The sequence below is a fragment of the Podarcis cretensis genome (genome assembly GCF_951804945.1).
Source record: "Podarcis cretensis genome assembly, chromosome: 3".
Lineage (NCBI taxonomy): Eukaryota > Metazoa > Chordata > Lepidosauria > Squamata > Lacertidae > Podarcis > Podarcis cretensis.
Genome location: NC_137172.1, coordinates 41,884,135 through 41,955,186, shown reverse-complemented (window position 1 = coordinate 41,955,186; position 71,052 = coordinate 41,884,135). Strand labels below are relative to the sequence as shown.

The 71,052-nt window shown below is 42.8% G+C and overlaps 4 protein-coding genes across 8 annotated transcripts in view; 1 reads left to right on the top strand and 3 right to left on the bottom strand.

Moving 5' to 3' along the window:
- LOC307212342 (sulfotransferase 6B1-like) overlaps window positions 1-9,382 on the bottom strand; it is a 10,475-nt gene extending 1,093 nt beyond the window's left edge. Inside the window, exons 1-6 of the mRNA XM_079969563.1 lie at window positions 8,914-9,382; window positions 7,759-7,877; window positions 5,068-5,157; window positions 3,330-3,456; window positions 2,805-2,899; window positions 1,095-1,251 (exon numbers count right to left, since the gene is read on the bottom strand). Coding sequence (XP_079825689.1) covers window positions 1,095-1,251; window positions 2,805-2,899; window positions 3,330-3,456; window positions 5,068-5,157; window positions 7,759-7,877; window positions 8,914-9,115 — 790 coding nt within the window. The 5' untranslated portion in view covers window positions 9,116-9,382. The remainder of the gene's footprint in view (window positions 1-1,094; window positions 1,252-2,804; window positions 2,900-3,329; window positions 3,457-5,067; window positions 5,158-7,758; window positions 7,878-8,913) is intronic.
- Window positions 9,383-33,710: 24,328 nt separating this feature from the next.
- On the bottom strand, window positions 33,711-43,591 carry LOC307212341 (sulfotransferase 6B1-like). The gene is made up of 7 exons (XM_079969562.1): window positions 43,291-43,591; window positions 42,213-42,331; window positions 40,457-40,546; window positions 39,983-40,109; window positions 38,319-38,413; window positions 36,768-36,924; window positions 33,711-33,954 (listed from the first exon to the last, which is right to left on the bottom strand). The coding sequence occupies exons 1-7, from the start codon at window positions 43,490-43,492 to the stop codon at window positions 33,824-33,826; spliced, it is 921 nt and encodes a 306-aa protein (XP_079825688.1). The 5' UTR covers window positions 43,493-43,591; the 3' UTR covers window positions 33,711-33,823.
- Window positions 43,592-46,637: 3,046 nt separating this feature from the next.
- RNF212 (ring finger protein 212) lies at window positions 46,638-58,585 on the bottom strand. Of its 5 annotated transcripts, none has more exons than XM_079969574.1 (10): window positions 58,189-58,585; window positions 56,776-56,837; window positions 55,961-56,035; window positions 54,343-54,399; window positions 53,305-53,372; window positions 51,070-51,118; window positions 50,279-50,342; window positions 49,104-49,176; window positions 47,684-47,892; window positions 46,638-46,792 (listed from the first exon to the last, which is right to left on the bottom strand). In XM_079969574.1, the coding sequence occupies exons 1-10, from the start codon at window positions 58,298-58,300 to the stop codon at window positions 46,725-46,727; spliced, it is 837 nt and encodes a 278-aa protein (XP_079825700.1). In that variant the 5' UTR covers window positions 58,301-58,585; the 3' UTR covers window positions 46,638-46,724. The 5 variants fall into 5 exon arrangements, with proteins under 5 accessions (XP_079825700.1, XP_079825701.1, XP_079825698.1 ...); XM_079969575.1 differs by having other exon boundaries at window positions 51,070-51,115; XM_079969572.1 differs by having other exon boundaries at window positions 51,070-51,136; window positions 58,189-58,583.
- A 683-nt stretch (window positions 58,586-59,268) lies between these two features.
- On the top strand, window positions 59,269-62,877 carry NANP (N-acetylneuraminic acid phosphatase). The gene is made up of 2 exons (XM_079969577.1): window positions 59,269-59,649; window positions 61,814-62,877. Exons 1-2 carry the CDS (start codon window positions 59,560-59,562, stop codon window positions 62,534-62,536), a joined length of 813 nt encoding a protein of 270 aa, XP_079825703.1. The 5' UTR covers window positions 59,269-59,559; the 3' UTR covers window positions 62,537-62,877.
- Window positions 62,878-71,052: the final 8,175 nt, after the last annotated feature.

The following is a 71,052-nucleotide window of genomic DNA, read 5'->3' as shown; positions in this document are numbered from 1 at the left end:
CACAAACATCATAAAATATATTATCTTAGCATGATGGCTGACATGTTTTTAAGGCAAAATTTTAAAAATATCATTCTAACTTCCTTGTAATGCAGTGGCTACTCTTCTAGTAGCTATATAAGAGAATTTAACATAATTATAATTTCAGTATATTGTAAACTTCTGGAACTCTCAAACCATCTCACCTGCTGCAGATGTCTGTTATCTTTGCAGCAGGTAAAAAAAAAAAACTATTCTTTTTTTTGAGGGGGGGGGAGTTTGACACCAATCAAGAAAAATGCAAACACGAGAAAGAGTAGAGAAGCTTGCCTTGATCTGTGGAAATATTCTGTTGTCTGAAACCAATGAAAAAACAAAAACAAAACTGGAAGCTTATCCCTGTCAAAATGGTTCTGGTTAAAGAAACATGATGTGGTAGTATTGTAAATAATAGTGTGGTTTAAATTACACAGTGAAGTAATTTATACTGTGGCTAATTGGTTTACAGTTAGAGCACTTAGGCATTATTCCTTTCCCAGCCTACTTGGAAATAAGCCCCACTGAATTCCAACTAACCCACTGTGCAGTCCTATGCTTGTCCCCTTAGAACCTTTCAAGTTCAATAGGATGCCCAACTCCCAGATCACTTAGACCACCATTCACAGTTTTAAGTGTCTTGTTTGATTATTGACATAATAAAACATGAGTTGCCCTGGGCTCATGGTTTTTATGCCTCTTACTCTACATAGTTGGATATCATTGGTAGGAGAGAATGCAGAAAACTGTGATGTCACAGCACGAGTAACTTCTACTTTTGCCAACTATTTAAAATTTGACATGTGCATACTCTTCTGGACCAGAAGACTTCCTTGTTCTAATTATAGCAAAATGGTCTTACAGAGGATTTATAGGGGTTCTTAGTGCTTTTGAACTTTGGTTTTATACGTGGGATGGGAGTGAGGAAGAGGGAAATGGATCAAACCTATTTTCAAGATATTGACAAAATATGTTTAGTTGTTGCCCCCTCCCATAAATGGCACCACTAGATGGCGCTGTGTTACTGGAAGAAAGAGAATTCAGTGTAAACTAGTGGCATAAAAGCAATATTACGGTACCTTTCCTGAAAATGACAGGAGCAAGTATACCATGTGTTTCTTCAGATTTGCTCCGCATTGCTTGGAAGGTAGAGTTCTCTGCAACAGATTTAATCATTTCATCAGACAGAGGTAGTTCATAAAAGTCAGCTATTCGCTTCACTCCTTCGTAAAGATTCTGGAAAATAACAATAAAATTAGTTATGACTTCATAAATATATTTGGTACTAAGGTGGATTTCTAAGTTAGAATCAGCCCTAAGATTCAAGAATGGGGCAGGCTAAACATCTGAATAAATATATTCATAAGTGAAAGTGCTTTAGCTATTCTAAAAAGGTGCATTTGATATTAGCAAAATAAGTGTAGCGTGAAAAGTACAGAAACATTGTCTCAGCAAAGGCACATCATTTACAACTTTTCATTTGCTTCTGTAGCTTAGATTTGAAAAGCATTTCCCCCCCAGATTTCTGCTGGGTAGATTTCTGCTACCCATTTTTTTCCCCATTTCCAGCGTGTCATGTTTAATCATCTACAGTATATTCCTTTTAACTCAGAAATGTTTGAGATGATTAAAAGTTTGGAACACTACTTCTGATAAACTTAGTTAGCCTGTGAACGAGCACACCCAGAAAGATTACACCACAATACTTAATCAGACTGGCATATTGGTATGCTTAGTATTTAATGAACTGCAGAACTGTAATTTTTCTTTTATTTGAAATATCCAAACCTACTTAACAAACAAAAACCAAATGCGCATGCACACACACATGCACGCGTGCACGCGTGCACACACTACTCATGCTCTTAAGAAAAACAGTTGTTGCAGAAGAAAAGTCAAAATATAACACTGGCAGAAACACAGCAGAAAGGAGAGCAGCATGCTAAGTAAGAACTTCCAAACCTCAGACAAAAGGGGGCTTGCCCCATTCGATCCCCCTCTCAAGGGGGGGGGGGAGGACACAGAGGACCAGGCTTTTGGTGAAGACCAGAGAAGTGGCAAGTTCATTATGCCCTTGATTGTTCCAATGAATTATGATAAAAGGGGGTGGTGTAATAAAAGCAATAGCTACTATATAACCAGGACAAAAGGATAAACATTTAACTAACATTCTTTTCTTATTTGAAACTGGGAAGTGCAAAATAATAACATATAGATGGATTATCAGATTGCAGCATCCCTTCCCCCGCCCAGCATGACAATTTAGTTTTTTAAAACTTTCTTTTGGAGCCAGCAGAAAGTTTTTCAGCCTAAATCTGGCATGGGAGATTGGAGAGGTTGCAGCTGGGGAGACAGACAGACAGACACACACACACACACACACACACACACACACACACACACACACACACGAGAGAGACAGAGAGAGAGAGAGAGAGAGAGAGAGAGACCTAAAACACAATCTGATCTGTATTTAGACCTCCATTTAATTTAGATTACCATCCCCCCCCCAAAAAAATATTGATGAGGACCTCATTCCATAACAAGAATGAGGAAAAATGAATGAGTTAATAATTATTAACTACAGGTTAACTACAGGAAAAGAAAACCAAAGGCAATGAGTAGGGAGGGAAAGGGAGCAGAAACAGAAAAGCAAAACAATGCCTCTCCCTTTACCAATTCAGCAACCATCAATACACCTGTCTTAATTTCCACATACAGCTAGATTAGGCCATCTAAGAAAATAAATGCACAACAGAATCATTATCTCAATTTCAAAGAATGCTCACTTCTTTCAGCTCTTCAAATGTGATGATCATGACATTTTCGTCATCCATATGTTTGTCCCAAGCAAGAGCATGGTCAAAGTAGGATTTCCAACAAACTGAAATGAAATGCAAACAGCATATTTCATAGCCGGGGGGAAATAAAAAACAAAAATGACATCAGTTGCTGGCAAAAGCTGCACATATCATACAATGAGAATACAACACTTTGTTCATTCCGTTTAACCCAACACTGATAAACACCAGCCATTTTTATGACATGTAAAATCTGTACACAAATCATCAGGTGTTGAAAAGATGCCTAAATTCATATCACCCATCAGTGATGAGTCTGGCTATCCACCACTATCTGGAGGACAACTACTGATGATGCAAGTCTGAGCAAAAAAAATATCAACTGTGGGCTTTTCCCTGCAATCAAGAGTCCTGGTGATATGAAACTTGTTTGCCTTTCATCTGAACAGAAGCTCTACACAAATACTTTGAGGGAAGTTTCAGAAATACAGAAAGTGAGAACTTCTAACCTACCTTCGCCACTCATGAACTTTTGAAAAAAATCATCCCAAGAACTGGCATCTGGAAGAACAGGGTTTTTGTTGTAAAAATGGTAATAGGATACAGCAGCATCTTTGGGGTTTCGAAATACTACCAACATCTATTTAAAAAGAAAGAAAGAGAGATTAGATTTTGTTGGAATCTCCCCTGTGCAAACAGCTTTCTGGAGCTGACACATCAAGGAGACCATTGGCCCCTACCTAAGGCAGAGCTTTTAAGCTCTGTGCCTTGCTCTGGAAGGGAGCCTCTCACACAGACTCTACGTGGATCCCACAATTTCTCACAGGAGCCTCCAGGAGCCCATATGCGAGACCTTCCCAGAGCCCAGTAAGAAAGGCTGAGAGCTTAAAAGCTCTTTCTCTGACAGGAAAACTTAGCACAGAAAGTGCTTTACAGCTCTTTGCCGAGCATGCATTTAATTTGTGCCATTGCATTCTGGCCAAACAGTTAAAGCTGTTATTGCGCAAGTTAAAAGCAGACAAGTTGCAAGTCATTTATATATTACTGTATTTATATACAGTAAGCCTGCAAGTGACGCTCATTTAGCTTTACTGTATTTTTAATCCCTTGTTGGAAGCCGCCCAGAGCGTCTGGGGAAACCCAGCCATATGGGCAGTGTATAAGTAATAAATTATTATTATTAATATTATTATGGAATTGGCAAAGTATTTTATTAAATTAAAAGGGGGCACAGGGCTCTGGGGAAAACCAAAAATGGAACCCAATGTGTTTTGAGTATATGCAATTTTGGCATTAGGTGCAATCCCCAGAACACAGGTTGCAGACATAGTGTACTGAAAGTAACATATCAGTGCAAACTGAAATTGAAATGCTGAAAAAGCTGGTGTCTTAAAATGTTCTCTGTTCTTGCCCATCTCGCTTAAACTGGTTGTGGGGAGAGACTTGTGTTTCTGGGATATAACAGACTGCCACAACAAAAGGCAGGAAGTTTAGCAGAGTAGATATCACTTCCAATAACACTTTGCCTTGGAGAGACTTGGGGGATGGCTTTTGCTTTATAGTTCCCTCTTTGGAATTTCCCCCAGGTAAACCTGAGTATCTAATTCTGAGGAAGAAGACGGAGGAAGGAGACTGCCTACATTATTCTATGGTTTGGCTCATGAAACAGAACAGGCATAGGCAAACTCAGCCCTCCAGATGTTTTGGGACTACAACTCCCAACATCCATAGCTAACAGGACTACTCATCGGGGATGATGGGAATTGTAGTCTCAAAACATATGGAGAGACGAGTTTGCCTATGCCTGAAACACAACTGTGACAGACCCGCATGTGAAGAGAACAGTTTCAAAGGTCCCTTACCTCACACAGAGATACAGATAAAGCAGCACCTTTGCCTCCAGCTATGCAAAGAATGCAGTGGGTCCAGATTTAGTTGTACCCAGGTCCCATTGAAATCAATGGGTTTAGTCATGAGTAACTAAGCCAAAGCAGGAGAGAGCAATCCAAACCAGCCAGGAGAGCCGCGCAGTGGAACAACTCTGCTCAGTCCTCACACAAAATATTCAGCCCAGTCCGAGGGAGGGTTGGAATGCTCTGTTAGCCTGGATTTAGGCCAACTGATGTAGAATTTGCTTTGACAATATGACAAGATCTGTCAAATTAAGATACCTATATTAAGTACTCAGTGTTGTGATTAAATGCTGTTAGAGTATTAGGCAATCATAATAGTAGTGAAGCTAGTCACTTACCTTCACCTTATTCTCAAAAAAAGATTTGGGAATATTATCATAATGTAAATGTGTAGAAAAAATACGTGGAGAAGGCTGCTTGTCCATGTCCTAGAATAAGAATTAGAGGAATGTTAACTTTTTTGTTGTTTCAGGATCTAGAGGGGTTGTTTTTCCTCTTCTTTTTATTGAGCTTTATAATGGCGGGGGGGGGGGGCTTTGATTTACATATTGACAGAAGAAGAATAACAAACTATACAAAGAGGTTTGGAGTACATGACCATTTGGGTCTTTTCAAGTTGTACAATTCTTTGATTCTAAGTATTCACCTCTCTCCCTCCCCCCTTTACCTAACCTAAGGACATGATTCGGATCCAAATAATAATTATTAATAAAGTTCATATGATCACTGAAGTGGAGAGAGTCTGAAAGTTGTTAACATCGGCTTCCGGCACTGACTGCCATGGTGAACAGCTGTCCCCATGCCAGCGGAGCCCTTCTGCGCGGCTAATTGAGGATAATATGGGAGTAATTATCCTTGCAAAAAGGGGGGGGCTAGCTTCACCCGCAGATCATCTGATACCTACCGCCCGTTCCAAAGGAATGGGGAGGGGCAGGGGACGCTGGGTGCATTGCACTGCGTATATCAGGAACTCTCAAAAGCGGTCACCATGAGCAGAGGTACTCTGTTTTTTAAGATGAAATTTTGACTTAATTAACAGGCATGCTCTGAACTAGAGGAGATAAGATAACCTGCTAATTGGATCAGCCACTGAGTGCCAAGGTTTCGATGTGGAGAAGGACTTTCGTCATAATTGGATCGGTATGTTGGGTGACAGCATCTTAAAAAGTAGAGACATCGCCTTGCCAACAAAGGTCCGTATAGTAAAAGCTATGGTTTTCCCAGTAGTGATGTATGGAAGTGAAAGCTGGACCATAAAGAAGGCTGATCGCTGAAGAATTGATGCTTTTGAATTATGGTGCTGGAGGGGATTCTTGAGAGTCCCATGGACTGCAAGAAGATCAAACCTATCCATTTTTAAGGAAATCAGCCCTGAGTGCTCACTGGAAGGACAGATCCTGAAGCTGAGGCTCCAATACTTTGCCACCTCATGAGAAGAGAAAACTCCCTGGAAAAGACCCTGATGTTGGGAAAGATGGAGGGCACAAGGAGAAGGAGACAACAGAGGACGAGATGGTTGGACAGTGTTCTCGAAGCTACAAACATGAGTCTGACCAAACTGCGGGAGGCAGTGGAAGACAGGAGTGCCTGGCGTGCTCTGGTCCACGGGGTCATGAAGAGTCGGACACGACTAAACGACTAAACAACAACAACATGTTGGGTGAGGTGAGCCTCCATTATATTCTCTCAATATATTTTATGTTATGTATTAAGATTAACTGCAGTTCTCACTCAGGGCCACTGGATGGATTATGGTTTTGGTGAGGTATCAGCTTGTTAGTAGCTGGAATGAGATCACAGCAGATAAGTTTGGCTATCCGCCTGGGGTCAATGGTAGAATGCCAGACTTCTCTTTATCTTGGATGTGATGCATTGAGAATTGCGCTTGTGTACAGAAACCAAAAGTGAAGCATGTTGCTGAGGACTTTGGATTGCAACAGGAAGAACAAATAAGAAAATTAAAAATATTTAACACATAACTGCACAGGATTAACCCTCTTGCTAAATTAATGGATGAATTATTTGAATAAGAACTAAAGTCGCAGGACCAGTAGCTGTCAAAACAAATGAAGGATTAATATCGGAGATGTTTTATTTGGACTAGCTAAGAATTGCAGCACGACATTAGCTCATCCTTCCCTGAACTTCAGAACATGGGACGTCACCCAAAAATATGTAAGTTGGCACTGGATAACTGGTTTTCTTGTTTTTATTATAATTTGGAAATGTATTATTGTGGCTTTTATTGGATTGTAAAAATGGAAAATTAATAAAAATATTATTTTAAAAAATGAAAGTTGTTGATGTAAATATAAAAGAAGACATTAACAAAACTGTATTACAGTATGTGGCAAGTACAGTTTTTCCTTCAGAGTTTTGTTTGTGTGTTGGAGAAATGCGCTTCAGGTTACATATGCTTCGGGTTACAGACTCCGCTAACCCAGAAATCTTACCTCGGGTTAAGAACTTTGCTTCAGGATGAGAACAGAAATCGTGCTCCAGCAGCGTGGCAGCAGCAGGAAGCCCCGTTAGCTAAAGTGGTGCTTCAGGTTAAGAACAGTTTCAGGTTAAGAACAGACCTCCAGAACGAATTAAGTTCTTAACCCGAGGTACCACTGTACAGGGAAATGACAAAAGAAGCAGGGGAGGAGAGCAGTCAAGTGGTGACAGGGCTCTACGATGTTCTATGAGCTCTACGATGCTCTCCCTGCCACCAACCAGGGAGTTCAGGAACAGAAGCGGTGCCTTGGCACAGGCCAAGAGAGAGTTAAAACGCAGGGATCAAAGACCTCTCGCAAGATTCCCACCTATGCTGTGTTGGAGAAGGAGCTGAAAGAAGCCACTCCCCAAATCTGACTCCTCAGATGCAGAAGCATGATTCGGAAATGTTGCTGTTTGTGCATATGTAAATAAAGAACTGTAAATATCTCTCTGAGTGAACAGGGGGTGTTTATAGAGAAGAGCAGACACCACCTTGACAACATGTCAGTTCTGATCATTTGCTAGACAAACTTGGAAATCATGCCAACCTGAGCTTTTGTGGGCAATCCAAATTCAAGCATTTGTATGTTTTCTGATGGTGACAAGTCCTTGTAACTTGGGATTGCAACTATCATGTCATTTACCATTTGGAGCACCCAGTTAGTACCTGCAACATAAAAGCAAGTGAGACATATATGAATCACAAGGGCATAACTTACACAACCACATGCACAGCCATGTTCATATACAGCAGTCAACTTAAATCATAGGTCTTCTACCAGTGCATTGGGACCTGCAGGTGGGTCATAAGACCACACCAGGTAAGTCACAACAAAGCTGTTGCCACCACGCAAGCCTTGGAGACTGCAGACTTTTATTCTCTCTTCTTTTGTGAGAAAGTTCCTTCCCCACCTTGGCCAGCCCAGCTTTTTAAAAAGAACTGTACAGAGTCAAGGCTTTGAAAATGAAAAAAACAACAAACCCAAAACATTTTCTTTTGGAGTAAAAACTTCATTGTGGGAGAATCCAGGGAGTTTCTTCACATTTCATCTAACAAAGGGGCAACAAAGAGCAGTTGCCACTTACATTAGATTATAAGTGTGAGGATCCTTTCCCATAAATCATGTTTGTTTTCAGGCAAGTTGACATTAGGTGGGAACAAGAGTCACAGAGGAGTAGATTAAAATGGCAGAGAAGGTGGCACAAGGTAGAAGAAAGTGAACAAAGTACAAAAAAGGTACAATTTCAGAGGCCTCACTGAATAACATGGAGGATGGGTTGTAACCAAGGACTTATGAGGCACACATCTCCTCTCCACATAAAAGAGGGCCTTGAATTGCTTCTCATGGCTGTTGTGGGGTGCTCAGCCACTAAGTGAGGTGTGAATCCAGGCACCCCAAAATGTATTCACCTGGGACCCATTTCAGTTCATTTGACGTAGCAAATAAACACTGGCTTCCTTGTTCAAACTTTAATAGAAGGCACTTCCACATGACAGCTTATTATTCGCTGTGGAGTCAGCTGCTCAGGTTTGCAGGTTTTGCATACAAAATCCCCATTTACCGTTTATGAAAAGCACAACAAAACATGGAATCTGTAAATCCAGATTACATGGGGGAAATAAACACAAATCGTATGTGATCAGATATCAGTTGGTAACCAAATCCATTCCCCTTTAATGCCATTAAAAGATGGATACTCACCGCATTTTGGATAAGCAACAATCAACTTATCATCCTTCCTAGCTTCCATGGTTTCCAATGCTTCAAAAGTCCCAGGACTACAAACAAGTTTTGGATACAGCACTCCTCTGTAAGTAAAGAGCAGCTCCTCATTCTCCTCCCCTTGAAGCGTAGCAAAAAGGTGCTCTATTATTTCCACAAGACTTGTCTTTTTCTCGGCCATCTCGTTGGCTGCCTCAATCTTGTCACAACCCCTTTTAAAAGGCAGATTTGCTTCTGTATGACCAGAAGTTGTACAATAAAGGTATATAGCAGAAGAGGAAGCAATTCTGAATGACAAGCACTGTACTCTCAAAACACTCGCACACTACACTCTCATTGACCTCTGAGAGTTTGCAAACTCTGTCCTCATTTGCTTCTGACTTGGAACAGCCCCATTTTCTGGATATGTAAATTACAAAATATTTGAGGGGCTGGGCAGGGTGCTTTTGTAGCACCCTGCTTGTGGTTAACGCTTAGCTGGAATGAAATATTCAACGCAGCAATAGAGAAATTAAATTAATAATTTATTTGTCAGACAAATAAATGATAGACACAGTGGTATATGGTTACCAAAGCTCTGCCCACTCCAGCCCTGATGGCCAGCACTTATATTTCCTCAGCCCAACCCCCTTGCTCCTCCTTTGGCTGCCTCTGTCCAATCAGCCTGGATCTGCTTTGTTCCCTTCTCTTATCTAGCAAAGAACAATTAAGCTCCCACTCCTGTTAAGCCAAAGCTGGGATGATTGCTCCCTAACAAGACACATTGCTAGCCACCTGTAATGGTTGTAAGGGGGTTACTTGTGTGTAAATTGCCTTCGGTTTAGTTAGATTTCTTGCCCAACCATGCTTAGGCTCACAGCTCGCCCTCCGTGACCTGTTAGTCACTTGCAGAATCCGTCAGTGGGCGTTTCTTGAACCTCTTCCAGCATAAAAGCTGTTTGACGCCAAGTCTCCTCCTATGTTCCCTGCGCGGAACTCGTCTGTGCAAGTAAGGGGAAGGCTGGGGCGTGCCAGCGCTCTCTCCACTAGTTTTGGGTGAAGGGTCTTGGAGCCCTGTCTCCAATTCCTCCATCTCCCTCTCTTCTCTACTGGTGTTACGCTGAATTCCTTCCCTTCTGCTGGTCCCCTCTCCGGCATCGCTCTGGAGCCCTGCCTCCGCCTCTCGCTCTGATGTCAGTTCCCTGACACCACCTTTTGTTAGAAAGTGGGTCTTGAGACCCTCAAAATAAAACCTGAACAAAATTGGTGCAGCAGCAAAAAGTTTCACGAAAGAGTGGGTGTCCAGAGTAGGCACACCCAAAATTGACAAAGCATAAGCTTATATTCCCTATACCCGAAGCTCAGGTTCCCTCCTTTGTCTCCGCATTGGCTAGGATACAGCCTATCACGACCGGCTAATTACCCTACTAACATTCCCACCCTTGTTTACATCTCCCATTACTCTGATTTCGATGCCCACCCCTCTTATTCCTTATTTGATCTATGTTCCTATGCATTTACATGCCAACTGTTATACGAATTCTAAGATCTTATATATATATATATTATAGATGTTCATAGATGTACCAAGCAAACACATACAAATATGTAAACCACATGTCTGAAACCTTAATTACCAGATAATAATAATAATAATAATAATAATAATAATAATAAATTTTATTTATATCCCGCCCTCCCCAGCGGAAGCCGGGCTCAGGGCGGCTAACAACAATCAAACAATCAAACAATCAGATAATCGCACATTCTAAAAATATTTCATTATGAAAATCAATTAAAATCAAATTAATGGCAACTGATTAAGCAAGATTCTGTGCAGGTTGACAGAGGAGGGAGTCAGGCTGCGCCCTGACCAAAGGCCTGGTGGAACAACTCTGTCTTGCAGGCCCTGCGGAAGGATGTCAGGTCCCGCAGGGCCCTAGTCTCTTGTGACAGAGCGTTCCACCAGATTGGAGCCACAGCCAAGAAGACCCTGGCTCTAGTTGAGGCCAGCCTAACCTCTCTGAGGCCTGGGACCTTGAGGATGTTATTATTTGCAGACCGTAGGTTTCTCTGTGGGGCATACCAGGAGAGGCGGTCCCGTAGGTATGAGGGTCCTAGGCCGTATAGGGCTTTAAAGGTTAAAACCAGCACCTTAAACCTGATCCTGTACTCCACCGGGAGCCAGTGCAGCTGATATAGTACGGGATGAATGTGATCTCGCAGCGAAGACCCCATAAGGAGTCTCGCCGCGGCATTCTGCACCCGCTGGAGTTTCTGGGTCAGTCTCAAGGGCAGCCCCACGTAGAGCGAGTTACAATAATCCAGTCTGGAGGTGACCGTCGCGTGGATCACAGTGGCTAGGTCAGGGCGAGAGAGATAAGGGGCCAACTGCTTAGCTTGGCGGAGATGAAAAAATGCCGCCTTTGTTATAGCTGTAATCTGCGCCTCCATAGAGAGGGAGGTATCGAAGATTACACCCAAACTCTTAACGGACGGTGCTGGCACTAATTGCACCCCTGCAAGAGATGGGAGTTGCCCCCTCAATCCCATGTCGTCCCGCCCCAGCCAGAGGACCTGTGATGGCCTGGGATTCCGATTCAGAGGCTGAACCAGAGGAATCCCAGCCTGCACAGGAGTCCCCGCCTCCAGGGCCGGCTGAACTGGGGCAAGGCCTAGATTCTGAGGAGCCTGCACCTGTGTCAGATCCTCAAGAGCAGGCACCAGGTGAAACCCTTCTGGCCCCAGAGGTGCTTGAGGACTCAGTGGCTACAGGTGAGTCTCCTCCGGGGCCCAGTAACCCTTCGGCCTCTCCTGAACTACAGAGGCTTAGGGCAGAGAGGTGAAGGGAACTGGTTGCTCCCAGGAGGAGTGCTCGCCTTAAGGCCAGAGGAGGCGGGGCTCCTGGGGGCCGGGACCGCCCCTGGCCTTAGAAGAAGATAAAGGTCAGTCAGCCCGGTCCCAGGTTGCGGGAGCAACGTCGTTGTTGGCTTCAGACCTTCCAGTGTTCCTGTTCCCTGCTCGGCCTCCTATTCCTGACCTTCCAGCGTTCCTGTTCCCTGCCCGGCCTCCTGCTTCTGATCTTCCAGCGCTCCTGTTCCCGCCCGGCTCCCAGCTTCTGACCTTCCAGCGTTCCTGTTCCCTGCCCAGCCTTCTGCTTCTGACCTCCCAGCGTTCCTGTTCCCCGCCCGGCTCCCTGTTTCGGACCTCGCCTCTCATCTCGTGAACTCTGACTACGATCACGGTACCTTTCCCCCGGGACCAGCACAGGACCTCTGTCTTCGAAGGATTTAACTTCAACCGGCTCCCACGTAACCATCCAGCCACAGCTTCCAGACATCTCGCCAGTGTGTCTGGGGCCGAGTCAGGATGGCCATCCATCAACAGATAGTTGGGTGTCATCAGCATACTGATGGCAACCCAGCCCAAAACTCCGGACAAGCTGGGCGAGGGGGCGCATAAAGATGTTAAAAAGCATCAGGGAGAGAATCGCACCCTGAGGCACTCCACACACCAAGGAGTGGCGCGATGACAATTCCCCCCCGAGTGCCACCCTCTGTCCCCGACCAGAGAGAAACGAGTGCAGCCATTGAAGGACTGTGCCCTGGATCCCCACGTCGGCAAGGCGGTGGTCCAGGAGTTCGTGATCGACCATGTCGAAGGCTGCTGACAGGTCTAGAAGAATCAGCAGCCCCAACCTGCCTCGATCCAGCTGCCTGCGGAGATCATCTGTTAGGGCGACCAGAGCCGTCTCGGTCCCATGACCAGCGCGGAAGCCAGACTGGAATGGATCCAGAGCAGATGTTTCATCCAGAAACCTACCAAGCTGTTCAGCAACCGCTCTCTCAATCACCTTACCCAGGAATGGAAGATTCGAGACCGGGCGGTAATTGGATAGATCTAAGGGATCTAATGATGTTTTCTTTAAGAGCGGACGCACCACTGCCTCCTTCAGTTCCCCTGGGAATATCCCGGTGCCAAGGGACAAATTGATTATATCCCCCAGGGGGCCCCGCACCTCGTCTGGACACGCTCTAATCAGCCATGACGGGCACGGGTCAAGAGGACAGGTGGTGGGCTTTCCAGCTCGGAGGAGTCGGCTGGAGATATCCGGTCAAAATGGTCCAATACTGGACCCGAGGACAGTCGAGGGGCCTCCAGTTCCGTTATTGTATTCAAATTGGCAGGGAGGTCATGGCGGAGCAACAGGACCTTCTCCGCAAAAAAGCTCGCAAATGCCTCACAGCTGTGTGTCAGATTGTTATTTAAATTTGGCTGTCCTTCAAGGGACGTTAAAGACCAAATTATACTAAATAATTGCGCCGGGCGAGAGCTAGCGGATGCAATGGAGGCCGAGAAGTAAGATTTCTTAGCCGCCTTCACTGCCATCTCATAGGTTTTCATAAAAACCCTATAAGATGTTCTTGAGGCTCCGTCACGGGCACCCCGCCATACTCGCTCTAGCCGTCTGAGGTCCCGCTTCATTTTCCGAAGCTCCTCGGTAAACCAGGGAGCTCGGTTTCTGCGGGGTCGCAGAGGGCGCTTAGGTGCGATCTCATCGATGGCTGCCAGGAGCTGGGTATTCCAGCCCTCAACAAGCTCAGTCAATGAGTCGCCAGGGGGAGCAAGGTCCCGCAAGGCTTGACAGAATCTATCAGGGTCCATCAGCCTCTGCGGGCGAGCCCAAATCGGCTCGCCACCTAAGCAGGGTGGGGGTGGAAAGTCAATCCTGGCTTTCAGAGCGTAGTGATCAGACCATGGCACCTTCATCGAAGGAGACATGATCACATCTATACCGGCACCAAAGATCAAATCCAGCGTGTGGCCTGCTTGATGTGTGGGGCCCGAAACAAACTGGGAGAGCCCTAGTGTCGCCATGGAAGACACCAGGTCCAGAGCCTGTGAGGAGGGAGCGGCATCAGCATGGAAGTTGAAGTCTCCCAATACCAATAGGTTAGGGAACTCCAAGGCCCAGCCGGCCACCGCCTCCAACAGGCCTGACAGGGTGGCTGCTGGTGCGCTAGGTGGCCGGTACACCAGCCAGACAGCCAAGCTCTCCTCGGAGCCCCACACTAGGCCAACACATTCAATGCCAGGGATCGATGGCGATGGTAGAGCCCTGAAAGAACAATCTTCCCGGATTAATAATGCCACCCCTCCCCCCCGGCCCACAGTCCGTGACTGGTGGAGGACGGAGAAACCCGGGGGCGCCATCTCTCGTAAGGTAACAGTTACCCCTTCGCACACCCAGGTCTCCGTCACACAAGCCAGGTCGACCCCCTGCGAGGTAAAGAAATCTCGCAGGGTGGCGGTTTTGTTGCCTATAGACCTGGCATTGCACAACACCAGTGAAGGAGGTGAGTAATCCTTGCTCACCCTACCCTCGTCTCTCGGGATGGGGCGCAGATTGGAAGGGGTACGAGCATATCCGTATCTCGATCCCCTTCGCCTATAACATCTGCCCCCACCGCCATACCTCCCTCGCCCCACCACGGTAGCAATCCCAAGCCTCATAATAACCTCCATTTACAAAATAGAAAAACAAAACAACCGAAAAACAGTTATGCCCAAACAAAAACCAATCCCCACCCCACTCAATATCCCACCCCAAAACAAAACAAGATGGAACAAAACAAAAATACATCGATAAAAACCACCATTCAAGGTGGTACAACAAAATAAGCAATAAAAACACGTTTAAAACACCTTAAAATATATAAAACATCTTTAGCATTTGCTGCAGCAGCACCAGTGTCTTTAAAACTATCACGGAGGTGAGCCTGGGCCCCGCCCCCTGGGCCAGATGGAATTGGCCTGAGGAGGGAGAAGCCTTACACTCCAAACACTCACGATGCAGCAGCAGCGATGTCCCTGGCCTCAATGAGGCCTCTTAAAGCCGTGGCGAAGGTGAGCCTGGGCCCCGCCCCCTAGGCCAGATGGAATTAGCCTGAGGAGGGAGAGGCCTTACACTCCAAACACTCAAGATGCAGCAGCATCACCTTTTGCCCCTGTTGCCCCTGCATTCCAAAACAAATGACTAAAACAAATGGCTCATGGTATTAAACTCTATCTAAACACTTCCGGAGGCGGCGCGAACAGCAATGGCGAAGCGGAGACCCACATCGGAAACCCACAGGCAGCAAGAGCCTGTGGTCCTGAGACTCGGCGGGCGCCAAAAGCGGTCCCCGAAATGCTGAAGGGACCCCGTAAGGGGCTCCGGAACGTGGAGGGGGTAGCGGCGCTGTGAGTCGTTTCGCAATCTATGGAGTGAAGCCGCGCTGCTGCTGCCGGTGAGCGCTGACCTCTTTTCCTGGAAACTTTTGACTCGGGAAAGCAACAACCCGTGAGTAAAGAAGGACTTTAAAAAATTTGAGACTAAATTATTGAATTTGGCTGAAAGCGGAGCGACGCAAAACAGGAAGTCCATCTTCCGCTGTCACTGAACTTCAAAGCAAAGAGCTGGTAGGAGTGGAGGCTTAAAAAGAATCTTTAGCCTAACTGATCTGAGCACTCACTGAACTTTTCCTTAAACAAAATAAGGACTTTAAGCATTTGATTCTCTGATTCTTATTTGTGCTGTGATACCTTTCTTCTATTGGAACTACAACTTGAATGAGAAACCCAGGTGCTGGAGCTGCCTGAGCAACTTGAGCTGTCAGTTCTGCAGATTTGGCTATTGTGTATTAGAACTTGCAACAATCTGAGGGGGTCTGGACTTGTTATTTTGAAACATCAATTGAAGTACCAGTATGCACTGTCTGAAACAATGCGGCTGTTAATACTAACTCTGCTTAAAACCTGCTATTGAAGGTTCTTGGACAATAAATTTGATTTTAGTAAATTTATTAGAATTGGATTCTTCCCTTAAGACATTTCAAGCTCCCCCTAGAGGATCTGGGATTTACAGCAGTGACATCATTTCATTTTCCTTTTCCCCGACCTCCTGTTTGACTGTTTTCCTCTGGGCCGCTGCTTTCTCATGGGAACAACTCAGCTTGACCTTGACTTTTAGATAACTCTGGAATGAGTGGCGCAAGAAGGAGGGGAAGAACTAGACAAACAACTTTGACAACTTTAACCTCAGTCTCGCAGACACGTAGATCATCTGTACCTACTTTGCCTTCAGAGGAAGAAGCTGCTTCTCTGCCAAGGGCAGGAGAGGGAGAAACTGAACAGTTACAATTGGAAGATATGGCCTCAGGAGCAACTGCTTCTATTCTAGAGAAAATCTATGAAAAATTGGAATCTCTGGACAAGAGAGTGGAATCTTTGGACAAGAAAGCCGATGAACAAACAGCCAAAATTGATCAAAACACAGAATGTTTAAATAGATTAACTGGACAAGTATCACAGAACGCACAGGCAATTGGGCAGTTGACGGAGGCCACAGTAGAAAATCGGAAATTGGCTGAGGATACTAGTCAAAAATTAGAAAATTTAGAACAAGAGGTAAGACCACTCTGCAAACAAGTAGGTGAACATCAGACCTATCTATCTATGATAGAACTGCGGAACCGGGAGAGTAATTTAAGGATAAGGTCAATACCAGAAGTGTAAGAAGGCAACTTAGCTGAGTTTCTGACTAAAGAATTTTCCAAGTTCTGGAAAAGGACTTTAAAATTGTGTCTGCTTTCAGGCTTCGAAGACTTGTAAAGAAAGAAAAGCCCAGAGACTGTTTGATAATATTGAGATCAAAGGAGGAAAGGGATAAGATTTTGGGCCTACATTACGGAAAGTCACTGGACATTTTGGATAAAAGAATTGAGTTTTACAAAGATATTCCTAAACAACTGTTGGACCTTAGATCCGACTACCTGGAATTGGTTAAACTGCTTAGGAGCAATTCAATTATCTTTAGGTGGGAATTTCCCCAAGGACTATCTTTTACCTTCAGAGGGAAGAAGGTTAAAATTAGAACACTGGAAGATAGAGACAAATTTCTGACCACATACGGAGAGGACCTTCAAAAAGGAATTGAACTACCCTTTGGGCCTGGAGCACCGGCGGTACCGGCACCCTTGGAACCTGAAGATTCAACGAATAAGATACCACCCCTGGAAAAATAACCAGATTATTTCAGGATGTCTCTGCAACTTCTGAGCTGGAATATAAATGGCTGTAACATCCCGGAAAAAAGGAGGAAAATATTTCATATATTAAAAAAAGAACAATTGGACATTATTTGCCTGCAAGAAACACATGTGACTAGGCTCCACAGAAAAGTGCTAGTAAACAAAAGATTGGGCCAGGAATTTATATCTTCGGACAGAGTAAAGAAGAGAGGTGTGGTCATTTATGCAAAAGAGAGCCTGTCACCCAAATTCCTATTTAAAGATGAACATGGAAGAATTTTGGCAATTGAGATACAACATCAAGGAGAGAAACTTTTGATATTAGGAATCTATGCGCCAAATGAGGGGAAATCGGAATTTTATAAGAAGTTGCGTGAGACCATGCTGGATTATCTGGACTACAACAACATCATTTTGATGGGAGATATGAACGGGGTCGTATCAACCAACATGGATAAGTCACAAAGCCAAAATGTTACAAAAGATGGCAGACTACCAAAGACCTTTTTCGAAATGACAGACAATATGGATTTGATTGATATTTGGAGGATAAAGAACCCCTTGGGAAGAGAGGGAACATTTTTCTCTGAAGCCCAACTGACCTGGACAAGAATCGACCAAATATGGATATCTAGAGGTCTGGCACCCAAAGTCAAAAAGGTGGAAATCTGCCCAAAGACCTGCTCCGACCATAATGCAGTAAAGATGGACATGACACTAATACCAACTGACTCCTTTAGATGGAAGATGAATGACAATTTGTTTAGAGATCAGGAGATTATTAAGAAGGCCCAAAAAGCTCTAAAGGATTATTTTGAGATAAACATGAACACTACGGTGGAAAAAAGAACCATCTGGGATGCAAGCAAGGCAGTGATGAGGGGGTACTTGATACAACAGAATGCTGTAAAGAAAAGGACACAAAATGAGAGGAAAGATAAAATCTTGGAGAAAATTAAAGAATTAGAAAAGAAGCTAAGATTAAACCCGAAGTCACAGCCGACACTGAGAGAAATTAAACTTCATCAAGCACAATATTCTAAATTGATAAACCAGGAAATAGAGTGGAAGATTAAATTAATGAAACAAAAAACTTTTGAATCGGCGAATAAATGTGGAAAACTGCTAGCTTGGCAGTTGAAGAGGAGACAAAAATTAAATACAGTTACAAATTTAGAGATTGAAGGAAGAAACATTCAGAACCCTGTGGATATTAGAAAGTGCTTCCAGAGATATTTCAAAAAATTATATACCCAAGGGCCGCAAGATGAGATTGAGATTAAACAATTTTTGGAAAAAAATGGATTACCAAAATTGTCACAAGAAAATAGATCAATCCTGAACTGCAAAATAACACAACAAGAGATTGAACAAGCCATTCAGAACATGAAATTGGGCAAATCTCCAGGACCAGATGGGCTGACCTCCAAGTATTATAAGACACTAAAAGACTATCTGATACAACCACTGATGGAGGTTAGCAATGAAATTAGGGAGGGGAGGAGGGCGCCAGAATCGTGGAAAGAAGCCTTCATCACATTGATACCAAAATCGGAAGCTGAAAAGACACAACTTAAGAACTATCGTCCCATCTCTCTTTTAAACGTGGATTACAAAATATTTGCAGATATTCTGGCAAGTAGATTTAAAAAAGTTTTAAATGAGGTAATTCACAAGGACCAGGCGGGCTTTCTCCCAGGTAGACACTTGTTTGCTAACACAAGGAACATTATTGACATTTTGGAACTTTTGCAAACAGACATAAATACAAAAGCAGTGTTAATTTTTATAGACGCGGAGAAGGCCTTTGACAATATCTCCTGGAAATTTATGAAGGGAAATTTAAAAGAAATGGGAGTGGGACGGGGTTTTGAGAATGGGATTGATGCAATATATTCAGAACAAAAGGCTATATTGATAGTTAACAATGTGGTTACAGAAGAGTTTAAAATTGAAAAGGGAACACGACAAGGCTGTCCTATCTCCCCTTTGCTATTTATTTCGGTTCTGGAAGTGCTCCTGAATATGATTAGAGGGGACCGGTTGGTGGAAGGAATTCAGGTCGGAGCGAAACAATATAAACTCAAAGCTTTTGCAGATGACCTAGTTTTGACCCTGCAGGAGCCAGAATCTAGTACGAAAAGAGTACTACAATTGATCCAAGACTTTGGTCGGGTGGCGGGATTTAAACTAAACAAACAGAAAACCAAGGTATTGGGAAAAAATTTGACAGATACAGAGTCAGAACGGTTTCAGAGAAAGACAGAATTAAATATGGTTAAAAAAGTAAAGTACCTAGGGGTAAATATAACAGCAAAAAATCTGAGTCTATTTAAGGATAATTATGAAAAATGTTGGTCAGAAATTAAGAGAGACTTAGATAGTTGGACAAAATTGAAACTTTCTTTGTTAGGCCGAATTGCTGCTATTAAGATGAATGTATTGCCAAAAATGTTGTTTTTGTTTCAAACACTACAGATTGTGGACAAGACGGAGTGCTTCCGGAAGTGGCAGAGAGATATTTCTAAGTTTGTCTGGCAGGGCAAAAAGCCCAGAATTAAGTTTAAGATATTAACCGACGCGAAAGAGAGAGGGGGCTTTGCCCTGCCGGACTTAAAGTTGTATTATGAGGCCGCAGCTTTCTGCTGGCTAAAAGATTGGCTACTTCTCGAAGACACTGATGTATTGGATTTGGAAGGTTTTAACAATGCTTTTGGTTGGCATGCATACTTATGGTATGATAAGGTTAAAATCAATAAGGCCTTTAAAAACCATATTGTCAGAAAAGCAGTGTTTAATGTCTGGACAAAATATAAAGACTTATTGGAAAACAAAACTCCAAGGTGGCTATCACCTCTGGAAGCTAAGGCCCGAAAAAGACCCAATATGGAGGCCAAATGGCCAAAGTATTGGGAAATTTTAGAAAAAGATGGAGACAATTGGAAATTGCAGAGTTTGGAGAAAATGAAGGATAAAGTGCGAGACTGGTTACACTACGCTCAGATTAAAGAAGTTTTCAAAAATGACAAAAAGTTAGGGTTCCAGGTGGAGAAATCGAAATTGGAATCAGAACTGCTAGAACCTAAGACTAAGGTACTTTCAAGAATGTATAACTTGCTGTTAAAATGGAATACACAAGATGAAATGGTTAAATCGGCTATGATAAAGTGGGCACAGGACATTGGGTATAATATCATGTTCGAGGACTGGGAAAGGTTGTGGACCACTGGGTTGAACTTCACTGCATGTAATGCTTTGAAGGAAAATGTAATGAAAATGATATATAGATGGTACATGACCCCAGTTAAACTTGCCAAAATATACCATTTGTCTGATAACAAATGCTGGAAATGTAAAGGGAATGAAGGAACATTCTTTCACCTCTGGTGGACGTGCCCTAGAGTGAAGGCCTTCTGGGAAATGATATATAATGAGTTGAAAAAGGTATTTAAGTATACTTTCCCCAAGAAACCAGAGGCCTTTCTCCTGGGTATTGTCGGCCAGAGGGTGATAAAGAAGGACAGAACTTTTTTCCTGTATGCAACAACAGCAGCAAGGATACTCATCGCCAAGCACTGGAAAACTCGAGATCTACCCACACTGGAAGAATGGCAGATGCAACTGATAGACTATATGGAATTGGCTGAGATGACCGGCAGAATCCGAGACCTGGGAGAGGAGAGGGTTGAAGAAGACTGGAAGAAATTTAGGATTTATTTACAAAAATACTGTAATTTGGTTGAATGTTAAGAAGGATGCCAGACCATAAATAATTGAGCACCACTAAATTAGACGTAATTTGGATGATAAGTGAGATTGAGGAAAATATAAACCTTTTGGAGAATTATTAGATTAAATTAAATGAATGAGATTTAAGAATGTAAACAAGATGACAAATTGCTGGAAAAAGTTTTACAATGATGTAAGTGGGAGCGGGAGACGTGAGGGAGTCCAAAGAAGCTTTGAAAATATGTTATGATACATGTCATATTGTTTATTATTTTTGCATTTTGTATTTAAAAAATCTTAATAAATATTTATAAAAAATAAATAAATAAACTCTATCTAAACAGAGATCTCGGGTTCACATTCTCACACACCCAAGTGGTTTGAACCTTCAAAGGTACGCTCTCTCCGAAGGTCCAGTCTTCCTTAAGAAGCTGAACCCCTTGAAAGGACCCCTCAATAGTCTTGTTTCACCAGCAAAAGCAACTGAGCCACATCCTGACCACTAGTTGTCCCAGTTACAAGCTGTTCTAACTACTAGTGCAAGCAAATCTGGGCTGTCTGAGGTTGTCTTGCAGGTGCAAGCATTATGGCTTATGTGATAAAGCAACATTATCATTTATCATACCTTTAAATCAGGCGTTGGTTGGCAGCTTACCTAACAAGGCTTTTTAGGGATTAACAAATGAAGCTTTTAAAGGGATTAACAAACCATAATCCTAGGTTTGAGTACAACAAGTACCCAAGATTAAATCTAGCTCTTTCAGAGTCTGCATCACATTCAGCAGGGGTGGGGTGCCTTCTGAGATGAGGCCCTGCCTATGCTGCTGAAGCCTGCTCACATTTTCTTGAGTTCTTTTCCCTTGAAAGTCACTGACATTCCCTCTACCCTTGTGGCATGTTGGGAAGAGAGGGTAATTCAGAGATTCCCAGTGCTAGGGGATAGATTCAGATATTCCAACTGAGCTCTAGCTTCAAGCAACCTCTTTCTGGAGCCCTGGAAAGCTTAATGCATTAAGCCCTCCAAGCTTAAGCCCTCCAAGCATTAAGCCCTCCAAGCTTAATGGTGTCTATCAGCTGTGTTTGTCCCACTTGTCCCAGGGGCACAGCAAAAGAGGAGCAATCAGGTACCAGGCATCAACAAGCCTGAACAATGAGCCAGCAAGCCTGACTCAGCATGATGTCTGAACATTCCTTCTGATTATTCTAATAAATGGTGATGAACAGTAATCTATGGCTGCAATCCTAATGTACACTTACATAGGAATAAGACCTATTGAAATCAATGCAACTGATTGGCATTATCAGGGAGCATTTCTCCATGCGGTATCATTCTAAACATAACCAGGTCTTTCTTGTTGGGCCCTTGTCCCCTAAATAATTATTTAAACATTCCCATTCTTCTTCTTTTTTTTTATAATAATTTTTATTCATTTTTCAAACAGATAATAAAAACAATATAGAACAATATAGCTTCAAAATCATAATTTCATACCCTTCTTTCTTTTGACTTCCCCATACCTCCCCATCCCTGCATCCTTGTTTAATGGTTCTTTAGCAACCCTTAGGTCGATTGTCTTAATTCCCTTTCATAAAGTTTCCTTTAGTTTTTTTTTATTACTGCTGCAATTCTTTACCTCTTACCCCCTGACATCTTAACATTCCTCAATTTTACAATTGTTTTTAAGATATATTTTAAATTTCTTCCTGTCCTCTTCCACTGTCTCTTTCCCCTGGTCACGGATTCTGCCCGTCATCTCGGCCAGTCCCATAAAGTCGATCACCTTTGTTTGCCATTCTTCCAGAGTAGGTAGTTCTTGCATCTTCCAATACTTTGCCAGTAGAATTCTTGCTGCTGTAGTGGCGTACATAAAGAAAATCCTATCCTTCTTTGGCACCGATTGGCCAACCATGCCCAAGAGAAAAGCCTCTGGTTTCTTAGGAAAAGTCCACTTAAGGACCTTCTTAATTTCATTATAGATCATTTCCCAGAAAGCTTTAACCTTTGGGCAGGTCCACCAAAGGTGATAGAAGGTGCCTTCAGTCTCATTACATTTCCAACACTTATTATTAGGCAAGTGGTAAATTTTTGCAAGCTTGACTGGGGTCATGTACCACCGATAGATCATTTTCATAATATTTTCTTTTAAAGCATTACATGCAGTAAATTTGATACCGGTGGTCCATAACTGTTCCCAGTCAGCAAACATAATATCATGACCAATATCTTGTGCCCATTTAATCATTGCTGATTTCACTGTTTCATCCTGTGTATTCCATTTCAACAGCAAGTTATACATTTTTGATAAGTTCTTAGTATTGGGTTCCAACAATTCTGTCTCTAGTTTTGACCTCTCTTTCTGAAATCCTATTTTCCTGTCCTGTTTAAATGTCTCATTTATCTGATGATAGTGCAACCAATCTCGGACCTTAGGCTTTAGTTTCTCATAACTCTGAAGTTTCACCCTTTCACCATCATATTCTAGAATCTCATGATATTTTGGCCATTTAGAGTCCATATTAAGCTTTTTTACTTCCCTAGCTTCCATTGGTGACACCCACCTAGGGGTTTTACTTTCCAGCAGATCTTTATATCTAATCCAAACATTATACAATGCTTTCCTTACAATATGGTTTTTAAAACTTTTATACACCTTTACCTTGTCGTACCATAAGTATGCATGGCAACCAAAGCTATTGTCGTACCCTTCCAGGTCCAAAATGTCAGTGTTCTCAAGAAGTAGCCAGTGTTTCAACCAGCAGAAAGCTGCTGATTCATAATAAAGTCTTAAGTCCGGCAGGGCAAACCCCCCTCTATCCTTTGCATCAGTTAAAATCTTAAATTTAATTCTGGGCTTTTTGCCCTGCCAGACAAATTTTGATATGTCTTTCTGCCACTTCTTGAAACAATCCATCTTGTCCAAAATCTGCAACGTCTGGAATAAAAACAGCATTCTAGGCAATACATTCATCTTAATAGTAGCAATTCGGCCTAACAAGGAAAGTTTCAACCTTGACCATATTTCCAGATCCTTCTTTACCTCTGACCAACTTTTTTCATAATTATCCTTAAATAGGTTCACATTCTTGGATGTTAAGTTTAACCCCAGGTATTTTACCCTTTTTGTTATTTCCAAGCCTGTTTCATTCTGAAAACTCTCTCTTTCTTCCATTGTTAAATTTTTTTCCAGCACTTTCGTTTTTTGTTTGTTCAATTTGAAACCTGCCACTCGACCAAATATTTCAATTAATTCTAATACTCTTTTAGTACTAGTGTCTGGCTGTTGCAAGGTCAATACTAGATCATCTGCGAATGCTCTTAATTTGTAATGTCTAACTCCGACCTGAACTCCTTTAACCAACTGGTCCTTTCTAATCATGTTTAACAAAACCTCCAGGACTGATATAAAAAGCAAAGGGGATATTGGGCATCCCTGCCGTGTACCTTTTTCTATGGGTATTTCTTCTGTTACCACATTGTTTACAATTAACTTGGCCTTTTGTTTGGAATATATTGCACCTATACCGTTTTCAAAACCTTGACCTACCCCCATCCCTTGGAGATTCTTTTTCATAAAAGTCCAACAGATATTGTCAAAGGCTTTCTCCGCGTCCACAAAAATCAGAACTGCTTTCCTGTTAATGTCAACATCTAGCAACTCCAAAATGTCTATAATGTTCCTCACATTGTCTGACATATGTCTCCCTGGGAGAAAGCCTGTTTGGTCCTTATGAATCTCCTCTATCAACACTCTTTTCAATCTTTTTGCCAAAATGTCTGCAAAAATTTTGTAATCCACATTGAGTAAAGATATAGGGCGGTAGTTTCTGACCTGGTTCTTCTCAGTCTCTGTTTTCGGTATAAGTGAGATGAAAGCCTCTTTCCACGATTCAGGTGCCTTTTTCCCCTTCAGAATTTCATTGCAAACTTCCTTCAATGGTTGTATCAACCATTCTTTCAGCATTTTGTAGTATTTAGCCGTCAGGCCATCTGGTCCTGGTGATTTTCCCAATTTCATATTTTGGATGGCACCCTCTATTTCTTGTTCTGTTATTTCCTCATTTAAGATCCTTTTACTTTGTTCTGGAATTTTTGGTAAACCGTATTTTCTGATGAATTCTTCTATTTCTTGTTCATTAATTGGCCCTTGTGCATACAATTTCTTAAAGAAACTTTGAAAACAATTGTTTATCTCATTAGGTTTGTGGATAATTTTTCCACATTCCCATTCTTCTTTCACCATTTTTTTAGGTTTATCTCTTATTGCACCTGTCAGATTTGTGAGCTCCAAGAACTCGCACAATTTGACTACCCATTCCAAGCCTTTAAATATCTAGGCTTAATATTTACCTATACTCTCCTGGACCACCCATCTACAATCTGCCTCTCTTGCTGCAACCACGACCTCTAATGCCATTGTCCGATTTTACCACCAGAAGGGCGGTAAACACCTTCCAGCAGCAATTCAAATATTTAATGCTAAAGTTGTCCCTAAATTACTATATGGCTGCGAAGTATGGACTACAGCAATATCAGGCAACTTGGATCGCCCACTTCACATGTTTTGGAGATCTCTTTCCGGCGTCCCGAGATGTGTCTCAGGTGCAGCCCTACGACTTGAGTTCGCCCAGCCCTCAATTGAAAAACGAGCATGGAGTCGAGCCATTTCCTATAGCTCCCACCTATTAGCATCGGATGCCCGAATTAGAGGTGGTTTCTCCAACCTGATCCTAAGAGATATTCATAATTCTCCTTGGAAAACTACAATTAATCTCAAACTCCGCTCTCTTCTCAATTTGACCCGTAAAACTGTTTTTAACTTAGAGTGTATTAGCCCGGCGGCCCTACCTTCAATCAAAAAGAAGTTACAGCAACTTGATTTCTCTAACACAGCTTCCCATGCAAGAGGGCCGTGTTCAGGCTTAGCCCAAGCTATTCCACCCCCTGAAGGGATCCCTCTATACTGCTTTACAATTCCTTCGGAGGCTAAGCGAAGGGCCTTTACCTGTGCCCGTCTCAACTGTTTTCCTACAGCAGTTTTGTCGGGTCGCTATTCCAGAGCTCCCATCGCAAATAGAACATGCACCTGCAACGACATGGCTCTGGAGACTATGGAACATGTAATGCTCTTCTGTACCAACTGGACAGATGAAAGATCTCGGTTTCTAATTCCTCTTGTGAACAAGCTTCATCTCCCAATCCAGCCCTGGATAGTGTCCCTTCTTCTGCAGGATTCTGACTGTTGGATTACCGAGATGACAGCTAACTTCCTGCTTAGTGTGATGAAGAGGAAAGCGGCACCAACTTCTTCTTTAACACCACAGTTGTAGTTGATATGCCACACAATCGAACCTGTTTTTGCATTCTCTGCCACTCGATGTTTTAAATCCCCTGTCACTTTTGTTATCCTCGTATTCGCCTTGGACGATATCTACCTTTACCTCCCCCCCTATTTTATGTTGTTATTTCTATGTATATTATGCTATGGCCACACGGCTAATGCAATAATAAAGTTGACTACCCATTCCTCTTTAGTGGGTGTATTTTTATCTTTCCAGTGTTTTGCCACTATAACCCTTGCTGCTGACGTTGCATACATAAATAGCCTGGTTTTATTTTTGGGAATATTATCTGAAACCATTCCTAGTAAAAATTCTCCCAGTTTCTTGCTAAATGTAGTTTTTATCAATCTCTTTATCTCTTCATAAATCATGTTCCAAAATCTTTGTATCTCTAGACAGGACCAGCACATATGGTAGCATGTTCCTATCTGTTCCTTACATCACCAGCACTTGTTTGATTGATTGATTTTTGCAAGTTTTACAGGGGTTAGGTACCACCTATAGTACATTTTCATAAGATTTTCCCTTATAAGGAAACAAGCTGTGAATTTTATAGTTTTAGTCCATAATTCATTCCAAATATTGGGTTTGATCGTATGTCCCTGGTCCCTCTCCCATTTTACTGTAATTTCTTTGATATCCTCCTCCTTTCTTTGCCAATTCAAAAGTAGTTTGTACTTTTTGAAAGTGTCTTTTGATTATTATATAAAATATCCTTCTCCAGATAGGATATTTTTTTGTCAAATCCTTTGGTTCTTTTATCCTTTTCAAGGGCAGCTTTTAGTTGATAGTACTCCAGCCAGGTTATTCCCTTCTGTTTCAATTCTCTTAGGTCCTTTATTTTTGGATCACTACTTATTTCCTCTACCAAATGAGTGCTTCAAATCCCCACTCAGTCATTAAGCTAACAGAATGGCTTTGAGAAGGTCACTCCCTCTCAGTCTAACCTAACTTACAGGGTTTGGTGCGATAATAAAGTGTGTGTGTGTGTTGGGGATGATGGAGGAGAAATTGCTGTGCCCTAAATGAGGTCCTTCGAGGAAGGATGAATGGTATCATCCATTTTTAAAAAGCAATACATGATGTGACCCACTTCACCAGAAAGTGTCTGGAGAACATCCTGGGAGTTCATTGTAGTTTTTGTAATGATTTAGAGAAATACAAAAATCCAGTGATGTTTGGGTTAAGGTTTCTGGTGTGTGATCAGACCAACAGTCATACCTGTCTACTATGTAGAGAATTTGACCTGGAATCACACAATACTGCAAATCGCTATGAGTACGTACATGTGTACATAGAACAAAATAACAACTGCCCTGGGAGAAAAGTGTCAATGCATACACATGGATCAAATATTAAAAGTATTACCTGTTCAGGAGCCATGTATTGTGCTGTTCACTGTTTTCTGCCCTCTGTACTGAAAGGTCATCTACACCTGCTGTTACCAGCCAAAATAATCAATTTTTATTTTATTGTCTCTAGACATGAATATATTTATTGGCTGCTGGAGGGGGACGGGGACAAAAAACAAAATAAAAAAGCCACTCCTATATTCAGACATACAAATTAATAAGATCTGAATGAGTCAGCATAGTCCAGTTCAACAGTTATCCTGCAGAGTCTGAACCATTTCAACTTCTTATCTTCTTTTTTAAAAATGCTGTGCCTTTCAAAAAAAACCCTCCCATTTCCCATCTCAATTTCAGTAACGCTATTTCACGCGCCTTCATGTTCATGCCCAAGACCATGAACAACGATAATCATGTATCAATAGAGAATGAAAAGCTAAAGCCTCAAGATGAAAGAAAATGGTTAGCCTAAGACCACCTAGCTGATCGGGTGGCGCTGTGGGTTCGGGTGGCACTGTAGGTTAAACCACAGAGCCTAGGACTTGCTGTTCAGAAGGTCAGCGGTTCAAATCCCCGCAACAGGGTGAGCTCCCGTTGCTCGGTCCCTGCTCCTGCCAACCTAGCAGTTCGAAAGCATGCCAGAAGCGGCTTAGTCATGCTGGCCACATCACCTGGAAGCTGTACGCCGGCTCCCTTGGCCAATAAAGCGAGATGAGTGCCGCAACCCCAGAGTCGGCTACAACTGGACCTAATGGTCAGGGGTCCCTTTACCTTTACCTATCTGATAGCCGATGCCAGACATGAACTAATTCACAATTCAGTTCAGATTGCTGAGAAACCTGAGAAACTTCAGAAACTGGCTTCTCAGACGCTGGCTTCTTAAAAACCAGGTTCAGCAGCGTTGTCACCAACAACCTTGGCAGGGCGGAAAGAACAGATGGTAAGAGAAATAAGATTATCTCTTGATAAGAGAAAGTACAGGCTGAACTTCTGCGGATGGTGGCCTAACAACCGAAAGCAAAGCCTTTCTTTCTATGGGAGCAAAACGCTGAATAACAGCAGAATGCTGAAAGACAGCAGAACGCTGAATTTGAGCCAAATGCTGAATGGCATCTCGGCAGAAATGCCAAACCTGCAGGACTCACACTTGGGCTCTGGGCTCTGAGTGCAGGGTCTGTCCTATTTGTTCCCAATCCTGGAGCCTAAAGGAACCAGCCTCAGGGTACCACGGACATTAGGTATGAATTACCGTATTTTTCACTCTATAAGACGCACTTTTTCCCTCCTAAAAAGTAAGGTGAAATGTGTATGCGTCTTATGGAGCGAATGCAGGCTGCACAGCTATCCCAGAAGCCAGAACAGCGAGAGGGATCGGTGCGCAGTGATTCCTCTTGCTCTTCTGGCTTCGGGGATAGCCACGCAAAGCCTTTTGAGTGCAGCCGGAGTGCTCCTGCCTCTTCACTCAAGAGGCTTTGTGTTGCTTTCTTGTTTCTTGCTTTCCTCTCTAAAAACTAGGTGCGTCTTTATGGTTGGGTGCGTCTTATAGAGCGAAAAATACGGTACTTGCAATAGGACATTTAAGTGCTTTTAAAAGTAGGCACTGCAACTCGTTACGATGTTTCAGCTGTTGCGCAGAAAGGGAACTCCCCATACTCACGTTCCTTCCTTCCAATACTCACCGGGGTGCTGTAGAGGATGCAGATTATGCTCATCGCACCACCCCGTTGACCCGGCTACTGCGCCCGAAGACGCCGTTTTCCTGGGACAAGGAGGCAGAGGAGGCGTTTCAGGGGTTGAAGGCCTGTTTCCAGAGAGCGCCGATCTTGCAACACCCTGACCCCTCTCGACCCTTTGTGGTGGAGACCGACGCCTCCAGTACGGCTCTCGGTGCCGTCTTGTCTCAGCAGTATGGACCTGAAGCGCCACTCTTACCCTGTGCCTTCTATTCCCGCCAGCTCCTTCCAGCGGAGCGTAACTATACCGTGTGGGAGCGGGAACTACTCGCCATCAAGGTGGCCTTTGAGGTCTGGCGCCACCATCTTGAGGGGGCACGACATCCGGTGGAGGTGAGAACCGACCACCGGAACCTGGAGTACCTCCAGACCACCCGCAAGCTGAACCAAAGGCAGATCCGGTGGGCGTTGTTCTTTTCCCGGTTCCAGTTCCGGATCCGCTACATCCCTAGCTCCCAAAACCAGAAGGCGGATGCCCTGTCCCGGAAACCTGAAGACAACGCACACACGGTACAGCAAGCAGTACCCACCACGATCCTACCACCAGCTGCATTCCTGGCCACCCAGGAGGCGGAGCCACTGCAGGCTCGGGTGCAGGAACAGCAGCGGGTCGACGCTTGGGCCCAGGAACGACTTCGGGAGCTGGCTGAAGGGTCCAGCCCTCAGTATCCGGGGCTGGTCCTGCATCAGGGCCTTCTGCTGCACCACGGTCGCCTGTACATCCCGCCAGGGCCACTGCGGCTGGAGGTTCTCCGGATGGCCCATGATGCCCCAGCAGCAGGGCACTTTGGACGGTATTGGACCACCCATCTGGTAAGCCGTGAGTTTTGGTGGCCACGCCTGAAGGCTGACGTGGCTCGCTACGTTGCTGGTTGTGATGTCTGCCGGCCTACTTCAGCCAATGCCAGTTCCACCACGTCCTTGGCACACGGTTTCGCTGGACTTTGTAGTGGACTTACCCCCGTCTCGTGGCTGTACCTGCCTTCTAGTTTTCTCCGACCATTTTACTAAGATGGTGCACTGTGCCCCCTGCCCATCTGTACCCACAGCCAAGGAAACCGCTCAGCTGTACCTTCAGCATGTCTTCCGCCTGCATGGCATACCTGAGTGTGTGGTGTCCGACCGGGGCGTTCAGTTCACATCCCGGTTCTGGCGAGCATTGCACCAGACCCTCGGGACAGAGGTCTGCCTCTCGTCAGCCTACCACCCACAGACCGATGGCCAGACGGAACGGGCGAACGCGGTGCTGGAGCAGTATCTCCGGTGTTACTGCAGCTACCAGCAGGATGACTGGGTCGACCACCTGGCATTGGTGGAGTTCGCCTACAACAACGCGGTGAATGCATCCACCCAGCAGACCCCGTTCCAGGCCAGTTATGGTTATCATCCACGGCTGTTTCCAGATGTGCTGCCAACATCCGCGGTCCCTGCGGTGACGGAGTGGCTTCAAGAGCTCCAGTCCCAGCAACAGCTTTTGGTGGAGCAACTGCACCAGGCCAAGGAGGCGTACAAGGCCCAGGCAGACCGCCACCGCCAGGTGGGGCCGGAACTTCACGTCGGTGACCTGGTATGGCTCTCCACTCGCCACCTCCACCCCTCTCGACCTTCGCGGAAGTTGGACGCCCGTTTCACCAGCCCGTTTCCTATCGTGGACCAAGTCTCACCTGTGGCATTCCGTCCCCGGTTGCCCGCAACCCTGAAGGTTCACCCGGTCTTCCATAGGTCCCTTCTGAGTCCGGTGGCCCCAACCGACGAGTTCCACCCGAACCGTCCCGACCGCAGCCAGTTTTGGTTCAGGGAGAGCCTGAGTATGAGGTGGAACGCATTCTGGACTCCCGATACCGCAGGGGAAAGCTGCAGTATCTCATTGACTGGAAGGGGTATGGACCGGAGGACCGTTCCTGGGAAACAGCGGCCAACGTCCACGCGCCTGCCTGCCTCCGAGAGTTCTATGCGGCGTACCCCGGCAAGCCGGGTCCGGACCCTCGATTGAGGGGGGGCCCTGGGAGGGGGGATGGTGTGATGGCCTGGGATTCCGATTCAGAGGCTGAACCAGAGGAATCCCAGCCTGCACAGGAGTCCCCGCCTCCAGGGCCGGCTGAACTGGGGCAAGGCCTAGATTCTGAGGAGCCTGCACCTGTGTCAGATCCTCAAGAGCAGGCACCAGGTGAAACCCTTCTGGCCCCAGAGGTGCTTGAGGACTCAGTGGCTACAGGTGAGCCTCCTCCGGGGCCCAGTAACCCTTCGGCCTCTCCTGAACTACAGAAAGTACAAGCTGAACTTCTGCGGATGGTGGCCTAACAACTGAAAGCAAAGCCTTTCTTTCTGTGGGAGCAAAACGCTGAATAACAGCAGAATGCTGAAAGACAGCAGAACGCTGAATTTGAGCCAAATGCTGAATGGCATCTCGGCAGAAATGCCAAACCTGCAGGACTCACACTCGGGCTTTGGGCTCTGAGTGCAGGGTCTGTCCTATTTGTTCCCAATCCTGGAGCCTAAAGGAACCAGCCTCAGGGTACCACGGACATTAGGTATGAATTACCGTATTTTTCACTCTATAAGATGCACTTTTTCCCTCCTAAAAAGTAAGGTGAAATGTGTATGCGTCTTATGGAGCGAATGCAGGCTGCACAGCTATCCCAGAAGCCAGAACAGCGAGAGGGATCGGTGCGCAGTGATTCCTCTTGCTCTTCTGGCTTCGGGGATAGCCACGCAAAGCCTTTTGAGTGCAGCCGGAGTGCTCCTGCCTCTTCACTCAAGAGGCTTTGTGTTGATTTCTTGTTTCTTGTTTTCCCCTCTAAAAACTAGGTGCGTCTTTATGGTTGGGTGCGTCTTATAGAGCAAAAAATACGGTACTTGCAATAGGACATTTAAGTGCTTTTAAAAGTAGGCACTGCAACTCGTTACGATCTTTCAGCTGTTGCGCAGAAAGGGAACTCCCCATGCTCACGTTCCTTCCTTCCTATACTCACCGGGATCCTGTAGAGGATGCAGGGACGCATCTGTAGCTCTTGCCAGTGTGGTATAGTGGTTAAGAGCGGTAGTCTCGTAATCTGGGGAACCGGGTTCGCGTCTCCACTCCTCCACATGCAGCTGCTGTGTGACCTTGGGCTAGTCACACTTCTCTGAAGTCTCTCAGCCCCACTCATCTCACAGAGTGTTTGTTGTGGGGGAGAAAGGGAAAGGAGAATGTTAGCCGCTTTGAGACTCCGCTTTGAGACAGCCCTGTGGAGCCTCCTTTTATTGAGACAAATATGCAAACCAGGCAGATACATTTTGGGCTGTGACCTTTATACATCTTCCGGTCCCGAGGTCATGGGGTGGTACAAAGTTATTTTGGCACCTGTTTCCACCGCGTCATTTTCCCCTTGCAGAGTGTATGACGAAAGAGACAAAAGGTCTCAGAGACAACGGTTACAGACAGGGCACCGCAGACTACTGAGACCGCAAAAGGGTAGACAGAGGCAATGATGTTCAGACAGCCGTGGCTTTGTCTGTGAGGGGTGTGTGTGCTCCGCGCCCCAAGGTCACACGTGCAGGCAGGCTGAGGCTGCCTGCGGGTGGGGAAATGTGCTCCCTCCAGTCCCCACTCTGCAATCATCCCTACAAGTGAGAGCTGGACCATAAAGAAGGCTGATCACTGAAGAATTGATGCTTTTGAATTATGGTGCTGGAGGAGATTCTTGAGAGTCCCATGGACTGCAAGAAGATCAAACCTATCAATTCTGAAGGAAATCAGCTCTGAGTGCTCACTGGAAGGACAGATCCTGAAGCTGAGACTCCAATACTTTGGCCACCTCATGAGAAGAGACGAGTCCCTGGAAAAGACCCTGATGTTGGGAAAGATTGAGGGCACAAGGAGAAGGGGACGACAGAGGACGAGATGGTTGGATAGTGTTCTCGAAGCTACTAGCATGAGTTTGACTAAACTGCAGGAGGCAGTGGAAGACAGAAGTGCCTGGCGTGCTCTGGTCCATGGGGTCACGAAGAGTTGGACACGACTAAACGACTATACAACAACAACAACAAACATATGGGGGGATGCAACAGATGCATGTAGCTTTCCTATGGCTCCATATACACAGGAAGGAGTTTATAAAAGTAAACATTTAAGGAGTTGGGTAATGCAGCAACTGAATAGGTGAGTGTGAGCACTGCCGGAAGAAGAAGAGTGCGGGGGGAGCGCACCACCCCTGGCAGCGCGATCCTAGCAGGGTGCCATCGCCCAGCCTGCATTGGGCACCAAGGCCCTGCAGGCGGCGTGCCCCGCCCCCAGGATGCTCGCCAGCCCCGCCCCGCCTGCTCTCCGTCCCCCGGTGCCAAAGCATGAAGCTCTGCCACTGACTGTGAGCACTGCAAATATGAAAAGGGCCAAAGCAGTTTCAACTAATTCAGCAGAATTGTACATCAAAATGGGTCAGTGGGTTTTGGCTCCACAATAGGAGTGAGAAGAATAGGATATGAAATAGGACATAGTCATTAAAGAATAGAAGAGATCACTGCCGCAAAATTATTTCATAGCACATCTTCATGTTCTTCCCATTTAGTATGTTATAATTTGAGTACATGACCTGAAAGCAAAAAAGACTGAGAACATTTTTTCCCCGTGCATAAATGTATCTAGCACTTAAACATTATTTTATTCTTAACTGAAAGGCTTCAGATAATAACCTCCAAATCCAAGGTTTTAAAATTTACAATATTGGTCATATTTTAGCTTTGCACCCAGTTTAGTTCCTGCTAAGCACTCTTCAAATTTTGCATCCATTTCCTGGCTCTGAGCTTCAGTGAACAAAGTCTTCCAGTCACCCACAGCACCTATAAAGAAACAATGAAAAATGAATCTCACTCTTTATGCCTTCCTGTATAGAGATTTAGATAACAGATTTATGGTTTCTGAATGTTGAAATAAGTAGAAGAGAAGAAGAAGAGTTTGGATTTGATATCCCGCTTTATCACTACCCGAAGGAGTCTCAAAGCGGCTAACATTCTCCTTTCCCTTCCTCCCCCACAACAAACACTCTGTGAGGTGAGTGGGGCTGAGAGACTTCAAAGAAGTGTGACTGGCCCAAGGTCACCCAGCAGCTGCATGTGGAAGAGCGGAGACGCGAACCCGGTTCCCCAGATTACGAATCTACCGCTCTTAACCACTACACCACACTGTGGTGAATGTATTGTCATCTGTCTCATCCTGCAACCCCAGGCACACTTGCTTGGGTGTAACCAAGGAAAGACATTACTAACATGCATCAGATTGGGGCTATCTGGAGATGTCAACAGCGAGTGACAGAAACAACTATAAGCAGATGCGACCAACAGTGGGTCCAATGGTCAAGGTGGCGGTTTCTGCATGTGCTGTAGAAGGAAGTGAGAGGCAGATTGGGTTTGTCAACCTGGGAAGGTAGCCCATCTAGGAGAAAACTCTGATCCTAAACCTCAGCTGCCTTGCGGAATATCTTTGAGAGAAGCAAAGGCTAAGGGGTGTATTAGATTGGGTGTTGGCAGTTTAATATTTCTCCTTTAGGTTAGTTGGAAAGACCAGTTTCCTCACCTTGGTTAACCTTGTTACTCTTTGTTACAAGTTACAGTTTTGTAACCATCTCCCTGCCTGGAGCTGCCCCAAGCCACCCAGCCCTTTGGTTCTGAGCTCCAGCCAATGGTGTACTATGGATTACTAGCACCTGGGACAAGGCAGCAGCATACCCCACACATCCCTCAATATGTGGGCGGGTTTATTAAGTGAACTAGGCTCTCTTAAGGGGGCACACAAAGTTCTGGAGTTGTGGTGCTTCACTGGCAAAAGCGCAGAGGGGCTTTTTTTAGCTGCGGTGCAGAGGGATGGCCAGAGAGTGGGGGGGGGGGAGAGGTGTTGGGGGTGAGTGGTGACCTGCCTCTACAAGGGGTGCGAGAAGAGAAGAGGAAGTTTAAAAAAGGGGATTCCTTCCATGCCACCTTAAACACCATGCAGGTGCTGCCGCTGCCACACAGCTTCAGTTCTGAGGCAGAATCAGGTTCCTGGGGCTGTAGGGGAATGGCGGGGGCGGGGGGCACACCAGGGAAGGAGGATGGTGAGTGGCTTCTCTCTCTGAGGTGCAGCTGCGGTTCAGCAGCTTCAAGAGCTCAGATGAGTGAAAAGTGGAAATTTGGGGCTCCTAAGAATTTTGTATCCAGGGCAACTGCCTCTATGGGCCCCCCATGCTATGCCACTGGCTCCAGTTCCATCCCTGGATCTGCTTTGTTCTGTGTTCCTTGACCCAAATATTGTAATTTCCAAGCCTCACCCAAGTGCTAACATTTTTAATACTGGCAAACGTCACACATTCCTGAACCGGATGCAGATCGTGGAGTGCAGTCCACTGTGCTTAGAATTTTTTAAAAACTGTTTTAAGTTGTTTTAAACTGCTTTTTAATTTCTTAACTGTACTGTTTCATTATTTGCTGCCCTCGGCTCATGGCTTTTATGCTTCTTATTCCACATAACTGGCAATTATTGGCAGGAGACAATGCAGAAAACTGTGATGTCATGGCACAGGTAACTTCCACTTTTGCAGAAGCTGCTTTGTTATAAACAGCTGATTTGGCCTATTTAAAACATGGCATGTGCAAACTCTACTGTGGCTAATCTGTTTACAGTCATAACACTTAGGCATTATTTCTATCCCAACCTACTTGGAAATAAGCCCCACTGAATTGCATCTATCCCACTGTGCAGTCCTGTGCTTGTCCACCTAGAACCTTTCAAGTTCAGTAAGATCCCCAACTCCCTGATCACTTAGACCACTATTCACAGTTTTAGTTGTCTTGTTTGATTATTGACACAATAAAACATGAGCTGCCCTGGACTCATGGTTTTTATGCCTCGTACTATACATAGTTGGAAGCTTTTAATGTTTAATAGGTTATTATATTTTAGTGTTTTGTGGAAAGCTGCCCAGAGTGGCTGGGAAAACACAGCCAGATGGGCAGGGTATAAATTATTATTATTATTATTATTATTATTATTTATTTATTTATAGGAGAGAATGCAGAAAACTGTGATGTCACAGCACAAGTAACTTCTACTTTTGCAGACTAATTTGGCCTATTTAAAATATGACATGTGCAAACTCTTCTGGACCAGAAGACTTCCTTGTTCTAATTATTGCAGAATGGTCTTACAGAGGCTTTATAGGGGTTCTCAGTGTTTTTGAACTTTGGTTCTATATGTGGGATGGGAGTGAGGAAGAGGGAAATGGAGCAAAACTATTTTCAAGATACAGTGGTACCTTGGGTTAAGTACTTAATTCATTCCGGAGGTCTGTTCTTAACCTAAAACTGTTCTTAACCTGAAGCACCACATTAGCTAATGGGCCCTCCTGCTGCTGCCGCACCGCCGGAACATGATTTATGTTCTCATCCTGAAGCAAAGTTCTTAACCCGAGGTACTATTTCTGGGTTAGTGGAATCTGTAACCTGAACCGTATGTAACTTGAAGCATATATAACCCGAGGTACCACTGTATTGACAAAATATAATGTTTAGTTGTCCCGCCGCCCCCCCATAAATGGCACCGCTAGAGGGCGCTTGTGTTACTGGAAGAAAGAGAATTCAGAGCAAACGAGTGGCATAAAATCAATACAGTACTGCAGTACCTTTCCTGAAAAGGACAGGAGCAAACCGACCATGTGTTTCTTCAGATTTACTGCTCATTGCTTGGAACGTAGAGCTCTCTGCAACAGACTTAATCATTTCATCAGACAGAGGCAGCTCATAAAATTCAGCTATGCGCTTCACTCCTTCGTGAAGATTCTGGAAAATAACAGTAAAGTTAGTTATGATTTCATAAATATATTTGGTACAAAGGTAGAGCCCTAAGACTCAATAATTGGGCAGGCTAAACATCTAAATAAATATATTCATAAATGTATGTGCTATAGCTTCCTAAAGAGGTACATCTGATATTAGCAAAAGAAGTGCAGTGTGAAAGGAAACACAGAAACATTGTCACAGCGAAGGTAAAGGTAAAGGGACCCCTGACCATTAGGTCCAGTCATGACCGACTCTGGGGTTGCAGCGCTCATCTTGCTTTATTGGCCGAGGGAGCCGGCGTACAGCTTCCGGGTCATGTGGCCAGCATGACTAAGCCGCTTCTAGCAAACCAGAGCAGCGCACGGAAACGCCGTTTACCTTCCCGCTGGAGTGGTACCTATTTATCTACTTGCACTTTGACGTTCTTTCGAACTGCTAGGTTGGCAGGAGCTGGGACCAAACAACAGGAGCTCACCCCGTTGCGGGGATTCAAACCGCTAACCTTCTGATCGGCAAGTCCTTTTTTTTTTAATTGATATTTATTAAAGTTTCAAGAATTACAAAAAGAAAAAATGAACATACCACGTTAAACAAAAACCAAGCAACACACCACAATATAAAAAAAAGGGGGGGGACAGAAAAATAACAACCATTAAACTAAAACAAAATTAGAGAAAAGAAAAAGCATCAAATCTCCTTTCTATTCTTTCATTAGCTTGTTTCCTTGACCTCCTCACACCTCCCTTTTTTGTATTCTAGGTCGATTATCTATTTCAGCAAATCCTTTCCCTCTTTTAAAATTTTTGTCCTGTAAATTGTCTTAATATAATGTAATTTTACTTTTCCTCCTTTCACCAATTAACAGTCAGTTATTCCCAAATCCTTTATATCTGATCGGCAAGTCCTAGGCTCTGTGGTTTAACCCACAGCACCACCAGCCTCCCGCCACAGCGAAGGTACCATCATTTAATTTTCTATTTACTTCTGTAACTTAGATTCTTGAAAAGCATTTCTTTTTTCAAATATCTGCTACCGATCTTTTCCATTTCCAGTGTGTCATATAATCAATCAGCCATATTCCTTTTAATTAAAAAATAAACTTAGTTATTCAAAGTCCCAAATAAACTATAAAAAACCAAAAATAAATTAAGTGCAAGCCTATCAATATGCAAAAAGAGTTTACACCACAAAACTTAATCACTCTGGCGTAGTGGTGTGCTTAGTATTTAATCAAGTGCAGGGCCATATTTTTTTATAAAAATATTTTAAGACATTTAAATATCCAAACCTTCTAACAAAAGAGAAATATACATATAGAACAAAATACTCATACTTAATAGCAGCCATAACAGAAGAAAAGTGAAATTATTATCTCAGTTTCTAAGAATGCTCACTTCTTTCAGCTCTTCATATGTGATGATCATGACATTTTCTTCATCCACATGTTTGTCCCAAGCAAGGATATAGTCAAAGTAGGATTTCCAGCAAACTGAAATAAAATGCAAACAGCATATTTCAAAGCATGAGGGGGTGGGGGTGGGAATGACATCAGAATACAGTTGTACCTTGGTTCTCGAACGCCTTGTGACTCGAACGTTTTGACTCCCGAACGCCGCAAACCCGGAAGTGAGTGTTCCGGTTTGCGAACATTTTTTGTAAGTCGAACGTCCAACACGGCTTCCGATTGAGTGAAAGAAGCTCCTGCAGCCAATCGGAAGCCATTCTTTGGTTTGTGAACGTTTTCAGAAGTCGAACAGACTTCTGGAATGGATTCTGTTCGAGAACCAAGGTACAGCACTTCATTCATTCACTTTAACCCGACACTGGAGCTATTTTCATGACATGTAAAATCTGTACACAAATCATCAGAAATTGAAAGGAGGCCTAAATTCACTTTGGCATTTATGACTGGCCGTGAACTGGCAGGGTTTCGGACGGGCTCTTCCACAAGCGAACCTGGAGGTGCTGAGGATTAAACTTGGAATCTTCTGCATATGAAAGAGATGCTGCCACTGAACTTCTATAGGTGCCTAGGCCACTAAGGGAATAGAAAGAAGGGTGAGGGGAATGTCTTTTACCATATGTGGCCTGTCTGCAAGGCTTTTAAAAACTGTTGCTGCTCATATAAATGAACATAATATTCATTCTTATGATTGAACCATGCAATTGTAGAATTGGAAAGGGACATGAGGGTCATCTATACCTATTATACTAAAGGGCTGGTATAAAATGTCTCAAGAAAAGGGATATTATACATGCAGAAGAGGGCAAGTGCAGCCAGAGTTTTGCTTGCTGAGGTGGTTGATTATTTCTAAGTTGTCCAGTTCTTAAGACCAATGTGCGTGTATCTCTTGAAATGGACAGGTCAAAAAACAAAGGTGGTTGTGACTCAGTGGCGTAGCGTGGGTTGTCAGCACCCGGGGCAAGGCAAGTAATTTGCACCTCCTAACCCATGGATTTGCGTCCCTAACCCGTGGATTTGTGCCCCCTAACCCTAACCCCCAGATGTTGCGCCCGGTGCGGCCGGGCCCCCCTGCACCCCCCACGCTACACCACTGTTGTGACTATTTAGAATTTGCCATTTGTTAAGCTCTTAAAACAAATGACATGATTGCTGCAGAAGTCCTGATGTCATGGGGGAAATCCTGCATAAGTATGTTCAGCACTGACTAATCTGAAATTAGAAACATGGGGGGGGAATCAGTCTGAGCTCTAAAACTCCTTCAGCTTAACTGGGTTCCTCCTTTGTGGTAGGCAATAGTCCTCTGTGCCACTGTAAGATTCCAGTTTTTTATTAAATATGAACCTCCCTAAAACCTTCTGACAAAGGGCAATATATAATCTAATAAATAATAATAATAATAACAACAACACAATCTCATTATCAATTGATGATGCAAATCTGAGTAAAAGAAACATCGACTGTGGGCTTTTTCTTGCAATCAAGAGCCCTGCTCATTTGAAACTCGTTTCCCTTTCATCTGAAAAGACATTGTGCACAAATACTTTGTGGGAAGTTTCAGAAATACAGAAAGTGAGAACTTCTAATATGATATACCTTCGCCACTCATGAACTTTGGAAAAAAATCATCCCAAGAACCGACATCTGGAAGAACAGGGTTTTTGTTGTAAAAATGGTAATAGGATACAGCAGCATCTTTGGGATTTCGGAAAACGACCAGCATCTATTTAAAAAGAAAGAAAGAGATATTAGATTTTGTTGCTTAAAGCAAGTTATGTCATCCGGTGATATGAACTACAGTTGACTAGCAACTTGCACAGGGGTTAGGTTCCGAGAATTGCACGTGAACCTGAAATCTTGTGTAGCCACAACAACCCCAGAACCTCAGAACCCCAGAAATGTGTAAACACCCCAAACCTTCCAGGGCTGGAGCATCAAGCAGGCCATTGGCCCCCATGCAAGGCAGAGAGCTGTTATGCTCTCAGTCTTGCTTGCTGGGCTCTGGGAGAGAGCCTCTCACACAGGTTTTAGGAGACTCCTTCAATATCTCATAGGAGCCTAGTCACTTACCTTCACCTTTTTCTCAATAAAAGATTTGGGAATGTTATCATAATGGAGATGTGTAGAAATAATACGCGGAGAAGGCTGCTTTTCCAGCTCCTGGAATGAGAATTAAAGGAATGTTGATCTGTTGTTGTCATTTCAGGATCTAGGGAAGTTGTTATTTCCTCCTTTTTATTGATTCATATAATGGGGGGGGGGATTAGTACTTTGAGTTACATGATAAAAATAGAAAACAACAAAGTAAACAGAGGGTTTGGAGTAGTAGTACTACTGCTACAATTATACAAATCTATGATTATACAAATCTATGACGCAGGTGGCGCTGTGGGTTAAAGCCTCAGCGCCTAGGACTTGCCGATCGAAAGGTCGGCGGTTCGAATCCCTGCGGCGGGGTGCGCTCCCGCTGCTCGGTCCCAGCGCCTGCCAACCTAGCAGTTCGAAAGCACCTCCGGGTACAAGTAGATAAATAGGGACCGCTTACCAGCGGGAAGGTAAACGGCGTTTCCGTGTGCAGCTCTGGCTCGCCAGAGCAGCGATGTCACGCTGGCCACGTGATCCGGAAGTGTCTCCGGACAGCGCTGGCCCTTGGCCTCTTAAGTGAGATGGGCGCACAACCCCAGAGTCTGTCAAGACTGGCCCGTACGGGCAGGGGTACCTTTACCTTTACCTTTATGATTCTAAATACTCACTCCTACCTCCATTTTACCTCATAAACTTATTAAAGTCATCTCCCCTCTTCATGGAAGCACAGGAATATTAGTAGCAAGGATTCCCAGTGGAATAGCCGAGTTAGCCTTTCACAGCAAAAATGATGACTCATCATCATCATTTATTTATACCCGACCCATCTAGCTGGGTTTCCCCAGCCACACTGGGTGGCTCCCAACAGAATAATGAAAACACAATAAAACATCAAACATTAAAAACTTGCCTAAAAAGGTAAAGGGACCCCTGACCATTAGGTCCAGTCGTGGCCGACTCTGGGGTTGCGGCACTCATCTCGCTTTATTGGCCGGTCATGTGGCTTCCAGGTCATGTGGCCAGCATGACTAAGCTGCTTCTGGCAAACCAGAGCAGCGCACGGAAACGCCGTTTACCTTCCCACCAGAGCGGTACCTGTTTATCTATTTGCACTTTGACACGCTTTCAAACTGCTAGGTTGGCAGGAGCAGGGACCGAGCAATGGGAGCTCACCCCGTCATGGGGATTCGAACCGCCAACCTTCTGATCGGCAAGTCCTAGGTTCTGTGGTTTAGACCACAGCACCACCCGCGTCCCCCCAAAAAAACTTCCCTATCACACCTTAAAAACTAACAGATTTTAGCATGAGATTCAGATACATTGTTATCCTGAGTTGCAATTATATTTACAGTAAACAGGCTTGAGTGGTGTGGCTATAAAAAGTGGTGTCAGGGGGAAATGAAATGCAAAAAGTACAGATATTAGGGATAATTCACTGTTTTTGAGAAGCACCTCCATCAAGTAAATGGTTATGTCCTCTGAGGAACATAGGATGACACGTATATTCTATTTTGCTTTCCATTTGTAAATTGATTTTTAATGAAAAGAGATATATTAAAAGCTGATATAAATGAAGTATATTTTCTGTGTTTATCGAAAATTGGCTTCAATGTTCAACAAATCTAACTCTATCTCTTATGTATGCTACACAATCACATATAATAGCTGTAAAGTGTCCGCCTTCTGTGTGGCACATGTAAGCACTGATCATTTGCTAGAGTAACTTGGAAATCATGCCAACCTGAAGTTTTGTGGGCGGTCCAAATTCAAGTATTGGGCAGTTTTCTAGTGGTGGTAAGTCCTTGTAACTTGGAATCACAGCTATCATGTCATTTACTATTTTGAGCATCCAGTTAGTACCTACAACATAAAAGCAATTAAGACATATATGGTTTGCTGGAGCTTAAGTTACGCAACCAAATGCAAAGTTATGTTCATGTATGCCAGTCAACTTTAATCACAGATTTTCAACCAGAGGGTCACAAGACCACACCAAGTGTCACAACAAAGCCATAGACACCATGCAAGGTTTGTTTGTCAAATTGCAACAGAAGGTACTTTCAAATGACAGCTTATTCATTGTGGACGCAGGTACTCATGCATGCAGGTTTTCAACGGCATCCAAAATCCCCATTTACCATTTCTGATAAGCACAACAAAACATGGAAATGATAAATCCAGATTAAATGGCTGTCGCCACCATGCAAGCCCCTTGGCTGGCCCTGGAGACTGCAGTCTTTTATTCCCTCTTCTTATGTGAGACAGCTTCCTCCCCACTTGGCCCCAGCCCAGCCTTGCCGCAGCCTCCTCCCTACCTGTTGTTGGTAACGTGCTGCCTAGTTTTGGAAGAGACTATACTTTCCATTTCAGAGGCCTCACTGAGCCACATGGAGGATGGGTTGTAGCCAAGGACTTATGAGGCACACATCTCCTCTCCACGTAAAAGAGGGCCTTGAGTCGCTGCTCATGGCTGTTGTGGGGTGCTCAGCCACTGAGGAAAGAGTGAATCCAGGCACCCCAAAATGTATTCACCTGGGACCCATTTCAGTTCATTTTGGGTATCAAATAAACACTGGTTTCCTTGTTCAAACTTTATTTGACGGCACTTCCACACGGCAGCTTATTATTCATTGTGGAGTCAGCTGCTCAGGTTTGCAGGTTTTGCATTCAAAATCCCCGTTTATGAAAAGCACAACAAAACATGGAAACTGTAAATCCAGGTTACATGGGGGAAATAAACATATGAGTCGTATGTGATCAGTTAGCAATTGGTAACCCAATCCATTCCTCTTTAATTCCATTAAAAGCTGGATACTCACCACATTTTGGATAAGCAACAATCAGCCTATCGTCCTTTCTCGCTTCCATGGCTGCCACTGCTTCAAAGGTCTCAAGACTACAAAGGCGTTTTGGATACAGCACTCCTCTGAATGTAAACAGCAGCTCCTCATTCTCCTTAGTTTGAGTTGTAGCTAAAATATTGTCTATATTTTCCACAAAACGCGGCTTTTTCTTGGCCATGCTTTACTCTTGTAGGCTGCCTCGGTCTTGTCACATTCCCTTTCAAGAGACAGACTTGGTTCTGCATAACCAGTAGTTGCACTATAACGATATATTGGAGGACCTAGCAATTCTGAATCACAGGAACTTGTACACTATGTACCCAATTGAGCCTCTGACTTGGAACAGTCCCATTTTATGAAAATATGAATTACACAATATTGGCTGAGCTGGGTGCTTTCTCAGGGGAAAAATCACTTGGAAATGACATTGCAACACCCGAGGCCCTGTAGGAGGAGAAAAGCAGCCTGAAACCATTCCATTAAGTAGCTCCTTGTCTCTTTATGTAATTATAGCAGAGTGCATCCTTTCTTCTTTTGGTATTCTTTGGGAACTCTGTGAAACAAGCATTATAGAGCTTAAGAATGTGCTCTAGAATTTGAAAGTGTATAAGATATGAAACAGGTTTCTGGCATTCATATATCCACTTATTGGATTCCCACAGAAAGGTTCATTTCTGATTATATGGGATGGGGTGAGAATGCAGGCTCTTATTTTGTTGCCAATGGCATCCTTTGGTTACTGAAAGAAACTTGCATGCACCAGGAGAACCCAAACATCAATCTGGAAGCACCCTTTATTCCGCAGGGCCTGTAAGACAGAGTTGTTCCGCCTGGCCTTTGGCTTGGAGCCAATTTGATTCCCTCCCTCCCTCCCTCCCTCCCTCCCTCTCTCTCTTTTTTCTTTCTTTTCCTTCTCCTCCTGCGATGAGGCTACATTTTAATATTTTAATGTTCCATTATTTTAATGTTGTATTTTATTTTTGTTTTTAAGTTGTAATCATTCTTCTTGTTTTTATTATTGTTTGTAAGCCGCTCTGAGCCCGGCCTTGGCTGGGGAGGGCGGGGTATAAATAAAAAATATTATTATTATTATTATTATTAACCACTCTGGGAAGTATATTGCAGGGGTGGGAAGCTATATATCCTACTAAAGAAATAACTGTTAAGTGTGTTTAGGATTACAGCCATAGTGTGCCAGTAACGCCACCCATAATTTTGTGTTAACTGTTGTTGCCTTATTGTCAGGAATGATCCATATGGACAATGGCCAATGCTTTAGGCGGCAGCAGAGCTGCTTACATTAATGCAAGAGCTTTGCTCACTGTTTTGGGCTGTGCTATGCACATTGATTGTGCTGGAAAGTCAGTTTTGGAGGACAAGATCTGCACAAACACACCGGAGGGGCAGGGAGATTGTTCTGTCTGCCAGGCAGAACTACTTGCATTGATGCAACCTTAGTGCAATGTTGAATTCCACCCATAGGCTCCCGTTTGTAAAAAATAAAAATAAAAATAAAAAGTAAATTAAATACTTCTTTTTATGGATGGGGCATGGAAGATTTGGAGAAGTTAAATTAGTCTTTAATAGCTATTATTCCTTCATAAAATGTGTTTGCCAATCCTGCAGCACTTTACTCACGTTCAAAACTGATGGAATTAAACAGGCCCAGATTTGAGGGGCATTTTACTGAACAGGGTAAATTCATAGAATCATAGAGTTGGAAGAGACCACAAGGGCCATCGAGTCCAACCCCCTGCCAAGCAGGAAACACCATCAGAGCACTCCTGATTAGACGTGGCTGCTTTATTTTACTTTCTAGATAGGATAAAACTAAATGTTTGTTCAGACATTTAGGATTTCTTAATACAAAATATCTAAACCCCTGCCTCTCAGAACTTTGGTAAGTACAGATAAAAAATTCCTACACTGCTTCCTACATACAGTATATATGACTCCCAGAAATATACTTGGGCTCAATGTGATTTACGGTACTCCCAGGTAAAGGAATGCCTCAGAGTAAATTCATTATTACTTACTTCTAAGTAGACACAGGGTTGTAATGTGTGTTCACAAACTTTTATGATGGTAACAAGTCTGCATACTTTGCAGTGTTAAATTGCTTTTGCAAAAGGAGAAGTCTGAAGGTATATGTATCAAACTGGCGAGGCCATAACAGCATCCAGTCACTTAAAAAAACATGTTTGCTTTACAGCTAAAGTTCTCAGCGTATCAACAAGCTTTAATGTAACAGAGGATTAACAAATAGCAGGTCACTAAGATTTCCCCAATGAAACCAAACTGCCCCTGAAACTGGCCAGTTCTGCATTTTCATTGTCAGGTTAATCTTTTAAAGGTTTTGTTACCCCCCTACCCCTTTTAGGACAAACATTCTAATCTGCAAGTAAATTCAGATGGAGATCTTGTATTTTAATTTGATAGCCATGTCCAAATTAACACATATTCTTTTTTATCCTGGGTGAACAAATGTGAATTACCGGTAACTACAATATTCACAATTGCTGACAATTAGACTAGCCCAGAGCTTTCCAAGCTGCGTGTTGTGATACATTAGTGTGACGTGATACATTAGTGTGTCGGTTGCAGTGTGCAGATGTGTCACACAAACCCTCCCAGGGCTGGAAAGGGATTAGTTTAATTTCTGGTTTGCTAGTAAAACTGAATTACTGTGTCGCGAAATGATGCATGTCTAAAAAGTGTGCCACCAACATTAAAAGTCTGGAAAGCTTAACAGGTCCACTCAAAAAAGAATGTTCTAATAATGAGCTGTGAAGTACTGTAAATTTTAAAAAATACATCCCAGCAAAGAATTGGGGTGGGGGTAGGCAAAGATGACATCAGAGCCAATTCCAGCTAATCTTTAACCCTTTTCCACAGGGCAGCTGGTGGTCAAAGCCCTTAGAAGAAGGATCCTGATGCATTGCTATATTTTAATGTGGTTTCATTCATGTATCTTTCTTACCTCTAAGCTGCCTTATAAGGACTTGTATCCTGAAAGGTGAGGTCTGAATGAGCCTGGCCAGACACATCCAGTTTAATGGAGGTTTTCTGCTTTGTTTCTCCACTTTTACCAGGGGTGCAAGCAAAGCAGGAGCGAACAAGCATCAGCATACTGTTCAAGCCTGATCAACAAACCAGCAAGCCTGACTTAGTATGATGTGTGAACATACCTTCTGATTATTAAAATAATGGGAGCGGTGTTCTATCTTTTGGACTCTAGGTTGCCCCCATTTCAGGGACCACAGGATGATAGCCTAGCTTGTATTATTTTGTTTTCTCCGAAAGAATAGCACAATAAAAAGCAATGACAAAAAAATTAACTTTTTAATCAAACCAGATACTGTACAGTGGTATGAATCTTTATATATATTTTTATATACATTTTAAAATATTCAGCGGATGAGTTCTCTGTTGAACGGCGTTTGCAGGTGTAATGAATGCCCTGGAAGACTAGTGGAACCTATAAAAGGAGAGATTTAAAACTAGAATAAATTTCATTACCCAAAATTAAATGCATTATTCATACACATTAATTATCACAATAGCAATTAAATAAACTGAAAATGGAAGAAATAATATTGAGCCACAAATTCTTAAAAACTCGCTTTCAACCTAAAAATAAGGAAGGTTCACATTTTAGTAGCAGCAATTCTGCATGTGGCCAATGCCAGATATAATTTTGACATCATAGAATATTTCTCCAAATATACCTGAAGCGTATATAACCCGAGGTACCACTATATATAAATTGTTGAACTAAATTGATTGATTGGAATAAAAATAAGTACTCTGGCTCCAAGGCTATTGTGTTTCCCTTCCCTATTCAGGGTCTATTTGTATGTCAGGGGATCTAGAAAAGCCTCCTCCTAATCCACCCATGGTATCCCCCTTTTTTGCTGTTGCACTTGCCACAAGGAGGTTTGCCAGGATGGACCTTCTCCTCTGCCCATGGGCCTCTGCCCAAAGGATAGAACACCACTCCAGGGACCACAGGATGATAGCCTAGCTTGTATTATTTTCAGAAGGCAATTGCTTGCCAGGCTCACACAGTGGTATTACTGCCCCAACAAATCAATACAGTGGTACCTCAGGTTACAGATGCTTCAGGTTACAGACTCCGCTAACCCAGAAATAGTACCTCGGGTTAAGAACTTTGCTTCAGGATGAGAACAGAAATCATGCGGTGGTAGTGTGGCGGAAGCGGGAGGCCCCATTAGCTAAAGTGGTACCTCAGGTTAAGAACGGACCTCCAGAACGAATTAAGTTCTTAACCCAAGGTACCACTGTACAGTGCACTTTACACTAAATATAAATTTAATTTTTGATATGGTCATTTCTGTCACTCACTAACCTTGCTTACCTAAATTCTGCCTTTGTAAAAGATTGGGAAGGCTGATCGGATGTCTTGTCACTGATGAGAGTGAAGGTGTTGGTGTGCATCGATAATGCTGCATAGTTCTTTGTCCAAATCCATCTGGCGTTTGATCTCTATTATTTTGTGTTGATACGAATGGTGACATATAAGAAGTCTCCCTATTTGGCATTCTTAAGGACAATGACCTAAAAAGTAGAAGGACAAGACAGTGTCTATATCTCATATTGAGAAAGGTAGGCCTCTTATATAATCAATTCTAGCAGGATGTACATTTTTGTTTAGCAAGAGGCATGGCTTTTATTATTTATTTGCTACATTTATAGACCGTTAAACATTTAGTAAACTTTGTATATTATGGAAATGACAAAACAAAAAAAGTGATAAATTACATCCGCCTCACAGACGTTCTAAGTTGCGACTGTGGCAAACCCGGAAGTAAACACCGGGTTTGCCGCGATTCGTGCATGTGTGGAAGCGACTTCTGCCATCTGTGTGTGCGCACAAGCGGCTGCCTCCTCTACACATGTGCAGAAGCATGTTGTCGCCAAATGCGCATGTGCACAATGACACCTCTACTAGTGTCTGGTTTCGCCCAGCCGACAGGCCTCCGGAACGAATTATGATTTTAAGTAGAGGTTGTACTGTACTGTTAGGAGATACCCCTCAAGAGAAAAAAATTACCAAGGTACATTCCACATATTTGGTGAATGTATTCTTGGAAGTTTTATTCTGTCAGAATAAAAAAGAATGGAGATATAAAGATTAGGACTTCGTTTTCAACAAAGTAAACATTTTATTAATATTTAACACAATAAATAAAAAATTCACAAATAAAAATTTCAAGCAGGATATATTTGAAAACGGAAGCCAATTTGAATAATAACTTTTTTCTTTGGAGAAACAAAATTCCTAGATGTGAACCGCCCTGAGATCTTATGAGGAAAGGTGTTAAATAAATAAATAAATCTTCAATCCAAGTTGTTCACCACTGCTTTGCACAGCTATTGATGCACCCACAGCCTGGCCACTCACAGACGAGTGAGTGGCAGACAGATTGGGTCTGATCCCTGGGCCAGCTTCAGGCTGGTAAAGCAACAGGGCCAATATCAGGCCCTATGCCAGCCAGGATTGACTGTGAGAGTAACTTGTGGTCCTGGGCAGGTGACACCCTGCCCCCACCCTGTCCTCGGAACACCCCATTTTTGGGCCAACCACCAGGCTCTCTTGATGTGGATACTGTGGGCAGGCAGAAGGGAGAGGCTTGCGCAACTGGCTGGCAAAATTGAGTGGAGGGATGCACAGTCCTGCATAAAGGGGTATGGCTTGCAGCCCAAGGTGGAAAAACACGCCCCTTGCGTTTCAAAAGTTGACTCTTACTGCTAAATTGGTTTGTTACCTTACAGAGCCTGATGAACTGTTTTGAGAAGAAGTCATTCCAGACAATTGAGAACCTCTCCATGTAACACTACCTGTAAACAACATTCCTGAATATATTAGAACATGAAAGAATTTAGATGGCCTTCTACATTATTTTGAAAGCACATATACAGAAATGCATAAATTTAATACAGTGGATATGCTTCAGGTTACATACGCTTCAGGTTACAGACTCCACTAACCCAGAAATATTACCTTGGGTTAAGAACTTTGCTTCAGGATGAGAACAGAAATCGTGCTCTGGCGGCGCAGCAGCAGCAGCAGGCCCCATTGGCTAAAGTGGTGCTTCAGGTTAAGAACAGTTTCAGGTTAAGAACGGACCTCCGGAACAAATTAAGTACTTAACCCGAAGTACCACTGTATACCTCTTGAAAAAGTGAAATGTCAATGTATCCTTTGGATTACTCGAAATTATCTACTACGTTTGAAGCCAGCAAGATGATTGACAGTTAAACTTTCAGCAATGTTTTTACCATTATAAATGGGCCATGGTTTTGTAAAAAGTTACAAATCCAATGATAACATTAAAAAACAAACAAACATGATCTACTATATTATTTTTCTGTAATTTGGTTTTTTATTATCTTCCTAACTATCTATATATGTTCCTCTGGACCTCACTTATATACTGATGGATCAAATTTGTTAAAATACTTCTACATATGATGAAAATGAGAACAGTGCTTCTTCCACAACAATTAGAAACTGAAATCTACGTAGTCCAAAGCACTATATTTATTAGAAAAGTCTGAAAACTTTTCACCTGTATGAATCTTAGTATCTAAAGGCTGACATATATGGTATAAAGTTTACCTAAGTATTGAGCAGACTAGCCAAGCTACCCTTTGAACAGAATGTAGGGTTGTTAGACATTTATTCTAGAGCTGGGTGAACAAATTTTTGCATGATTCTCTAAAAGGAATTGGCTCCTTCAAGTATTCAGTCTGAATTCCTGAAAACCCTCAAGGAATATTTGAGAGTTTAAAATATCATCTCAGCTACCTTCTACCTTGTCCCATTCTCAAGGGTAGCAAGTAGTGGTAGGTGTGCATAAATAAAACCATTATCAGGGTGCAAGCTAAATTATACCTATTCCTACTCAGCTTTTTAAAATTGGTCATGATATCTTCTTACCCATATGCCCATTCTGAGGTGGGCTTATCAATGATATCCTGGTTGGTCCAGCAGCTGTTTCGGTCTAGATGTATTCAGAAAAATTGACAGTATAATATGTGAAAACATAGAAAATATATAATTTCAGTTTTTTTTAAAAAAACTGCTGCTGTATCATGGACATTTTAGCTTGCCAGTAATTTGATTGTTTCTTGACAAGGAGAGGTATTATTAACTTGTACTACTTTAATTCAATAAACTGCTTTATTAACCTATTCTGTATTTACTAAAAGAATCTGTTAAGCAGCTTCCAAAAGGCTCAAGCTATCGTGCAAAAAAGTAAAACAAATAAAATAAAAAATTGCAATAAAAAATTGCAAAAACAATAAATGGAATAAACAGCACTAAGCAAAACAATTAGCCAGCAGAACAGAAGACAGAATGGAAGGCAAGGGTTTTAAACCCTCCAGAAGAAGAGCAATTACAAAGCTCATTTACAGTCTCAATGTAACTCTTGTTTCTCACTGCTACTAAGGTGACAAGCCCCTTCTGAATGTTCACAATCCAAGTGCAAATGGGATCAGGAAAAGAAGATTGGAATATGCAAGGTAATGTAAAGAGACCCACACAGAGAAAACCTATTCCACAGTGTTACCCCAAGCACAAACCCATACGTTGCTATTGCCTAAATTGAGTATCCCCTCATATTGAAGCCACTCTCCCTGCTGACACATCACTTTATCTATCTGGGAATTAGAGTGGAAGATTCCTAATTACACCTAATTTGACACAGAAAAGAGAAGGACACTTACTTTCCTCACTGAAGACGGCACATAATCTGTTTCCATTGGTGAAGACCTACTGATTTGAGATTGAAAGCTGTTAAATGTTAAAATAAAACACCATTAAAGATTTTTTAAACCACTAAGCTTGCCATGTTATATTTACCGTATTTTTCCTTCTATAACACGCAGATTTTTTCTCCTAAAAAGGAAGGGGAAATGTCTGTGCGTGTTATTGAGCGAATGTGTGGTCCCTGGAGCCAAATAGTGCAAGGGGAGGCAAAAAAAAGCAGGCAAAAATCAAACCGCGCGTCTCCTAGAAGGGAAACTTGAAAAGAGGAAGCGGCTGCTTTCCAGCATTCTGCCTCAGGGTCTTACTGCCCACCCACCTGTTTCCTTGCTGTGTTTGCTCAAACGGAACAAAGAGCAGGGAAAGCCCCTCCCCTCCAGGCAAGCAGAGGGGAAAGCTGAAAACATGCAGGAGGGAAGAGAGAGAGAGAGCGCACGAGCTAGCTGGCTTGGGTGGGTAGGTGAGGGAAAACTTTTGCCTTCCTTTCCTCCCTACCCCTCTCCTGCATTCTTAGCCAGCTGCTTCTCTGCACACCCCTCTCCTGCTCCTTGTCCCTTCTGTGTTTTTCCTTCCCTCCCCACTTAAAATGTGGTTAAAAAGCATGGATCCACATGGATCCTAAGGATCTTTGCATTGGGTCAGCCCAAATTCACCATCAGATCACATAGCATGTCCATGGCTACAGCCTGCCCCCTAAAAATCACGCACCCACTGTTGCCTGGGGCTGCAATGGTGCAAAAATGTCGTTAAAAAGCATGGATCCACATGGATCCTAAGGATCTTTGCATTGGGTCAGCCCAAATTCACCATCAGATCACATAGCATGTCCATGGCTACAGCCTGCCCCCCAAAAATCACGCACCCACTGTTGCCTGGGGCTGCAATGGTGCAAAAACGTGGTTAAAAAGAATGGATCTACATGGATCCTCAGGATCTTTGCATTCAGTCCCCCCAAATTCACCATCAGATCACATAGCATGTCCATGGTTACAGCCTGCCCCCCCAAAATCACGCACCCACTGTTGCCTGGGGCTGCAATGGTGCAAAAACGTGGTTACAAAACATGGATCCACATGGATCCTCAGGATCTTTGCATTGGGTCAGCCCAAATTCACCATCAGATCACATAGCATGTCCATGGCTACAGCCTGCCCCCCAAAAATCACGCACCCACTGTTGCCTGGGGCTGCAATGGTGCAAAAACGTGGTTACAAAACATGGATCCACATGGATCCTCAGGATCTTTGCATTGGGTCAGCCCAAATTCACCATCAGAGCACATAGCATGTCCATGGCCACAGCCTGCCCCCAAAAAATCATGCACCCACTGTTGCCTGGGGCTGCAATGGTGCAAAAACGTGGTTACAAAGCATGGATCCACAGGGATTCTCAGGATTTTTGCATTGGGTCACCCCAAATTCACCATCAGATCACATGTCTGTGGCCACAGCATGAAGCACAAAAATGATACATCCACTGTTTCATTCAGAATGTTTTTTCCCTTGTTTTCCTCCTCTAAAACGATGTGCGTGTTATGGTCAGGTGCGTGTTATAGAGCGAAAAATACGGTAATTTGTTTAGTTATAAACAACAGAATATTGCAGCATCTCTATGTAAAACTATACCTTATTAAAGCTTTTTTGGAGTGAACTTCTATCTTATATGAAACTATATAAGATCTCATGCCATTTGTCCTTTTTCTAACAGGCTACAAGCATAACTGCATTCTTCAAATACCTTTATGAATAATTCAGTGGTTAATAATTCCTTTAGAGATTTACAGTACAGTCCTTTACATGCCTACTTAGAAGTGTGCCTGCTGGGTTCAATGGTGCTTACAGTTAAGTCGACATGGAATTGCAACTTTTAAAGTTGCTATCAATGATAAGCAAACAATTCCATCAGATCACAAATATATATCTTATCTGGATTCCAATGAAGCAATTTTGCAGATGATTTTGAAAACTGCACACAAAAAATAAAACTCTCATAAGACTGTATTTGAATGCTGATGGGATTTAATACATTTCTTTTCCATTTAAGAATACATTATTTCTGTTGTATCATACCAAAGTTCCACCCAATACAGTGTAATATTTTCTATAATGAAGTACTTTCCAAGAAGTACACAAAACAGCTTTACCCCATACTATCAACAATTAAGTGGTCAGGCTAATAATTAAAATGTTGCTTACTGTTGCACTTGCTGTTTATGTTGCATTTGTTGTGTTGCTTTCTTAAGATATCCTTCCAATTTTGTAATCTGTATAGAATAATGTATTTCAGTAATTTAACCTTCATGATTTATGTTGTCATCCACAACCCACTGCAAATGTCCAATGGTCTTTAACGAGATTGAGAGTAAGTGGCTTGCTGCTCATAACATTCTGACTAGCAGATGAAACAAAGGGCTGGACTGGGCAATCATCACTCTAAAACAAGAACCCACTGCACCTATCCCACCTCTTGACATGTACTGTACTGGCCCGAATATAAGCCGCACCCACAAATAAGCTGCACCTTTAAAATTGAAGAGGGAAAAAAACAAAGACAATATCTGGGCTGCTTCTGGGGGGGAGCTGTGCCGCTTTGCCAGCAGCATATGGTTGCGAATATAAGCTGCACAGGCAGAATTTGTGGGGGGGGGGAGTGCAGCTTATATTCAGGCCAATACAGTAATGTAATATTAATAATACAAATGTGTAAGTCAATCTGTTGCATTTTAGTAGTATAATATAAATCTATAAATATAACTTCCTCTAACTTCCCTTCAGTATTTCAAATCAACTAGAATCAAGGTACCTTTGAGGAAGGCCCTTCTCTCAGTCCCACCACCCTCACAGGCGCACTTGGCAGGGATGTGGGAGAGGGCCTTCTCGGTGGCTGCTTCCAAACTTTGGAACTGCCTTCCCTAGGGAAGCTAGACTGGCTCCCTCCTTGCTGTCCTTCCGCTAGCAAGTGAAGACTATCTTGAAACAACAGGCTTTGGAGAACTGTCTGCTTTTAATGAAAGGGCTGGGGCCGTGCTGTTTTTATTGTAATTGTGGACATGTTTCACACAGATTTTATATATATATATCATTTTAATCAGTGTTCAATTGCACTTTAATGATTTATTTTTCTATGTTTTTAGTAGTTCTTGTTTTTATCTGTAAGTTGTTTTGAGTCCCATCAGGGGGAAAAGGGGGTATATATATATATATATATATATATATATATATATATAACAATACCTTTCCTTTGTAGTTTGCTAATAACCGTCTTCTGTGTTTTTCTTGGAAATGGGCAATCTAGAAAGGAAGAAAAATAGGATTACATGTCATTCAATTATGTTGCCATGATGAACAACTAGATGAACAACAATAAAAAATATGAGAAACTATATACCTAATGCTAATTATCATACCCTTTCTTTTAATACAGCAGCACGTATGCATACTTTTCCAGAGCCAGTTCACTCTAAGGCCACTATTCTGTTCTCTCCAAGCAAGAAACTTAAGTTGCAGAACGACTCTTCAATGGCATCCAGCATGATGTTCCCATGCCATTTTACCATTGGGCCTGGTCTGGCCATTCAAAATGCTAAAGGACAGAACCTCTCATACTTCACAATAGATCACTCAGTGAACTGCTCGTCTCAAGGCCTCCACATGTGGCAGCACTCAAGTGTCTATTGAGAATATTGTGTGTGTGCATGCACATTAAGAACTGAGAAGAAAGTGAGCTGATTAAAAAATATTGTTTGTATTAGTTTGGAGATTATGGGTTTAAGTTGTTGGCTGTCTCACAGCTTTGCCCATCTGAAAAAACAAGTTGATAGATGTCACTTTTTAATTAGAAAAGTTTGTCATAATTAAACCCTGTCTATCAAGGACAGTGGCCATTGTTTCTTTGAAGCCTTTGTACTGCAATACAAACCAAAGGCATCTGCAGGCTATAATTAGTCAGGAACTTCTTTGAGATTCAGATTAAAGGAGGAGCAAGACAAAGAGACACACCGCCATACAGGAGGGAAATGAATCAACACAAGTCTCTATGCAAGAAAGTTACACCATAGAACTGTAAATTTGATCAAAATACTGGATGCAGTTAAACCTAGTTTTCTTTTCTGTACCTTTGCTCCTATTTGGGGAAGTGCCTTGTGTGTATGAAACCTTCTGTTCACTCCTTTATCCTAAGAACCATTTAAAAAATCCTTTTAGGATACTTTTTCATGATATCTGATAATATACCACCCATGTCTAAAGGTCAAGTTCCAAACTAGTTTGAATTGTTCTTGAGGGAACACCAGAGAAATTTTAATTGCTGGATAAAATTATGAAGGCCACTTCATAATTACTGGATTATATATAATTTCAAGTTCTTAACTACATTTTTATTAAAATATTTAAAATTTTGCAACAAACCATTAATGTAAGAAATGAAATACTCTAAAATTATTTAGATGAGAATAACTGTGTTAATTTACAGGTAGGTAGCCGTGTTGGTCTGCTGTAGTCGAAACAAAATAAAAAAATTCCTTCCAGTAGCACCTTAGAGACCAACTAAGTTGTTATTGGTATGAGCTTTCGTGTGCATGCACACTTCTTCAGGTACCTTCAGATACTAATTTTTCACTTAAAGCTAAATTAAAGTTCTCACACCTATGCTCTATACCAAAATGCAATTTTATTGCACAAAATATTACATTATAAGTAATTTCTAATAACTATATGATGTACTCTATATTCATTGGCAATACCAAATCCATTAAAGAATTTCTTCTTCTGGGTTGGTGACAATTTGATGGTGAAAATCATCTCTAGCATACTCCTGATGAAAAATCACTCCAATAGATAACAAACAACTCACTTGTGTGATTTCTTTGGAATATGTTTTGCATAATCCATCTATTTCCATAAACAGCAACTGGATATTTGAATTCACCTGCAGAGAAACATATTACACATGACCAAAAAACATTCAAAGCATATCAATCTTTTTGAAATACAATGGTACCTTGGGTTAAGAACTTAATTGTTCTGGAGGTCTGTTCTTAACCTGAAACTGTTCTTAACCTGAGGTACCACTTTAGCTAATGGCCTCCCATTGCCACCGCGCCACCGCCATGTGATTTCTGTTCTCATCCTGAAGCAAAGTTCTTAACCCGAGGTACTATTTCTGGGTTAGCGGAGTCTGTAACCTGAAGCGTCTGTAACCCGAGACACCACTGTATACAAAAATAAGCTACTTTGCAAAACAAAAACACTCAGTCTTGCATACAGCACAGAACATAAAGGGCAATCTCAAAGTGCTACCACGATACTAATCTAGGCTCTAGGTCCCAGTGCCAGCACAGCATTGGAATTACACTAGCAAAGGTTTTACAACCAACCCTGAGTACTCCACTGTACATTTTTTTTTTGCATGTTTCTTTTGTGAACCACTAAGAGATTATTTACAGAAACTGGTAAGTCATATAAATAATAAAAAATTGTTACAGAATAGTTACAGAACTAGGTAGTTGGTCTGGGATCAAAATCAAAATACACTTTTTAAAAGATTATGTTCCAGTGGAATCAGCAGGACAAAATAACTAAGTTTTAAAATAACAATAAAAATATTTATGTTACTAAGCATTTGTAAATCCTCAAACATTGTAGTTGCAAGCAACTGTTTTTCTGTACCTTTTTGGAAAGGACTATTGTACGACAAGGAGCTCTGCAAATCACACACTCATCTTTTTTACCTATAAAATAAAGATCAATGCATAGTAAATGTTATTTTGATTAGCAAATGTGTGTTGTAACCTTTGATGAATTAAAAATATAAATACACGAATACATACATAAATAAATACATACATATATTGCACCTTAAAGATAAACAGATCTATTAAGGCATAACATATATTAGTCTTTAAGGTGCTACCAGACTTTTGTTGGTTTTGCTGCTGAAAGTCGCCTCACTTGCCAGCAAGACATCCTGTGAGCAGAATTCTGCAGAATGGATGCTTTTGCATTACAAGTGGAGAATTCAGGATTCAAGCCAGGATGTTAAGGCTGCAGTCTATAACTATTTAGCGGGGAGTAAGCACCATTGGAAGTTACTTTTGAGTAGACATGTACAGGATGATTGTATTTTAAGTCTAGATGTTGCAATACTCCCACTGAAATCCGCCTGACTTAAAATACGGAGAATGCTGGTGTTACTCTTAAAATGTGACAGATGCACATAAATAAAATGGTTTTAATTTATTTTGTATGTGCTAATGCTAAAAATTGAGTGGGATAAGTAAATAATGGTTATTGTAATAACTGGTGCCCCTAAGCAATATCTTCATGACTTTTCAGCCACAGGAAAGAAACAACAGTATATTTGTTTCTCAGAGTACAGAGTTGAGATGGAGGTTGTTAAGGCCTTGCAACTCTACCCACTGATCAGATACATTTATTTACAGTATAAAATTATTTATAGATTAACCTCTCATGCAAAATCTGAGGGTGGTATACAACAAAATTCACGATGAGATAAAATACAATACAGAACAATAATTAAAAGCTTAAATCTAAATTAAAAGCTCATCTTAAAAGCTTAATACTATTGGACACAACGGACAAGCTTGTTGACACAAAAAGGAGACATTTTAAGGTTAGAAGTGAGGATGCCTGAGATTGAGAATGGCATATGCCACAGTTTGCATTGCTGCAGCTACAGTACTTCAGGGCGAGTTTGTAGGTCCAATTTTTATGAAGGACCCCCCCCCCTCCAATAACTGCCAGTACCCTGTGCCATGAACTGCCTTGAGAATTAAAAAGTAGACTTGGGTTCATACTGAGCTTCTGCCTTTGACCTATCACTTGAGGTTCCTTAACATAATATTCCTTTAGAGCAGCTGGGGGGGGGGGAACTTCCATGTTTTGTTGAACTACAACTCCCATCATCCCTGGCTGTTGGCTATGCTTGCTGAGGCTGATGGGTGCTGTAGTCCAGCAACACCTGGAGGGCCAAAGGCTCAGCACACCTGTCCTAAGAGGCAAGACTCCCTCAGTTCGTGTATGTTCTTGCAAAAGTAGCTATTTGTAGAATAGGGAGGCTACCTTTCCGGAGGCACTGCTCACAGACAACATGGCCGCAGTTGGTCAGGCAGAACTTTTGGGCGGCTCTTTGGGGCTTCTGGAAGCAAGCATTGCAGAACACCAGGGCAGCCATGAAGGGAAGGGAGGCGAGCGGGTTTTATCTACAACCCGTCGACGGCGCCATAGCCAGGAGGACACCTGCGCTGCCCCTTAGCTCATTCACTTGAAAAGGGTTTTTCCAGCCCCTCCCGAGGCGCCCAGGAGACCCGCCTCCTCCTCCTCGCGGACGAGGCAGCTCGCCTGAGGTAGAAAGAGCCGCCTTCGTCCCCCGCCCCCTCCCCGCAAGAACGAGCAGCGCCGCGGCGCCCCTCCCCCACCACACCAGGTTGAGCGCTGAGTCAGGAAGGGGGCGGGGAAGAGGCAACGGTGACGCGAAAGGTTTGGCTCCTCCCTCCGCTGCCGACGACGTTCGTTTGTGAAGGGAGGCCGCAGAGATACGCAATAAAAATGACAGAGTGGCTCTGTCACTGCTGCGATAGGTCGTTTCTGGGTCCAGATAGGGGGGAACAAAGCATTTTTTCCAATGCCCACCATTGCGGAACTGACAGCTGATACGTGTTATCCATGGAGAAATGTAATGTGGCATCCGCGCCTGAAGCAACAGGGAGGAGTAAATAAAGTTCCCCGCCCCTTCTCTTTTAACACAAGGTCACGCCGTGTGGGAAATAATCGTCGTTTATTTTATTTTTTTATTGTCGTGTTTTTTTTATTTTTGAGTCTGCTCTGCCTGTCCAAATCCGGTTCCAACAGTTCTGATCCCTGTATCGCCTTGGAGTACAGTGTGAAAGCTGAGAGAAGCTTACAAAGTAGTCATAGCTGTCAACTTTTCCCTTTTCTTGCGAGGAATCCTATTCGAAATAAGGGAATTTCCCTCAAAAAACGGGAAACGTTGACAGCTATGAAAGTAGTAGCCTTGCCATGTGATCCATTGACCATATTGCAGGGGGAGGTCAGGCTGAGATTAAGCAACCTATGATGGACCACCGTTAAGGGTCTTGAGGCTGGCTTACATTTCCAGCTCAAAACGGAGCCCATGCCAACACTCCCCAAAAACGCAACCCGGAAGGACCCGGAAATTGGCTGTGTGCGTTGCTCTACACTTAAAAGTCTATACGCCTGGGTCTATCTGAGAAGCCCACAGGGACGGGAGTTCCGACGGGCACGTCCCGCATCCCTTCAGAGCGGCCTCGCTTTTTCTCGGGCGTTGCCAGTTCTCGCGAGACACAAGCAAATGAATCGGCCAGCTGAACTTGCATAGCTGGCAGGGCGGACGCGGCTGTTTCCTCCACCTGCGAGACCCGCTGCGACTCCAGTGGGGCTGCTGCTGCTGCTATGGGGCTGCAAGGGGTCAAGGCTGTTTTCTTTGACTTGGACAATACGCTGATCGACACCGCCGCCGCAGGCAGGAGGGCCATTGAGGAGGTACCGGTTACACCCAGCTCCTCCCTTCTGGTCTTCCTCCGTTAAAAAAACACAGCGCCTAGGAAGTGCAAGTATAACAAGCTATAAAGCCTTATTGCCACACAGTTCCTGCTCTGAATCTGTTGTGGATTTGTGGTTTTTAAGGAAGTAAAGTACCGGTACTTTGCAACTTCTATCTCCCGGATATCTCGTGCTAAGGGGACCCGGTGCTGAATCAATATTGGTCTTTAGTTAATTAAAGTATCTATGGCCTTTTAAACGGGGGGGGGGAGGAGGCGTTATTCTTTTTGTTAGTTCCTGTGTTATGTATTTTTGTGTTTTTATATTGTAAGTCACCCTGTGATCCTCGGATGAAGGGCAGTATAGAAATTTAATAGATAATAATAAAGAATGTGATGGTGATGATGAATGCAGCAATGCCACACAGCCAGCATTCACTCCCAGACACGACTTTCAAGAGCACAAATTCTATTGGATTTTCTTTTACAGCTCTTTCAGTCATTGCTGTTGGATGTTTCATCTGTTTCACTATGGATCTCTTTCTTGAATATTTTCAAGGAAAGGTCCTGTTGCCCCTTGTAGGGGAGGAAGCGCTGTGGGTATTTTGCCTGTCCTCTCTTAGGGCATCTTTGTACCTGAACAGCTGACTTCTGAGGGCCATGTGAAGAATGCTGACAAGTTTAGGGATACCGGGGTGCTACCTTATACTAAGTCTGACCATTGGTCTATCAGCTTAATCCATATTGGCTACACTGACTGGTGGGTGACTCTCCAGTTGGTAGTCTCTTTCAGGCTGACCTGAAGATGCTGGGAAGATCTGAAGATGCTACATGCAAAGCACAAGCACTGAGCCACAGCCCTTAATGTATTAAGTACTCATAAGTAACAGCAAGTAATCAGAGGATAGATATTTGTTCTTGGCCATTGACCAATTAATCCAGAAAAAGAGAATGTACCTTGACACTTTATGTACTTTATGCACAGTACGATAAAGGTCTTGCCTTTTTTTAAAAAAATTGCAGTGTGTGAGAGACCGAGTAGTTTGGAATTCACATGAAGAACTTGAAAATAGTGTCGCCCTTTGGATATGCAGCATAATGTATTTCACAAAATATGCCATGATTTGATTTTGGCATTCTAAATCAAAATGCTTACTGGGGTTAATGTCATTTACATGGGCTCTATTATGGTAGTGGTTAAAAGGCTTTGTGTCCTTGCATAGAGAAAGCTCTAGTGTTCCAACATCCCACCTTGCAGAAATTAACTCATGTTGTAACAAAAGGAGAGCTCTTGTGTAAATGTAGAATAGAATGGATAGCAGCATTGCTGTTTCAGGATGTGGATTATAGGACTGCAGGTGCAGTATCCTTTTATTTAGTTTTTGCTGCTTTGCTGACTTGGTTGGACAATATAAGAGGACAACTGAGAACTTGTAGGTATGGGCTGTAGCAATTTCTAAATAACGTATAAGTTGTTATGGCTGAAATACATGAATTTCTTGATGTGTGTTACACTGTAAATTACCCCTGGAATTGATGAAGCATCCAAAAGTAATGGCTGAATCAGTACTAAAAGAGTTGTGCTCTTGAAAATGGTGTTTGTGAAATGAATACGTGCTGTGTGGCATTGCTGCATTCATCGTCATATTATTAATACTAAGTAATAATATGACGAGGAATGCATTAAATTTCTATACTGTCCTTCATCTGAGGATCACAGGGCGGTTTACAGCCAACATAATAACAAACAAAACACACACACACACACACAAGTTTTAAAAGGCCATAGATTGTTTAATTAGTCAAAGGCCTGCGAGAAGAGGAATATTTTTTGCCTGGTGCCTAAAGGTATGTAATGAAGGTGCCTGGCAAGCCTTCCTAGGGAAATCATTCCACAAATGGAGAGCCACTGCATGTTGCCACCCTCCAGACCCCTCGTGGAGGAGGCACATGAAGAAGGCCCTCAGATGATGATTGCAGTGTCTGGGTCAGTAATTATGGAGGCGGTCCTTGAGGTATTGCGTTCCATGTGGCAGTTTATTGGATCCATGCTGTTGCACATTCTGGTGGAACATCTTTTAGAAATAAGCTGTTGTCCAGTACAGAGCAAACCAGTAGAATCTTCACCGAACTGATCCTGTTCTGTTTTAACTTTCACTTCATAGGTGATAAATGTCTTGCAGTCCGAGCATCATTGTGACGAAAAAGAAGCTCACCTGATTTGTGATAAAGTCCAAGCCAAACTCCTCAAAGAGTGCCACGATCCTTCTAAGATGTGTATTACTGACTTAAGGATTCAGCACTGGGAAGAAGCGATACAAGAAATAAAGGGAGGAACAGCCAACCGCAATCTAGCTACAGAATGTTATTTCCTTTGGAAAACTACTCGCCTGCAACATCTGACCTTGGCAGAAGAGACACGGGGGATGCTCAGCAACCTTAGAAAATATGTCCGTTTGCTTCTGCTGACAAATGGAGACACTCAGACACAAAGAGAAAAGATTGAAGCCTGTGCTTGCCAGCCATACTTTGATGCCATTGTTGTGGGGGGAGAGCAAAAAGAAGAGAAACCAGCATCATCTATATTTCGTCACTGTTGTGAACTTCTAGGGGTTCAGCCTGAGGATTGCGTGATGGTTGGTGACTCTTTAGATACAGACATTCAAGGAGGCCTGAATGCAGGTTTTAAAGCAACAGTTTGGATAAATAAAACTGTCACGCCTCCAAAAGACACTTATCCAGTCCCTCACTATATTATTTCATCTGTTCTTGATCTTCCAGGACTTCTACAAAACAAAGGAGATGCTAACTTAGAAATTAACCAGTTGGCTGGTGTTTGTAACGTGTGTGATAGTTCCGCTGAGGAACCTAGGACTTTAACCTGCTAGGGTTCATTTGAATGGGCATTTTTACGCGTGAAGCTTGAATCAGCTTGTTACTAAGTAAAATACCTACAATGTACACTTGATTTCTACATTGTTACAGTAGGACTATTTGCATGTAACACAAACAGAATGAAAAGCATCTCTGTTACATGCAGGATTGTAGAAGGCAGTATAAAGATCTGTTTTATGATTGTGGAATTAAATCCTAATTGTTCAAAACCCCATTTGGACAATCCAGCTTTGTCCTCTTACATATTCTTGTAATTCTGGCTTCTCTCGTTCATTTTTACTCTGTTTTGCAGTGATTGTTCTCAAATAAAATGCTCTCAACATCATCAGTGAAATGGTCCCTGCCCTCGTATATATGCAGACCCATTTATCAGAGATATTAAGTAATCTGCTTTTTGTGAGGTAACGCTAGCATTTTAAAGCAGTGTGGTGATGACATCCCTATGTGATATAATCCGATAAGACGTGCCTTCCTTGGCTTGCTCAAACTTCCTCAGATGTGTGGCTCTTTGGAGTTCAGCTTATTCCACCTAACGATGACAATTTTGTGTGTCATCTATGTCAGTGCTGCTTTACAAAGAACATAGGTGCGGCAGCTCACTGCCACAAGGGGCTTGCAGTCTAAAACAAGCACAGGGTGGCTTCAGAAGAAGGGAGTACTAGGACGCATGGGTAAGGCAGGGACAGAGTATAGTATTACTTCACTTACACATACTTCTGCTTAGTTATAATAATGTTGTAGCATTGATTGCTTTGGTACTATCCTATGCTTCAGAAAATAATGTAAAGTGGGACAGGGGAATGTGGGGGGCCCTTCAAATGTTGGACTCCAATTCCCACCAGTCCTAGCCAGCATGGCTGTCAATCAAAGATGATGAGAATTCAATGCAATACTATCTGGAGGGCCACAAGCATAAAGAGTAAGGGACTAAAGCCATGATAGACGATTCCAGGTGACTTAGCAAGCTTCCATACATATGGAGTATAAAGCAAGGCAAGGCCATATGTTTTTCAGCTATAAGAAATGTGTTTCATTAGCTTTGATCAGGAAGAGCTAAAGGATACAAACCTAGTGATGGTAGCCAAATGGTTCGTTATACTGTTTAAATCTAGGGAATGCAGCACAGAAGTGGGTAAAGCCATGGGGAAAGGATTTCAGGTGGGGTAAAGTAAAGGGAAGAGAAAACACATTTTGCAATGGCATAAACCATGAGGAATATCCATAAGGCTCTCCATATTCCACAAATGTGTGGATTACTTGCATATGGGTACAGCAGCACACCTGCTGAGGGTTCTCTGGATTGAAGTCAGATCCAGCCAAATTCTTCGGCAGGGTGAAGTGGCTTACTTCAAGAGTCAACAGCTGGGAAGCTACTTCAAGACAGTCATTTTTTTAGTTTATTGTTACATCTTTTGTATCACCATGGATGAGTGATATTTAGATTTGGTTCCCTCAGACTGTTTCTTGATGAGGGCTTGGGCTTATCGACAAATAATTTATTCCATAGAATCCTTCAAGGACTGTGCTGTTCTTTCTTTTGAGAAACGGAGGTGGAAAATCTGGGGCTGCCCAACTTTGTTGGACTAGTAACTCTCATCAGCTCCAGGCAACATGACTGATGGGCAGGGTTGTGCGGAACTGCACTTCAAGAACATCTGGAGGACCCCCGGTTCCCTAGCCTAGAAAAAGAATGACATCAACCTGATTTACAAGTGACTGCCAGGATAGATTACTGTCAAGTAATCTAGTTGTCCCGAGGTACCAAGACTGCAGGAAGCAATGGGAGACAGGAATTTCCCAGAATAATTGCTAGATATTTCATTCTTCCTCATGTCACCAATAACCCATTAATCCTAAGCAACAATATTTTCTAGAAAAAAGAGGTGCTGGGTGAACACCTGCCTTGTTTTCTTAGAATGGCAATGGAACCCACCTGAGAGGTGCCGGAACTAGAGTCCCAATGAGTTCCAGCTGGGGGAAAAAGTCCTGATCCTAAACATACTGAATAACGCATTAGTCCTACCCATACTGCGTCAGCTCAATTGAACACTCTGCTTTAATTCTTAGTGAGCGTGCTGATGAACAACGTATCTGATAGATTTGTTTTTACAGTACAGTGGTACCTCGGGTTACATACGCTTCAGGTTACATATGCTTCAGGTTACACACTCCACTAACCCAGAAATAGTGCTTCAGGTTAAGAACTTTGCTTCAGGATGAGAACAGAAATTGTGCTCCGGCAGTGCAGCGGCAGCAGGAAGCCCCATTAGCTAAAGTGGTGCTTCAGGTTAAGAACAGTTTCAGCTTAAGAACGGACCTCTGGAATGAATTAAGTACTTAACCCAAGGTACCACTGTATTTGTATACTGCTTTGCAACCACAATGGTTCTAGGAGGTTGCAGACAGGACAGGTTCAATGAAGATGCAATCATACCTGCCATTCTGTAGGTGAGGGGTAGGAAACCGTAGCCCTTCAGGTGTTAATGGACTATGGTTCCCATTATCCCCGTTCATTTGCCATGCTGGTTGAGGCTGATGGGAGGTGGAGTCCAACAAGATCTGAAGGGCCATAGTTGCCCCACTCCTGCTGTAGGTGGAGATTGTGACTTTGGTTGACAACCACAATTGAGGGTTCCCATGGTTCTGTTCTGGTTCCCTCTTGCAATAAGGAAAATAAAGAATCCAATCAGGTTTAGAAGAACCTGAAGCTGTTCCATTATTGGATACTGCAATTCTCACTGTGTCGCTGCCGAGTTGTGCTTCTTTCCAGTAGAATCCTGCGTGCAGCTTATCACCTTTCCTTGCAATTGGTAGCTGAGCGTTCAAAATTTAAATGACATTAAAAAGGCAAGCACTCTTCCACCCCACAAATTTAAATCTATTCCACATTCCATTATGGTGCATCTATACACATGGCAATGTATCGGGGCTGCATGCATGTATCTAACCCCACTATGAACTGCATACAGCATCATACATGGGCACCTAGTCAGTTGTGTGTGTGTCCTTAATTGTCATGTTCCTTTTATTCCCATTTTAGGTGGTGGTGGATGACAGCAGGGCTTGCATGTGCAGCTGCATGTGTACACAACCCATAGGCTTGGTATGTGGAAGGCACAGGAGAGGCACACAAGGGTGATGCCGATGCCCCTCTGTGCATATGAAATCACTTGTGAGTATTTGAAGTTGCCCGTATGTGCATCATAACCCATGGCATGGAAAGTCCAGAGAGGATACCCATTCAATACTCTGATAATATCAGAACATATCATTAGGATGTCTATCTGTCTGTTTATTTAAACTTTTACTTTCCATGAACATTACTCTTTAAAAAGTATTGGGAGTGAGTGTTTCTCTCCCCCCCCCTCAAGTTCTAGTATTTAACTTCTCATCCTTTCTAAATTAACTATTATGGTACCTTAATTTTTGTTCCCTTATGCCTCTAACATGACTTCTTTTTCATGATTATATATATAGGCTTTCTTGCCAGGGTTAGGGATTTGGAGCGATTGCCACAAACATGTTGCAAGCTTTTGTTTTCCAAACTGTTTATGTTTTTCACTGTCTTTTTGTGGGCATTTTACTGAGAAGGGTCCTGAATATTCTCTTTTTTGCTTTCAGTATGAAAATGCATCAACAACAGAAGTGACCAGCTTCTTTCCTGCCTGCAACTGGATGAAACAACCACACTGTTTGCTTCTATTCTAAGCTTAAATCTCAGTTACTTTGAAAGTATCTGATTTGTCTATATCTGAGTCACAGATGCATTTTCTAATGCATTTATACATTGATTAAAACCTTTCAATAATTCTGTTGTGAAATGTTATTTCATTCTTGCGAAAATCTTTTTTGTTTGTAAAAAAGCAGTAAAACTATTCTGTTTTATTTATGCCAGCATTTAAAATTAGGGTGAACTATATATATAAAAAAAATCTGAGTGGTATTCAAATGAGTTTTACTCACACTAGACCCACTGAAATTAAGGGACCTAACTTAGTCATGTCCACACCAAATGAAACTTAATTAAATACTGCACTCTCGGTCAAACCAAACTTTCTCTGAATGGTTCTCTGCCATCACCAAAACCCCAGCATGTCAGATTGTCTTTTGGCTGTGAATCAATTTCAGCTTTCCATATAGCATACACTTACCAGGTTCTGCCATTAGGTAGTGTGCGGCAGCCACCTGTCATGGCAGATGCTGGTAGGGGGCAGAGAGTGGCAGGGAGGTATTCAGCGGCAGAGTTGTGTGTACCATGTAGCACATCTGCACTCCCTAAATTAATATACTTGCTTCAGGTGCATTAAAGGGTGCTTTCCTGTTGTGGGTGTTGAAGTAAGATTGAACTGCCAGTCTATTGAGCTTCTGTATAAATGGAAGAACATTTTGGTTTTTTGCCTCAGGCGGTAAAATATCCTAGGCAGGCTCCAGATTTGCTTAGGTTATGAAGTATATTTCTCATTCCATTGATACTAACAACACAGCACACCTTGCTCTTTCTTTCATGGTTCCCTCCAAATGTTTTGAACTAGTGGACTGCTGGCAAGTTTCCAGTGGACCACCTAACTGTGCTCACTGTGCTCAATGGAACTTGTTCCAGGAAAAGTGTGTATAAGGATGCATCCTTCACAGTCAATTGGCAAGCTGTCTTTTAACATTTTTCTGCTCTGGGATATATAAACTATAAAATATTCAAAAGGATGAAATATCCTTTTGGGATTCAGCATACCCGCTACTGTAACATGCTTCAGTAATTCTGAAATGTTCAGGTAACTTAATTTTTCATCTGAGGCGGATGCATGCAGATTTTGGATGCAGAGCTTCATTAATCATGATTTTTATTGCAATGGAGATAATATACAGCAGGTGGCGTATACAGACTTCTGCATGCTTCTTGTTCTTTGGTGGTAGTAGTGACTAGCCTTTCTCTTTTGTGGGATTTATCAGGACTGAAGTCAAGAAGAAAGAAGAGGAATATTCTACATTCAGATATACTTCTGGGGACCCAGTACAAATGCTAAACAGTAGAGATTGTGCATCATTGTCATGTTCTGCTTATGGATTTCCAGAAACATGTGTGATTAGTTGGTCGCTGTGGGACCTATTTGCAAAGCACATGACAAACAAAACCATTTGCATCCCTTCTATCCTGGAGTCCACAGTTGTCACAGAATTGTCCCATGGGAACCTCATGCTACCACAGTTGCTTGGCTGAATTTGTTTTTGTGGCCCAAAGATGTGGATAAAGTCATTGCAACAAGCTCTAGAAACTTGCTTTGCTTGCTGGGTTAATGTATGCCTGAAAGAAAATATGGTTCCATCAAGGCCCTTGAAAAATGCCATTATAAGACCTTCAGTGAAGAAGCTGTAACTAGATTTATTTAACCAAGCTAAGTTCAAATATTCTCTTCACATGCAATGTGGTAGGGTGGGTTGTAACGGGTCAGGTCCAGGTTGTCTTGAAGGGAACTGATAAACTGGACACTAACTTTGGCCAGATTTGGGACCAGGAACCACCTTGGTTCTGCTGGCTGAAAAACTTTAGTCAGGAAGCAGATAGGGAAAGTGTATCCAGTCGATTTCTTCAGACTTCTCAGAAACTTTTAATACCATCAATCCTTTTGGCTAAGCTAGAAATGTTAGCAAAGTCACTAAAATAATGCATGTGGAATCAAGAGAGAAACATCCTGATAACACTTTACTGAGCAAAACTGAACAGAAACAAACAGAGGAATTTTGTCTGTCTTACTTCAGGTCTCATAGATAGCAGGGAGACATTCAACCAAACATGCAGAGGAAAACTCCTTCAAAACTATATAGCCAGTCAGGACATGTGCTACTTCAGCAAAGATCACACCACTCTGCCTGGTTGCTAAGAACACCTCCACTCATCCCCCTCTTGGCTAGTTGACTTATACACACAAACAGAATTAAGTTGCACATGGAATGATCTTCTGTTTCACTTCCAACAGGATAGGATTGTGGTGGTTCTGATCCAAGCTGTTTTCAGAAGATGGTTGCATTCCACAAGAACTGTCTTTTCAGGTGCTGTGAGGTACCATCTTGTCCCTATGCTCATTCCATGCAGGGAGTGGTTGTGTAAGTTCAGTGCCATCACTGAAGGTGCCTGTGCAATCCTTTCCCCCAGTAAGGTGGTGGAGAATCCGAATCAGCACCAGTTCTGATGAAAATTAAATGGGAGAGAAAGGGACAGAATTCATATCCTGACTAGAGACCTCAGCTTGTGATGCAGTCAGAACTGTGAGATGAACCATTGTTTGCAATGCTTACTCGGTCTAAGCTTTCATTCAAATAGTTTTACAACGTAATCAGATCGATGCATTGTAGCCCATGTACTCATTCAGCTTCTCTCACGGTCTCACTATATAGGCACCAAAACCTCATATAAACAATGAGATATTCAGTGTTTTTCTCACATACTGTATTTCATTAGGGTATGAAGAACCCCAGTCAATTCATTTCTTTGTATGTTGTGTAAAGACCTTATGTAATTGCAAGGGAGAAGGCTGTTCTACATGCCATTTGGTGGCACTTTGTACACAGATTTTATTTTTTTTTGTCTGAAACCGTGCCAAGCTCTGCTTTAATCTTTCTGAGCACATTTTAGTTTGAAGAACAGCCAACCACACCCATCTTGACAGACCTAAATAATGTGTTCCCTTAACAAAAGGGAAAACCAAAATTAAGCTATCTTTTCTGAGATGTTGTTTCCGGCATATGAAGTAAATGATGTATTTGACATAATTTTTAATCCTTCAAGGGATATATTAAGAGCCAAGTATCAGTGGGACTTTAAAGTAGGTTCTTTCTAGTAAAGCTAGATGGGGGGGAACGCTTCATTCTGCATGTTCATATTAAATAACCCACATTCCTGACTCTGAAACAATCTGACTTTGTAAATAATTGCAAAACATCAACCAAAAGATCCCAAATGACTTTTATAGTCTGCCTGCTCAGAATAGCTGGTGTAGCAAATTTGGAAATCCACGTGCCCAAAACAAATGGTTTATTTGCCTCATGCAAGTAGGTGATAGGCTGTCTTAACTTAGGGCTGTGTTGTTACTGCATTCTTTTTTCTTTCTTTTTTTAAGGGTGCAGGAGAAAGTTTGCATAACTAACAGCGCAAGCCTAACCATCTCTACAAAGAAGTAAGTCCTATTGAATTCAATGGGATTTACTAACCTCAGAGTATGTCTAGGATTACAGCCTAGGGCGACATGTAATCCCATATCCACTTCCCTGTAAGTAGCGATGGGGGAGAAATTTGATTCCATTAACAATTAAAGGCAAATATACCCCATTTGCACTTTCTGAAACAAACATATGAAGTGAAAAACACAAATCCTTCGAAATTCACCCTTCTACAATGGACTAATAACTTGGAAGGATTCAATCCATAAAGGATTAATAACTTGGAAGGATGTGATGCAAACACAGCATTGCTGGTGCACTCTCACCCCAAAAAATGCAACAAGAAGTGTGCATTTATTTATGATGTGTCTCTCTGGGAGAAGTGAGATTGGCATCCTTAACTTCTCTCAAGGGCAAGTGCTGGAAAAGAGAAACACTTTCCTCTCTTTCGGACTTTGGTACTCTTCATTTGGGCTATAATCCAGCAAATCAGTCCGTCTAAAAACCCACAGCGTGCTCAGCGCAAACAGTTATCACATGGCCATATCCTGTGGCTTTCAGCTGCTGAAATGATAAGGAAGCCACTTTATTTGCCAACAACTCATGCGTGCAAGAACTTAATAAGAATGCATTTCTGCTCTATGAGTCCAATGTGTTGACACAGGGGAACAAAAACAAAACAAAACAAGAAACCCGCTTCCAGTCTGCCAAACCACATATGTTGGCAGCTTACAGCCTAAGAGATAACAAAAGCCTATTCAAAAGACTTGGCAGTTTCTGGCAGGCTACTACACCTTGAGTTTATCACGCCAGTCACGCTATGCTGCCTATGTGGTTTAGCTTAGTATAGCATCACCTTTCAGTACCCGGGCCCTGATTTTTGTCTTTCGCATGTCTGAGACTTCAAAAGTTTGGGGAAAATGTGACAGCAGACTGTGACCATTAATGTAGGGATGAATTCTTTTCGAAGCTTATTATGTATTCTTTAGCAAGGCATCGTTCACACATTGCATGGGTTGGGATGCTGTACCCTGCTGATATTTACTGGGACTTGTTGAAGAACTGTGCCCTTAATGTTTAGTTTTCCATTTGGGCCATTTTTTTCAGGATATGAGGGCAATGGTTTCACAATGCTATTGCCATCACAACTAGTAGTCATTGATTGTCTTATCCTCTGTCAATTTGTCTAGCTGCCAAAGGCAGATATATTGGACCCTACTCCAATTGCATCGTGCTATTTGTTCTCATTTTTACAATTAAGTAGTCTTGTGTGGTTTAAAAATAGCTATTTATATGCCACAAGAAACTTAGTTTAAAAAACAAGAAAGGGTGTGTTTTTGCCTTTAGAGTATAACTC

Bases quoted from the DNA above. Each gene is read 5' to 3' on its own strand.
- LOC307212341 (XM_079969562.1), bottom strand. From the start codon at position 43,492: ATGGCCAAGAAAAAGCCGCGTTTTGTGGAAAATATAGACAATATTTTA. The intron at 40,110-40,456 runs GTAAGTGACTAG...CTTTTTAAATAG, and splicing joins TTATTGAGAAAAAGGTGAAG to ATGCTGGTCGTTTTCCGAAA. The intron at 33,955-36,767 runs GTACTGCAGTAC...GTTTCTTTATAG, and splicing joins TCCTGTCCTTTTCAGGAAAG to GTGCTGTGGGTGACTGGAAG.
- RNF212 (XM_079969571.1), bottom strand. From the start codon at position 58,300: ATGGCTGCCCTGGTGTTCTGCAATGCTTGCTTCCAGAAGCCCCAAAGA. The intron at 54,400-55,960 runs GTGAGTTGTTTG...CTTCCTTTCTAG, and splicing joins ATTCCAAAGAAATCACACAA to ATTGCCCATTTCCAAGAAAA. The intron at 51,141-53,305 runs AGTAAGCAACAT...TTTTAACATTTA, and splicing joins ACATAAACAGCAAGTGCAAC to ACAGCTTTCAATCTCAAATC.
- NANP (XM_079969577.1), top strand. From the start codon at position 59,560: ATGGGGCTGCAAGGGGTCAAGGCTGTTTTCTTTGACTTGGACAATACG. The intron at 59,650-61,813 runs GTACCGGTTACA...TTCACTTCATAG, and splicing joins GCAGGAGGGCCATTGAGGAG to GTGATAAATGTCTTGCAGTC.